This window comes from Eutrigla gurnardus, assembly GCF_963514095.1.
Source record: "Eutrigla gurnardus genome assembly, chromosome: 4".
NCBI lineage: Eukaryota > Metazoa > Chordata > Actinopteri > Perciformes > Triglidae > Eutrigla > Eutrigla gurnardus.
In genome coordinates, this window is record NC_139918.1 from 16,830,134 (window position 1) to 16,894,486 (window position 64,353).

The 64,353-nt window shown below is 42.8% G+C and overlaps 2 protein-coding genes across 3 annotated transcripts; one reads left to right on the forward strand and one right to left on the reverse strand.

The window, feature by feature from the left end:
• The first annotated feature begins 3,367 nt into the window (after positions 1–3,367).
• On the forward strand, positions 3,368–6,136 carry myl13 (myosin, light chain 13). Its single transcript, XM_084008308.1, has 5 exons — positions 3,368–3,534; positions 4,837–4,864; positions 5,160–5,309; positions 5,485–5,658; positions 5,751–6,136. The coding sequence occupies exons 1-5, from the start codon at positions 3,430–3,432 to the stop codon at positions 5,855–5,857; spliced, it is 564 nt and encodes a 187-aa protein (XP_083864434.1). The 5' UTR covers positions 3,368–3,429; the 3' UTR covers positions 5,858–6,136.
• Positions 6,137–9,792: 3,656 nt separating this feature from the next.
• Positions 9,793–44,256, reverse strand: LOC311011707 (corticotropin-releasing factor receptor 2). Of its 2 annotated transcripts, XM_084006820.1 has the most exons (12): positions 44,085–44,255; positions 43,861–43,980; positions 20,682–20,767; positions 20,049–20,155; positions 19,207–19,324; positions 18,941–19,094; positions 15,240–15,300; positions 15,083–15,155; positions 14,484–14,569; positions 13,223–13,358; positions 12,820–12,861; positions 9,793–12,369 (listed from the first exon to the last, which is right to left on the reverse strand). In XM_084006820.1, the coding sequence occupies exons 1-12, from the start codon at positions 44,203–44,205 to the stop codon at positions 12,229–12,231; spliced, it is 1,245 nt and encodes a 414-aa protein (XP_083862946.1). In that variant the 5' UTR covers positions 44,206–44,255; the 3' UTR covers positions 9,793–12,228. The 2 variants fall into 2 exon arrangements, with proteins under 2 accessions (XP_083862946.1, XP_083862947.1); XM_084006821.1 differs by lacking the exon at positions 12,820–12,861 and having other exon boundaries at positions 44,085–44,256.
• Positions 44,257–64,353: the final 20,097 nt, after the last annotated feature.

Genomic DNA, 64,353 nt, shown 5'->3' on the forward strand with positions numbered 1-64,353 from the left:
TGCCCGACGTGTATGGGGTAATTATGTAACAGGGCTGCTTTTATCCAGGCTGAACCACAAAGGGTACAGCTGCACTGAAGGTCATCTGATGGGTCCAAGTAACAATTGGCATTGTGCATGCTGATTGGAGCCTTTCCAGGGTACATGTCAACCAGATCAACAAACTAATTCCAAAATAGCAAATTGGACAAGTCGTGCATGTTTGGAGAGCTTGGCTCAATGCGGTTGGTCATGTCGTGAATGGTTGCCGCAACCTGCCAATGTCACCTGGTGGGGTCCGGGGGGGTTTACATAGAGACACAGTTTCCATCTGTGTCTCTATGTAGGCTGCCTGCAGCCAGACACTGACCTCTCCAGTCATGTGCTGTGTGAAAATAATGAGGAACAAACTGGAGCCCTTACTTATTATTTCGCCTGCACGCTCCAATGTGGTGATTATTTTATGCTCCGGTGGCCCATCGCTTCCATGCAGAGCAGGAGGCACAGCCTGATTATTATTGTCTTAATTGTCTCTAAAATATCTTATATGATGTTCTAGTGTCTTCTCTTGCATCAATGAGCAATATAAACCTGCAATATATCAAAAAAACCTTCTGTCTGCAACAATCCTGAACAATCCACGCACAATCAATGCTGACAGGTCATGTGACATGAGCCACCGTCTTGGTCCAAAGTCCATATTGCCTCTGACATCATCCCCAAGAATTTTAATTTCATCTCCTCCAGTTAGTTCAGAAAGATCTGTGTGTGAGTTGCTAGGTTGTGTTTAAATCATGGTGGATTATCATCACCACAGGGAAATGATTTCATTCAGGCTGCCACGCTATTTTGGATTTTTCCAACCTGTCACAAAAAGGCATTTTAACAGCTCAGTCAAAATTCAATTCAACTCAACTCAATTAAATTGTATTCATAGTGTCATATCATAGCAAATGTTCTCTCAGGACACACATAGAGCGCGCTCATGATTTTCAAAGTTAATGAATTTCAAAGTCCCAACGTCACCCAAGAGCAAGCATTATGCCATGACAGTGGCGAGAAAAAACTTTAGGCAGAAATCTCGGCGTCGAGCAGGAACATGGCGGACGCTACTGGATAAGAAAGCATAGCCAGACCCCCGGGAATAGTCCCAGGCAGTAAGAGTCGAGTTAGTCACAGCAGAGATGCAAATTTTAAGCAGTTTCTTTAATCTTTTAATAGTTGGCTGCCTTATTAATACTAGCAGTTAGGACCACGGCGGCTGGTAACTGTTAACTTAAAAGTCTTTGCTTTCCATGATGAAGTGACCATAATGAAGAGTAGAGACTGATGGACACAATCGGCACCCGAGTGGCACCTCAAACTGCAACCGTACTGCATTTGGCTCAATCTGGCTTCTGGTGCGACGCTGTTAACAAAAGGTCAACTTTACAGTATAATATGATGCCAATTGCATTGGTAGCGTTGTAGCAACAGTGGCAAGGTCACGGTAGTGACACTTTATCATCTATTTGACTCTCAGTGGGACCAAAATGAACACCATGCTGTATTGAAGAAGTCATGAAACTATAATTGAGACATCACTTTTCAGAGCTGCTGGCTGGTTTTACAGAGGATGAGTGTGCAGCATCGCAAGCTCAACCAATGCTACTAAAGGCCATGCTTTGAATGCACTTCCTGACAATGGACTTGCCAAAACTCACCATTTGCCCATTGACTTGATTGGTTGCTATTTGTGTCACATGAGATGGGTGAGCCCATGCTTTACATAGAAGCCCAGAGCAGCTGCAGTGTAACATCTTCATGGTGTAAAGACAAAGGGATGAAAAAAAGTCTGTGTGATTAGAGATCTGTAGAGACAAAGGGATGAAAAAAAGTCTGTGTGATTAGAGATCTGTAGAGAGGAAATGTAAGCATTTTTAGTGTCAGAACAAATTGTTTTCTCTTTTTTCTTGTGTATATGTGGAAGGCTCATATTTAATTCATAGATCAATACACAATCAAACTAGATTGCAGCACTCACACATGAATCCAACCGTCCTTTTGCAAAGTAGAAAAATACTGAAAAACTGTGAGCCTTTAACTAGAGTAAACAATATTTTAATGAGAAGAATAAGCCTCAAAATTATGCTAATTACGGTTATTTGTGGTTATTTAAGGATATTCACGATTGCATTGCCCCTGTAATGAAATTTAAATGAGCTGCCCAACATCATGCTTGCATGCTCGGACTTTTACGATTTTAATTGCAAATGTATTGAGTTCAAGTTTGTTTTGCGAAGAACGGCCTCACACATTCTTGACGACACACATGCCCACCAACCACAAGGACGAGGACTAAAAAAAAGTGCAGGTGCAACCAGGATATCTGCTCCTTCTTTTATGAGCATAAACATGTAATGCTCACGTTATTGCCTCGGTTGTCCTGTTACCAGAGAAATCTGTTGCCGGAGGCCTGTCAGATACATAATGTGCTTAAACAGTCGTTCTATAGGTGGATACACAGATTACAGTGTGGCAGGTGAAACAATTGTTATTGGACAGAAAAAGGCTTTTTAGAAGGCCTTTGAATGAACATTCAATCTTTATTTCATAGTGATGAAAACCCCCAAAAAACTCCACCCCGGCTGTAACTCTGTCTAAGCTTGTCTCCGTTTGAGTGTGACTGGCAGCTTCACAAAGTCCTAGATTATTTCCTTGACTTGCGCTGTGTTGACACTAGTTTTTTTTAAAGAGAGGCTTGTTCACATATACTGTAACTCCGGTCGAAAGTCCGAGATCAGACAACAACGTTCCGTGAATCCTATTTTGGGCCGGCGGATTTGAGTTTAATGCTCTGCAAATCCCTCCGATCAGACCAGATAAACGGTCATCATAAACAAGTGTCCTGGCAGAGCATGGGCAGCAGGAATGCTGCTGCAGTCATTAGTTGCCATTCTGAATAATAACTCTAACTAATTGCAGGGAATTGCGGCTCCCACTTCTCCACATCAGACAGCATTGTGACGTTGTAATTTAAACAACTCCACCCCCCTCTTGTCTAGTAATCATTGTATTTGTCCCGTCCTCACTAATTACCGCCATGCGTCACTGATGGTCACTTGATCAATACTCCAAGATCAGGAAGGTTACACGTGAGGTCTCGCTCCTGTTGATGGAAATGGAAAGCCTGACAAACAAAAGGTCCGAGGCGTGAGATTTCAGCCAATATAGTTTTCCATCTTCCATATCCCGATGATGGACACCAACCACAACAACCTTTGTCTTAAATAGAAGCACAATGGCATATCCTTTTATAGTCCTCCCCCCCATGTTGGCAATGTGGTTGGACACTGTATGGGGGGAGGAGGACGTGACACCTGTGGACAGTGGATAAAGGGACCTAACCCCAGTGTGCAGGATCCCACTGGTGCGTCGGTCCTCCACTTCGTCTGCTGAGATCTTCCCACGATGGCGCCAAAGAAGAAGGAAGAGCCCAAACCTGCAGCAGCGCCCCCCAAACCCCCAGAGCCAGTGCGCCCTAAGACCCCGGAGTTTGACCCTGCCACAGTGACGGTAAAACAAAAGAAATAACGCCTGTCTTTTCACTGACCAATGATTACTCACACTGAAAAGGAAACTTGTTAGCATTTTCATTTATTTTAAGATTATTACTAATGAAGACGTCTCACAGAAAATGGTCACTTTATTTTTCTCACTGATGTTAAAAGAGCACCAGAGACCCCATGTGACCTACACTTGGCAGTGCAAGCAATACAGCACATTTGAATGGGTGATGGTGTAATTTGCTCAATGTTTATAGTTATTCCAGCTCTTTGTCAAACTTCACACATGCATCACGAATGGTGTTACACAGTTAAAGAAGCTGTGACTTCTGCGGATGTTCAGATGCGAACCAGCCGATAGCAGACATCATGGAAAGATCTTCTGCTGACTTGGCCCCTTCTCAACGGAGAAATGTTTTCCTGGTTGAGCGGGCCGCCATGTTACGACGAGGCCCGCTTAAAGCCACAAAAATATGATTTTCATTATGTCTGTGAATAGCAGACCACCCGCGCCATTCCTCTGAGGGCGAAGTGGTGGAAAAACCAGAAGGAAGAAAAATAGAGATAATTACATCCATCACCATCCATCTTTAAGACATGCTCAGATGAGTGTTTGGATAATATTTTCACAGAGCTTCATGGAGGGACCGGCGTTTGTAGATATCAGACAAAACTATCTGAAGAGAGGCCAACATATACAGTAGAAATAATTTGTCATGGGTATCCAGAACCATTTATTTTTAGACATATATCTATCTATGTATCTCCTTCTTTGCTATTGAACACCAAAACACTATTGTAAAATTGATTTCATAGCGCAAAGTATTCCAAGAAAATAAAAGTTAACAGGGTTCCTGTTAAAAGTTTCTAAACCACACAAGTGGCTGACAAATTAGCAGCATGTGTTCATATGTGATGCATCAGAACCGTACAAAGCCCAACGATTAGGATGTGATTCCTCGACTTCGATGCGATTGTATTTTAGATCCTGTATGAAAACATTCCTCGCCACATATTGCATCTAAATATAAATCGAATGAGGCTGACAGTAGCAGACAGGAGGAGGGGGGGTCTGACCCAAGGTCACTGATAAACAATGCCCTGTGTATCAGTGCTGTAACTCGATCTGTTGGATTGGCACGATAAAAAGGTGGAGGCGAGGCCGGACGGGTCACGCTTAACAGTTTGTTCTCTCTTGAAATATGAATTTCCTCTGCTGTTAATCCCGCTCACTTGTCCTGCTAGCTGCACCAATTCCTGAATGAGCCGCAGCAGCAGCTAACAGCCTTTTTTTGCTTTGTCTCTTTTTCAGCTGGAATTCACCCCCGAGCAAATTGAGGGTAAGGTTGGAGTGTCGGCTATTTATAGAGGGATTGAGTGGTTTGTGTGATCGCGCTCCCTGTTAGCATGCGAGAAAATGTTCAGCAACAGCTGTGGAGGGCTATCATTTTGAAGAAAACATGTCCTAGATGATTAAAAAAAAGGAAATGAAGGCATATGTTTGACTCTTTCAGGCTTCTTCTCTAGCAGAAGATTCTTTTTCCGAGGGATGGCATTATACATCTTTACTGCGAAGCATCTTCAAGGCCAAGATCGCGATGAATTGAATCCTGTTTTCTTCCTTTTTCCTTACAGACTTTAAAGACTCTTTCCAGCTGTTTGACAGGACACCAGCCAGCGAGATGAAAATCACCTACGCCCAGTGTGGAGACCTGATCAGGGCTTTGGGCCAGAATCCTACCAACACGGAGATCATGCATGTCCTTGGAAGGCCGAAGCCTGAAGGTGGGTCGAATGCACCATCAGCATGCTGAGTGATTCCCATGCTGTCTGCAATCAGATTGGGGTTATGACTCCCAAAGGCAGCCTCTCCAGAATACAGAGAGCAGTTCAAATCCATGACTGAAGCCTGTACAGTTTTTCTTTATGAAAACCACTCTTTTTCCTTCCCCTTCCACAGAGATGCAGACCAAAATGCTTGACTTTGACCAGTTTCTGCCCCTGCACCAACACATCTGCAAGGCCAAGGACCGTGGAACATATGAGGACTTTGTGGAGGGTCTGAGGGTGTTCGACAAGGAGGGGAACGGCACAGTCATGGGAGCTGAGCTCAGGCACGTTCTGGCAACACTCGGTGAGTTGAACAGTATTAAATGTAGGCAAAGTGATTTTATGAAAGGCGTACCGAGCTGACACTAATCCTGGTTTCCTTCTTATGTACCACAGGTGAGAAGATGAAGGAGGAAGAGGTGGAGCAGCTGATGCAAAACCAGGAGGATGCTAACGGATGCATCAATTATGAAGCTTTTGTGAAACACATCATGGCATCTTAAAAAGGGGCACAAGTGTATTCAAACGCCATGGTCATTCTGGTGCTACGCCAAACTGCAATCAATACGAGTGAGTTATGAGTTTGTTGCTCTTCGCCGCAGAGGATGTGTTTGTGTCTGCAAATCCCATCTTGTATATTACCATGCATCTCCGATGGATCTATAACTCATCAATATTTCATCCAGTTTCATGGAAGGTCGCCCGTGTTGTATGCTGTGCACACGTTGCACCTTATCCCTGTTCATATTTTAGATGATGGTTAATAAATTAATCAATTGTGATGGCGTTCGCTCCCTTTTTTTTCAAAACCACGATTTCAAATGGGCTCCACGACTTATTAAATAGAGAATGTCATGAGGAACTTGAGCACAGTTCAATCATGGAGTTTTTCATTGTAGGAAAAAGCTCAGGTGTTACTTGAATAACACTAACGACAGCTCTGCTTTATTCAGGCGCTCTGGTGAGAGTGACATTGAGGCGGCATGCATGACGGCCCTTTTTCATGGCATTCCCAGAAAAAGCACAGGTGTATTTAATGACATTAATTAGGCCCTGATATTGTGCGTGTCAGCTCATTGACACTTGATGGATCTGAGGCCGAGCCGTGGTTAATGATATCAATTTTAATCGTGCTTTTTCTACTCGATTCTGAGAAGTGTCGATCTGATCTGATAAGTTAATGTGTCGGCTGTACCACAACCCTGACACCAAAGCAGTGAAATGTCCGTCATGGTTAATTATATTACTTACACCAGTGCTGTTCCTACTGTGACATGTCAAAATGTCTTCTGTAAAAAAAGCTTATTGATGCTAAGAAACTGAGACTCTTTTCTCTCTCACACGCGTCCACCAGGTGTACACAGGATTACATTTTTATTAAAAGTAAATTTTGGAGGCCTGAGACAAAATGTATGGAAACGGTGTCTCAACTTCCAACCCGACAATCAACATGCACTAGACAAACCACCCAGTAAGAATATAAAACATTACATTTCCGTATTGAATTAATGGAACCAATTGAAGGAATTTGTAGTTGTAATTCCACTCTTTTGCCAGCAAGAGGAACTGTTGCTCAAATTATGTCTTCTTCAATCTAATTATAGGGATTGAGTTCACTCTGTGGGGAAAAAACAGCAGCTATTCCCTGAATGAAAGAAGAACCCTGAATGTTCGATTGTGGGTTTTTTCACTCAGTACAGATTTAAAGGCCCAGTCCTGTTTTCATCATGAGAGCATAATAAAGTACACCTAAAAGCCGTCAATCTGACTGTGCCACACAATTGAATGTGATTGAAATTTAAATGACCATTTGCTGATTAATCTAAACCTTCCAATAAAGACTGAGTTATCATTAATCTGCCTAATTAACAAAAAAACAACATATGCTTTCCTCCTCAAAAATGCCAGATACACATTCACTTACTGCTGATGGTTGATAAATTCCTCTTCATTCAAACTCACACGTGCAATTAAAGCGCACTTCTCACAGATTTGAATATGATTCATTTTGATTTTGTGCTGGTAGGTATGAAAAGCACTGATGTTTACTCACATTCAAGTAAGATTACATTTAAATGTGGTGATTCTTAGTTGCTTAGATGTCTGTTACAGAAAATAATTGTAATTGTTATTATCTCCAATAATGTTATGGGTGAACTATAATCAGGATGTGATTATTTGCATCACGCAACATTGAATCTTTACCTCTATTATTATTATTAACTTAAATGTTGTGCTGCTTCACCCTAATCCTAAGCCTGACCCTGCACTATACATTTAACATTAATAATCAATTAAAAGGGATCTTACATTTTGAAATCTCAAATGGGAACAAACGTTCAGACCCTTCATTATTACGCTTGACTTCGGGCGCCTCCCATTTCTCTTGATCATCTCTGAGTTTCTCTACGTTGATTGTAGTCCACCTGTGGTCAATTAAATTGAGTGGACATGATTTGGAAAGGCACACACCGGGCTATTTAAGGCCTCACAACAGAGGCATGGAGCTGCAATAAAACTGTTGCATTGAAGGTTCCCAAGAGCACAGTTGAACCGTAATGCTAACATGGAAAAAAGGTTTGGAAACAACCAGTAATGGGGGCTGTGAGGGTGTTTTTCAGTGACAGGGACTTGGCAGCTAGTCAGTGTGGAGAGAAGGTTAAATGGAGAAAAGATTCCCTTAATAATAAAAAGAAACCTAGTCCAGAGTGCAGACTGGCTGACAGTTCACCTTCCAAAGAGACTGTGACCTTTAAGCACAAAGCCAAGCTAGGAGTAGCTTAGGGACGATTCTGTGAATAAGTGACCTGACCTGACCAGAGCACAGCCTCGAATCCAACTGCACATCTCGGGAGAGATCTGGAAATGTCTTCGGCAAACAGCACCCGAAAGCACAACACAACAGAGAGAAATCAATGTGAAATGTGTCTTTATTCAGAAGACCAGCACAACAACTATGACAGGAATCCAACGGTATACCCTGTCACTTAGATGATCTGGTACAGTCTGCAATGACAGAGACGCAAGAGAAGATCTGTCCACTAGTGGGCGCCATCCAACCTGAAAGAGCTGGAGAGGATCTGCAGAGAAGGATGCAAAGCTTGTCGCTTCAGTGTTGCCAGTTTTCAGCCCAATCACAACTTAAAATGCATCCAATTCAAAACAGCCCAAATCACTGAAATGACAGCTTGTTTGGTAAAATGATTCTCTTATTATTTTCTAAACCCTGCCAAAAAAAAGCTGCACAAATGTCATTCTGCCAGCTCAACTGTTTTCCCAGCTCATTCTAATCAAAAACAGTCAACTTAATGAGAAACCTTTCCAATCTGGCAACACAAAACACTTAAGGCTGTAATTGATGTTGAAGGTGCTTCAAACAGTAGTGAGTTAAAGGTGTTGCAAACATTTCTAAAATGTTGTTTTTCCTTTGTTATTATGGGGTTATTGAGCGGAGGTGAGGATACACGTGAGTATAAATGATTTTAGCATTTAGATTTTAGGCTGCAACATGAAAAAATGTGAATATAAACAAAGTGGTTTGAAGACATTAAACAGTCAATGAAAAAACATTTATTTGTAAAAAATCAACAGGGTGCTTCAAGAAACAAAAAGCCACTAAGCGTCTATACTCTAGAAAGATCTTTCTAAATGAGGAATTCCTTGAGTCTAGAAATGCATGGTCCCTAATCAATCTTCCAGTGGTGGCCTCAGGCTGTCGGTCATTTATTTCTAGCCGAGGTGATGGCTGGTGAAATGCAGTTTAGCATCCACACCAAGGAGCTCAAGGCGAATGCTCCAAAAAATGCAGCGCAGATGTGCTGTTTTGCCTCCCGGCGCTGGTACACTCCAAACATCATCTCCTATGGCTGCCTTTCATGCTGTTGTCAACCATCAAAAGCATTAATTGTCACAACAAGCCTTTATGAGTCTCTGCTAATTGTTTGGGGGGGATGTACAGCTCGTGGAGTCCTGAGGGTTGGGGGCACGGGCAGCAGTTTCTGCTCCACTTCACTCCAGTCCGGCCTGAAACGCATGGAAGTGTATCTACATTCATGTTACATAACCGAGCAGGCACTCTCTCAGGACGCCTCAATCACCGAGGACTATATTTACAAGTAAGACAATTACTTGCCACAGTGCCAGTGAAGCTGCACTAGTCTACTCTATCATGAGAATAATTACACGATTGAGTCATTACAAGACGGCTACATTTATTTCACACAGCGCTTGGAGATATGGGGATAAATAGCAACTAATACGATCCCATTAGTGCAATCTGCAGCAAGACTGTCCAATGTTACTGAATAGACATAATGCATCAAATACTGATCTGTCAACACTGATCACTGTACTTTACAAGCAACCTTTTATTACAAAAAAAATGCTGGAATCTTTTTTTACATGAAAAGCCAACAAAATGAATCGGTATTTTTTCGCTTTGACATGTGCATGTACAAATGTATACCAGTCACACAATGATACATCATGTACACAGACTTCCTTTTTCACACACCAAAACAACATTTTCTTTCACTTGTAAGGCAACACGTGTGGTTCAACAAATTGTTTCCCATAAAATCAGAAAGTCAATGTATTAAAGTACAGTAATAAGTTAACAAATCTGACATTGCGATGCATTGAATGCGTCTCATCATAAATGGTGTAGAAAATGAAGTTGCAATAAATATTCTGGATGCTGGTTAGGATGGTTTTGACTCTTTGGTGAGTTTGATAAATATTTTTTTTTATTTCTGTATGAAAATATTAGATAATGTATCTTTTTTTAATGGTTTACCAAACATGATCAGGTCATGGAGGGCTGCACAGTGTTGCAGCTGCACCGGTGATGTTGCTGGAAACAGGAAAATCATGTTAAATGTTATAATAAAATATTTACATGAAAATCACCGGATGATTAACATTTGATGTCAGTACAGGCGAGCAGCAACAACAACAAAAAGTCTGCTTTAATGTAACAAAAAAAAAATAATACAAATAATAAAATGCACATTTTACGACACAGAGTGATGAAATATTATGCTCTATACAACAACCTGAAACAAATTTGTTCACAGAAATCTTGTATATTAAGTAGAAGAAGTAGTGGATTTAATCCTGATAAAAGCATCGCATAAGTACAGAAATATAAATAAATACACAAATAACAAACCATTTAAATAACACTTGTTTTGAAAATCCTTCTGTGTTTCGGGAAACGTATTTTGCTTTCTTGCTAAGAGTTGGAGGAAAAGGACATTAACACATGGAGACTCTTTTGGACTGAGCCGAGCTAGCTGTTCTCCCTGTATTTATGCTAAGCTAAGCTAACTGGTAGATATGGGACAAATACCACAGCTGTATTCATCTTCTCATCTATCTTTCAGCAAGAACATATGTCCAAAACATGTCGAACTATTCCTTTTAAAACATTCAATTAAATTGTATCACCTGACAGACTCTTCCGTTGTTACGTTATGTTGTAAATATTTGGGACAACTGTTTGTTTCTAATCCCTTTTGATTGCTTTTATCCAACGCATTCTCTCCCCTCTTCATCCTATTTTCGGAGTTTAAAGTTGAGGCTCGATAACAGTTGTTGTGTGAGCAGATGTGAGAGTCGGCATTACAAGCAAGTGTTTGGTGCTCATTTCTTCAAGCCTCTCTTCTTTTAAACTGGCGGCTTAGTTGTGACACCGATTACTAGAAAGTCACCAGGATTTCATAAAGCCAAAAGAATTTAATCTGCTTCCACTGTGACTGCATGATAAATCCAACGCGTGGCACTTTACAAACACATACATCACATAAATGAGTCACTTCCCCCGACTCCTATATAATATAAGATGTTATCTTTACTCATCTGGATTCTAATTTGGGACTGCTCATCCATCAGCCTCGCGGAGTTCAAACAAGCGACGCGTTAAACTGCTCGCTGTGATCACGCCCTCCTTCTCGGAGGAGGAGAGAAAGGCAAACGTGGAAGAGGGAACACATCGAGGTGAAGACAAACGAGAGGGAACTGAACAAGTACTTTAACTATGTTTACAATAGTACCGTTCAAAGACTCAACACCGTATAAAAGAATACAGGACTGGAAGGAGAAGTTTAGCAGGGCACATTATAAAGGCTTCATTAGAATGGCTTGTTTGAAATCAGCTCACATTGTGTTGAGATTGCGTTATGCTGAAGTCTTCATTTAATATCTTTTCACAAGAAAGATCAGCCCCCTCTTTTGAATCTGCCTTTTTTTTAACTACCGTTATTTTTTAGAAGAAGACTCTTCCCTGAAACCTCTTTCCTGACTGTCAACAGCAGCCGGCGGCCCGAGAGCACTAAACTCACAGAGCATTTGTTGTATTTTCATATAAATACAAACCTGGCAACATTTGTTTGAGTGCATCTTGGTCAATGCATCAAATTAAATCTCAAGCGTGCCGTGCGGCCCTCCCGCTAGGAAACAGTGGGAGCAGATGCCAACAAGTGCGTGAGCTGTTGAAGTATCCTGCTGCAAATCCTGCGGGATTATCTCGCTCCAGTAACAACCACTAAGCAGTGTAGACGACAGCCATGATAACACTGTAACATCAGGAGATAAGCCTGGTTGTGACGTGATGGTGGATGATGCCATCTTTTTAAAAATCACTTGGGTACCCCAATGTGCAATATGAGATATAAACAAATCCTGGCGTGTCCATTTTTGTGTCCCTTTTTGTTCTTCACGTTTGCTTAAAGTACACTTTTAGATGCTATAAATAGCTCTCACCAAACAAGAGAAAATTGGCTCTGCAGTCACACTGAACACACTGTGGCCTTGTTCCAGCAACCGGGTCTGTTCTGTAAACTTCCCTTGGATGTGGGAGGAAACGCTGTGCCCGTCACACAGCTGTGGTCTGTTTGATGCTGTGGAAGCTGATCCTGGTTGGAGACGTGGGGATGGACATGGCTCGGGCCACTCTCACTCGAAGGGCGTGGTTGTCCTGCCAGCGGTGCCACCGCTTCCTCACCGCAGAACGGACCTGAGGCGTTGAGGATGAGGAGGATATTACTGTATTTGCTCTTCCTCCCCCATTCAAATTTACTGCAAAGTCCATAATTGAAAGCAATCCCTACAGCAAGAGGGTTCTTAATGTTTCCACAATTACTGACAATTGTGTGATTCTTATAATGGCATTAGTTGGAAGATCGGCAATTTGCTTCCATTTCAATTAGATGACAAAGGTTTAATCAAATCGCTGCAATTTCACTACAAGAACAGAATATCTTTCAGCCGATTTCTTTTTCTTTCTGAAAGCTAGCTGATCCCCTGTTTGAACTTAGGCTAAATTATAACTAGGAGGCTATTTAGAATAAAACAGAACTAAGCAAGTAAATCCATGATGTGGGCTATAAGGATCATCAAGAAAACACATTGACAACTTAATTAAAATCATAAATACAGAGACTTCTGCAAAGCTTCAGTGACTCACCTCTCCGTTTAGGAAGCAGTAAAACACCGACACGAAGAAGCCCTGCGGAACAAGATGTATTACTGTTAAAGTAATTAGTAACTTTCAGTTAAGCACAGCAGATAGAAAGATTTAAAAAAGAAATGGCCACAGAGCAGAAACCATGCCCACATGGCTCTCTTAATCCTGTCATCTGAGAGCACCGAACGAGAGGCAGGAGGGCCACATCGCCTGTAAGCGCAGCCAGGATGCTCCTTCAAATCATCTTCCCACAAGAAGGCTTACAAACAGAGAAGGGAAGTGATACACCGCTGCTATAAAATAAATCAGAATGACTCACGCCGTTCACTGCATATGTGTGGGGGGGTATTTTTTTTTTAGCATTGGCCAGTGTCACACTGCATCATTATCCTTAAGGTCTCACCTGAAAAGACTGTAAAAAGGAGTTGAAATAGATGAAAACAATCTGCGAGATGTCGTCCTCCCCCGGATTCACAAAGAAGAGCATGTATGTGATGCCCAGCAGAGGTAGCAGGACCAGCGTCGCTTTCACGGCTTTCCTGCAAAGACGGGGAAGGAGAATCAGCAGCCTCGTTCATGTAATTGCTATAATAAGAACTTGGATTTCATCGAGTTGATTTCGGGAAAAGGGCACGATTCTGCGTCAGTGTGCCTGCAAAAAGAAAACACACACACACACATTCCACCGCTTTGCTTCTCAAAATATAAACACGCTGCTGGAGATGAAGCCTCCTCTGCAAGATGGGAACAGTACCACATTCAATTAAGGCCTTTCCTATAATGGCTTTTTAAAGTGTTACTCGAGGGTTTTGAATATTTAATGGGAAATTGAAATTCGGGTTTTAAATTTGAGGTGATATATTCTGAAGAAAATGTCCATCATTGTGACGCGCTGATGCAGGCAATTTACACATCAAAGAAAAATCCCATTCTTGTCATATTTACCCCACTGTTTACATTGTTTATGCAATTCTGGTAAAGCCGACACTATTTTGAAGAAACCATTATATTCTATATCAAGGTCAACATATTATACTGACGCCCCTATCCTTAAACGCATCTCCTCGGCTCACACCAGCCGCCACCGCAGATCCAACTCCAGCCTGGTTTGAAGTTGTCTGAGCTGCGACGCTACAAACAGGCTCGGAATAATCCCCGAGGAGGAAAATCCACTCGGCACAGTAATCTAAGGTGGGGAAGCAAAACACAGAGGTTTGCTGCCTGCAAAGATTAATGGTGGGACTAAATGAAATGAGCCGTTTGCACAAAATACTGTAGCTACATTCTTCTGACTCAAGTTGATTTCTTTGTAAAGACCTTACGTTTAAAAGGAAGCCGTTCTGTTAAAAAAAGAGAATTTACATGCTTGAAGTGTAAACGCTAATAGGTTTAATGGTTTTAATATAATCTACTGTTTTTCATGTATTACAATAATTTGAATAAAAGGCTAGATTTAGCCTGAAAGTGCAGCAAAAGACGATAATTGAGCTCCACTGTTACAGCATTGGCAGTGATTTGACCTCATTGACATAAACATTGGGTCCTTTGATCCCAAAATACCTTCTCTAAGAGGATATTAAACCAGAATTCATGCTAAAAAGGATTGTTTTCATTCAAGCAGAAGAAGTGTATTTTCTATATTAATACATGTATCATCAACTCACCTGTACTGTATCGTTTCAGACGTGGTTGAAGCTCTTAGTTTGGTCATAAGAATTCTTACGATGTTGAAGAGGAAAACAAAATTTATCTAGAAAAGAAAACACACAATAATTAGTTTTCTGCCCTGTGCTGATGGCTGACACTGAAATACACGAGAGCAATTTTCTGCTGCGAACACACTCATTAAATGCTGAGAAAGAGGAAGAGGAGGAGGAGGAGGAGAGTCAAAGCCATGTTCTCACTCAACAACAGTGTCAGAGAAGCACACACATCAAAACTGGTCGCCACACTTCTGCACGCCGGTAACAGCGTCACAAAACCATTAGCGGATACATTGCTATGAATACAATTTCACATTTTCAGGAATTTTTATGTGGCAATGCCTGAACTCATCAGGACGATTAATTCCACCTCTCCAACAACCGAGATGCACGGTGGAAATGGCTTTCATTATAAAACCATTTCCGTTTTTTTTTTTTTCTCTCCATCAGTTTACGCCTTCAAGCAGGCATTAGAGATAGATCATGTTAGTGTCAATTATGTGTGTAAATGGTTATGGGGGGAAATAACGACAGCAGGATGTTTCTGTGACGCCGCTCACCAGAAGCACAAGAATAACTGGACCCTGGTAAATGTAGTCCATGTATTTGCCGGGTTCTTTACCAAACCAACATCTGTTGACGGAAGAAAAGAAACGATCAATAGCAGAAAATGCGTGAAAAACATGTGTTGGAAAATGAAATCTTTGGGAAACTTACTGTTCATTTTCATAATACAACTTTCCTATGGCCCAAGCTATTATTATAGGGCATGGAATACCTGGAGGAGAGAAAGAGACACATATTCATAAGTAAAAACGAACGTTTTCTTTTTTACCAACAGAACCGTGTGAATTTGTGCAGCATAATAATCAAAATGGAGAAAATAAGAAGAAAGCTGTACAAGCTCCCTCCAAAAGAGGAAGAAACGTGTGAAAGTGTCTTCACAGTCACATACATGACTCAGGGAACCACAGCTGCTGCCATGAGACAAGTGATACATACATGTATCACTACATTCATCTATCTGAGAACACATTTTATGAAAAGGGGGAGCCGGTCCAATCAGAAAATCTGTCAAAGTAAATCGCATAATTATAATAATATATGTATGGAAATAATTTTTTTAATCATCTCAGAAAATAGCAGTGTATGCTAAGTAGGTCTAGCGCAGCTCTCTCTACTGAACACGGACCACATTTCAACACTAATCTTTGTCTAGTGAACCCCACCCCCCCCCCCCCCCCCCCCACACACACACACACACATGGAAAGAGGTGGTCACAGAAGTGACCTGATTCCCCCGCGGGGGTTTGACTTGGATAAAGACCACATGTGCTTGAATTTTGGCTGCTGTCATCCTCTTTTCAAAACACCCAACTTTTGAAGGACTTTTTAAAATGAAATACACCTTTTATTTCTACATCTACTATCTAAACGATCGCGTTAATGTCGTCTGCTTTTTCAAAGCCTTTGCTGATTTTTTTGTGTGTGTTTCGGTCGTCTTGCGTCATCCTCACAATGTGGCATGAACATAGAGATACACAAATCATACAGACATAAGTACAAAAAAGGAAGTGGAGCCAACCCGCTCGGCATCACAACCTTTTTTGCAGCTTTTCGCTTCGTGTAAGGATGGAAGTAAATTAAATGAAGCCCTTTGGAATGTCTCGCTGCTACTCCGAAGCTCCGAAGCAGAGCAGCTCAAGGAGAGCGTGCTCCTTTGAAACACACAGTTGATTCTCGACCTTTTCAAGTCTGTTAGCGAGCTGGGCGAGCTAATTCATCATCAGTGATATTAAGATATGGTCACATTTTAGAAACAAAGTGGCTCAAACGTGCGGATGAGGTGAAATTTAATGGAGCCAAAAGAGCACAGGTCTAAACCTATCAGGCCTCTGGTGGAAGACAAAAAGATCTGCCCCACTTCCTGTTAATTAATTCTAATTCCAATCTCTCAAGATGTGTATCAGTGACACAATAAGAGCTGAGATCTCTTCACGGGCTCGTGGTTCTACATCGCAGTTGTTAGAATGACAGAACAACCTGATTTGTACAGATTATCCTTCATGCAAACTGTTTTTACTTGTATTTATATTATAAACACGATAGTCAATGCATTCCAGCTACCTGTTTCTAATGTAGTATGACTCTTAACAAGTCATTTTATTTCGTCTACTCTACATATTACATGTTACTACGACGGCGTATTAGGGCCACTGTCGAAAAAAAAAAAAAAAAACGGAGCCCAGAGAGGTGGGCAATATTCTGAGATTAAAAGTCACAAATTTGCTAGTTTATTACGATGCTAACAACCTGCATTTATGCTAGCTAACTTCGCTTCCGAATGTCGCTTTTATCTTTCTAATTAATTCATCCCAACGTGTGACGCTTTGCTAAGGGCCTTAAGGTAATGGCTGTTGATGGTTATTGTTGGTTAATTTTATATGGGCCAAATTGTCATCTTATTTGTGTTTATTGAGCAGGTAGTTTGCCTAAGGTAGCGGTAGCTTTCACTTGTTGTCATAGCAACGGCAAACATCCGGGTCAAGCTACGTGATTACTTCCTCTATGACCGCTAGCTTGGCCAAACCACCCAATCAACAAACACACATACCGTAAGATGACAATTTGGCCCATATAAAATTAACCAACACTAACCATCAAGAGCCATCACCCTAAGGACCTTAGCAAAGCATTGACACACGGGATGGATTAATTAGAAAGATAAAAGCTACATTCATGGGAAGTTAGCTAGCATAAATGCCGGTTGTTAGCATCGTAATAAACTAGCAAATTTGCCACTTTAAAACTCGCAAATTTGCTAGTTTTAAAGTCACAAATTTGTCACTTTAAAACTAGCAAATTTGTGACTTTTAATCTCAGAATATTGCCCACCTCTCTCGGCTCCGTTTTTTTTTTTTTTTTTTCGACAGTGGCCCTAATACGCCGTCGTATGTTACACAGTCAGTTTTCCTTGAACTGTTTTTTTTTGTTTTGCAACATGTGAATTTCCCCAACAGGTAGATGATGATGCCGTCTGCCCACAAATGCGATATCGCAGATTACGGACGTAAGCGAAGATATTATCTTCACAGAAAATTAGATTGGATGAAAGAAAACACAAGAACAAACAGGTTTAATCTACACCTGCAGGAGTGCTTACTGGATTTCATAGCGCTGATTACTTGAATCACCTCAACAGGAAGCTCGTCCCAAGAAACGCCGTCAGCTACTTTATATTTAAATCGCATTAAGTCATTAAAAACTGGAATCATTGATATCTGCCTTTGGTTATTTCTATTTTAAAGCCAATACGTACTTCCCAATCATGTCATCCTTCTGTCATTACCATCATGTGTCATCTGCTGGTTAACTGTGTGTTTTGCATCCCATGTTCATAAATCTGAGTCAGTTTAGCGTGACCTAGATGCACTATATGTTTTTTCTTGCTGCAGGAACACACAATGTCCATTACATAAACAGACAGGAAGGGAATGTCAGCTGGCTCAGGGAAAGACACAAGCATGTTTTCCATGTTTTTTCTGCCTCAAGATGGAATATTCCGACACCAGGCTTTTTCTAATACGGCAGTTTAAATCAAGGTGAGCATGGATAATTAATGCGTTCATATACGAGGGCATCTGCTACATGTTCAAAACTCATTCTCTCCCTGGAAGTCAAGCACAAAAAATGACATTTTCCACACTTCACTGCCGCTCTGTTCTCTTATGAAATTAAAGTCTTATCTTCCAAAGCACTAAATGTCTCCCTCCAGTTCACCCGCTGACCAGACTTCACTTGAAGTGCTTTGCAGTCGAGCAAAAGTTAATTTTGAATTGCAGGAGAAATGTCACATAACACTGTGGGTCATCTGTTCCACAACCTGGTTTAAATGTAAACCAGTACTTGTGTAATAAATCAAACTCTGACAGAGAGGATTTTGAGCTTGTTTCCAAGTATTTTCAATGTATGTAAAAAAAAATATATATATATATATCAGCTAATCCAAAACATTTATTAAAGTAAATCAGCTGACAAAACACCATCTGCTGATGAAAATCATGTGATATGATTGAAAGCTCTAGAACAGCTACTAAATGGACCTGTACTGTCTCCAAGGTCAGAATGACAGAATTAATGAGAAAAACAGGATCACAGCACACAATATATATGTTAATCTACAAAACCAATGCGTATTAGGCATCAATATGCAATGAAGTTAAACTGGGTATTGTGGTCCGGCCGAATCGGTTTCTAAGGTGCAATTTCCATAAGAAAATCTACTAAGAAAACTAAAGGTTTAACCCGTTTTGATTTGTTTTTTTACACATTTTCACGCTTAAGGAGGAGAAACATGTCTACTGCAATCAACTCCGTCCATTCAAAATTAAAATCCAGGGAGTCATGGACATACTCACACCAGCCGATGAAGAGGAAAACCCACTTTCTGAGCTTGTCCGTTGAATAAGTCATTACAATGGCTGTGTGAAGGTAACACCCTTCAACAAACATCCAGAAGAAGTTCGTCACCACAAAGTAGTTGTATATCGTTGTGATCAATCGACACCATGGCTGAAAAGAACCGAAACGAGACTTGAAGTTACTTGTAAATTTCAATAGAAATACTTGATACATAAATTGCATCTCAGTGTTAATTTCTTTATATGGTATATTATATGGTTACCTCGTTGCTCTCGTGGATGTTGTGGTCGATCAGCTGAAGCAAGAACCACATCACATTCCTCAGTATGAAGGTGGTGATCAGGTTCCAGTGGATGATGTTTCGTAGACATCGTATGCTCCTATAAGGCGGAGGCAACACATATGAATAGTAGGCCTTTTATTATACCGTGTGTGAGTATAATAAAAGACCACAGACAGAGGTTCCATTATTACATGCAAACAGTTTATTAAATCAATTTACTAAGTGTATGCAGATGGATGAATGAAAACTACCACTGGATCAGATAAAATGTGGTGATTTTCAGTTCGAGAGTCTTTTTTTTCCTAAGATTTCCAGGCCGATTAATGGATGTGCGAAGAATAAACATCTGTGGGGAAAACGCTGTATGTGTACATTGTTTTGATGAAATCTAAAGAGATTTAATCTCGTAACAAACCATCCACTATGTTGGGCTTTAATCTAAAGAAATCAATACTTGAGAAGCCCACATCGATCGGACGGTAATGCCCAACACAGCTGAGGCAGTTCAGCTTGTGTTCTAGGTATGTGTGTGTGTGGTTGTGTGTGTGTGTGTGTGTGTGTGTGTGTGTGTGTGCGCGTGTGGTTGTGTGTGTGTGTGTGTGTTGAACCAGCCATAGAAGAAAATGGTTTTGAAATGCACATGATATCCTGTCTTAGTGCTCCAGCTGAGCTGCGCTGCAGAGATCTGTTCGTTTGACATAAGTGAAGTTAATGATGAGCAGTCCGAGAACATTACGTGAATTTCCCTGATTGTCTTTTTTTTCTTTATGAGGTCTCATGCATACAGAACACATTTAGATAGGGACTATTTCTGTACTCGCCTTAAGCACAAGAAGAGAACGAAGGCCACGACGAGAGCTCCCACAGAGATACAGTGACCCAGGTAGTTGATGATCAGCGCTACTTTATAATGCATCGGATATTTTCTCTGTAAAGACAACACGTGAATCACTCTTTGAATGCAACTGCATTAAAAAAATAAAATAAATACAAATTATAAAAAAAAATCTGTGCACACAGTGAATTGCTTTTTTAGGTTAAACTAAATGTCTGAGACACTTCTGATTTCACACCGTACAAACATAAAATAGAGCAAGGCCCAGAAACTCACATAATCACGAGACATGATGTGAGGTAATCAGGCCGATACTCATTATATGCAGTACATTACTGTTACAGTTTGGCCTCGGGCTTCGCTCACAGGGACACAGACAAGACTGCAGTTATGTATTTGTTAAGCAGTCTGGAAACAAACGTTTAAGCCGTTTAAATAGATTGCGTGGGGGGGGGAAGTAAAATACACTTCAATAAGCAGTCAAAACGGCACAATTCTTTTGCTGGGTCTGCTTGGCATTTGACATAATTATGATGAGTTTCGATTTATTTATGATGGTAAACAGATTGCTAACAGAATGAAGGACATCGCAGGACTGCTCCTGCGACGCCACACTAACCTTCTCCTCCAAAATGGGTTCGCAATTGGAGTAATTGCTCTTCAACGCCCACGTCCCATTATCCATGCATTCCCTGTAAGCGCTCCCTGCAAGAGAAGAGTGAGGAGGGTGAGACGAGGCGTGGAAGTATGGCATTGTTGCAGACAATGATCATGTTTAAAAAAAAAAAAAAAAATTGTTGATCTCTAAGATTTGTACAAATCTCCCATCTGCGTTCAATATCAGACGCTCCTTTCTTGAAGGCGGTTATTTGCCGTGCCAAGGTTGGTAATAGTGAAGTGTTGGGGAAAACATCTTTTTGTTGTTTCTCAGAGCTCAGTCCAAAGTTGACACTTCTATCTGTCAAGAGTCGTACACAGAATAATAATTCAGCAATGTTATCCACGGCGGGGAAATTCAAAGCCTCTTACTCTTGTCGGTTTATTTGCATATATTTTAAAACCCGCTTTCCGTAATCAGCGTTTGAATTGAATGTTTCCATTTTCACGTTCGGCAGATCCTTTTTATCTCTGACACTGAAAACGTTTCAGGAGTCGGGTGGAAATTGCAGCAATAAACGTGTAAAAGCTTATTTAGGATTTATTGTCAACCACTTAACGTGATCATTTGATCCACTCCGATGCTAAAGTACACATCACTGGTGTAGGTTTCCTCATCTGTGATTCATGCTATGAGCCATAAAAGATTACACAATGTTTTCACAGGTCATCTGGGTGTGAATGTTCTATTCAACTCCACATGCACTCACACTGCTCGGCATTATTTCATAAATATGTGCATAAGTTGTTTCCAATTATTCAGTTTTTCCTGTGAGTTAATGAGTCCTCAGGCCACTGTGATATTACTCCAAATGTATGAATGGATGATTGAATGCATGTGTTAGTCTCAATGTTCAGAGAGTTGCATAATTCTTACTTCCCCCCTCACTCATCCTGTCTCAAAGATGCCTTCAAAACAGCAAAACAATATGTTGGCAAACGAGGAAACACTCCACCTCCAGGCAGCAGCGAAGCAAGGCCCTCTGCGTTCAAATTAATGTTACATAATGTGACATTTATTTGGAGAACAGAAAACTGCTGGTGGCAGCTGGGGACACAGACGGGGTTCACTTACGGCAACACTTACTGTATCGGGACAATGCTTTGTGCTGCTCATCAAGGGACAATCCCAGTTCTCAGCTTTGCGTAGGCGCGGTTGAGTACAGTGGTAAATCAGAGTCGGTTAGATCACTGAAGGACTTGATTGAGTGGGACATATGTCCCCTGAGACGTAGTACAACAGTCACTTGTAATACACTTTAAAGCGCACTGTGCTTGTTTGTTTGACCTTGCGAAGAAAATGCCTCTCCGTGTTCATTGATCAATTGCTATGTGGCGTTTATGGATTTCTTGTGCAGGATGCGTGATGGGATGGATAATGCTTCATGCAGGGTTTAACATGAATACGGCTATGGAACAACTGCAGAGCAAAGGCTTTATCGTCGTTTAACAAACTAAGATTATCATTTATATTTGCAGATGATGATGGCTTATTAGTGTGAAACCCATGACCATTTAAATACGGATTAACAGCATCCATAACAAGAAAGGTTCACGCGGTACATTTACATTTACATTTAGGGCATTTATTAGACGTTTTTGTCCAAAGCGACTTACAATAAGTACATTTGTCGAAAGAAAGAAGCCACAACATATCCTTGCCGATAAAGTAGGAGCTAAAAAATAGAAACAAGTGTTAGGTCCTTGTCTGAGTAAAGTAGTAGCTGTTCAGCAAGGATACCTTAAGAACAACAGTGCTATGATCTAAGTGCTAGGTAAGAACATAGAAGTAGAGTAGAGTGCAGATCTCCGCCAGTTGTGTCTCCAATGAACACTACTGTAATGTTTGTTTAAATAAATACAGCCAACATACGGGTCGCTCTCCTGTCTAGAACTGAAGTCACGCAACATCTTATTTAAGATGTTGGCACATCTGTGCAAGCAGCGCCTCAGTTCCGCTTGGTTGAGGTAATGTTTTGGGAAAATGCATGTAAATGTGACGTTGGTGATACTGAATAACTGCGTCTCTAGCTAAAGTGTATAGTTCCATAAGCTGATAGCTAAACACACTGTCCAAAACAATAAAAGTGAGCAAACTGTTTTCCCATATATAGTCTATGAGTATCCCCACCACCTCTGGCTGCAAGGTAGAGGCTTTCACTGCAGTTTTAGTGCAGCAAAATGTAAGATTAGCTGTGGACAGACACAGGGGTGCACTCACTCACTCACGGAGCAGGCAACTGCATGATTCTCCTGACAGAGAAAAAAACTACATTATTACAGAATAAATGGGATGTAAAATCAGCCCAAACACAGTTTTCACAACCTCGCAACCCAAGGGTAGTTCTCAGTAAGAGCTCAAATTAAAAAAAGCAACAAAATGTGAACTATATATGTATTATGTGTATGTGCGTGTGTGTGTGTGTGTGTGTGTGTGTGTGTGTGTGTATCTGAAATCATCATAACTTTTTTATGTTATCTAACTAAAATTACAGTAGCAGCCCATTTATAACTTCTCTTGTCTCTCCAGACAACAATTTTGAAACAAACAGTGATGTTGCAGAAATCGAGGAGGGGGAGCAGGTTGTGAGTTTTGTCCCTGTGAGCTGTTCCAACGAGGCGGGACTAATTCAAGGCACTGGTGCAAGGAGAGCGCATTTCTGACCAACCATCTGTGCATTACGCATGATAAAGCTATTCTCCTTTCGTTACAGTGAATTATATTCACACGGCTAAAATAGTCGTGAAGCGACTCCGTTTCTCTTGGGTTTGGGCTGCCATGTGATGTGTTAACAATGCTGGGAGCGACCCAACACGGACCACGCGGGCAGCGTGTGAAGACGCACATAAGAAATACAAAAAATACTCGCTGCCAGCATTGCCAGCGTCCTCCGCCAACCACACTGCCAAGCGTTCTCGCTTTTCTTGCATGCGCAAATACATACACGCAAACAAACAGCATATGATTGCCAAGGGATTTGAAATATTAGAAGCTTGTTTGTCGAGATAAATGAGAGAAAGGCTCTTAGGATTTATTCATTTAGCTTGGATTGGGTGTTCATGCATAATACGTGGTACATCAATTGGGAATTCATATAATTAAAGATTCAGTTATTAATTGAGTTGTACATTTTTGATTGTTTCTGAAAGACAAAACCAAACGGTGTGTTTTTTGTTTTTTTGTCTGGCATTTGATTACACTGTGCTTTAGTTTGTCATCTGTGTTACTTTTGAGCCAGGAGGTCGGTTTCTGAATGGATCAATGAAACAACATAATAAAAATAAGACATGACTGCTACTCTCTGCCTCCTCAAAGCACAAAGCTGCTGTTGACAGCTATTTGCAAATTACTCGTTTCAGCTGTTTTGCCAAATGTTCAGTAAAACCAGAGCCTTATATTCTGATGAGTTTCAAATTGTCGTGGAGATGAAAGGCTATGATGTATAAGAATTGAACAGCTCACACCTGAGCCGCTTACAGCAGCGGCCCTTCCAGCGTTATGAAATTTGGTTTTGTGAACTAGGCCTTTACTTAAAAGCACGGGACTCTCACAGCTCATCGTGGTTTGATATTTCATTCAGGCAGCAGGAAACGGAGCAAAGCTGCTATGTGACATCAGACAATACAAACACTGATTTTGTATTTTGATTGATAGCGTGAGGGAATCACGATTTGTCTTTGTAATACTGAGGAGTTCTCTGGAGCAGAGGTCTTCAACGTTTTTCTGGCCACGGACCCCTCGGCTTATAGTGACCCGGTGGAGGGACCCTCTATTACATACCGTAGAAAATTGTGTTGCTTATTGAACCCGGCCAATCATAATAATGTGTAGTGCAGCCTATAGTGCCATTTATAACAGTACTTTGTAATGATGTATGTATACAATGCAAAGCCATTACAATAATAATTGGTTACAGATGAATCTATTATTGTAATTTTATATATTCATCACAATGTCACATTAAAACAACAATTAACATTTATATTTGCGTAGTAGATGTTGTATCAATATTATTGTGTATTTGTGAACATATTTTACATTTTGGAAGAAAAAATGCCATCCATCCATTTTCTTCCGCTTATCCGGGACCGGGTCGCGGGGGCAGCTGCCCCAGACACTTCCCCCAGCTCCTCCGGGAGGACCCCAAGGCGTTCCCAGGCCAGCCGGGTGACATAGTCACTCCAGCGTGTCCTGGGTCTTCCTCGGGGTCTCCTCCCGGTGGGGCATGCCTGGAACACCTCCCGAGGGAGGCGTCCAGGGGGCATCCGATGCAGATGCCCGAGCCACCTCAACTGGCTCCTCTCGATGTGGAGGAGCAGCACCTCTACTCCGAGCTCCTCCCGTGTGACGGAGCTCCTCACCCTATCTCTAAGGGAGCGCCCCGCCACCCTGTGGAGGAAGCTCATTTCGGCCGCTTGTATCCGGGATCTTGTTCTTTCGGTCATGACCCAGAGTTCATGACCATAGGTGAGGGTAGGAACGTAGATTGACCGGTAAATTGAGAGCTTCGCCTTTCGGCTCAGCTCTCTCTTTACCACGACGGACCGATACAACGACCGCATTACTGCAGCCACTGCACCGATCCGCCTGTCAATCTCACGTTCCATCCTTCCCTCACTCGTGAACAAGACCCCAAGATACTTAAACTCCTCCACTTGAGGCAGGAACTCCCCCCCGACCTGGAGGGAGCAAGCCACCTTTTTACGGTCGAGAACCATGGCCTCAGATTTGGAGGTGCTAATCCTCATCCCGGCTGCTTCACACTCGGCTGCAAACCGCCCCAGGACATGCTGGAGGTCCTGGCTCGAAGGAGCCAACAAGACCACATTGTCTGCAAAAAGCAGGGATGAAATCCAGTGGCTCCCGAACCAGATCCCCTCCGGACCACGGCTGCGCCTCGAAATCCTGTCCATAAAAATAATGAACAGAACCGGTGACAAAGGGCAGCCCTGCCGGAGTCCAACATGCACCTGGAACAGGTCTGACTTACTGCCGGCAATGCGAACCAAGCTCCTGCTCCGGTCATACAGGGACCGAACAGCCCTTAGCAGAGGGCCCCTGACCCCGTACTCCTGAAGTACCTCCCACAGAATGCCACGAGGGACACGGTCGAATGCCTTCTCCAAGTCCACAAAACACATGTGGACTGGTTGGGCAAACTCCCATGAACCCTCGAGCACCCTGCGGAGGGTATAGAGCTGGTCCAGTGTTCCACGGCCAGTACGAAAACCGCATTGTTCCTCCTGAATCCGAGGTTCGACTATCGGCCGAATTCTCTTCTCCAGCACCCTGGAATAGACTTTCCCGGGGAGGCTGAGAAGTGTGATCCCCCGATAGTTGGAACACACCCTCCGGTCCCCCTTTTTGAATAGAGGGACCACCACCCCGGTCTGCCAGTCCAGAGGCACTGTCCCCGACTGCCACGCGATGTTGCAGAGACGTGTCAACCAAGACAGCCCCACAACATCCAGAGACTTGAGGTACTCAGGACGGATCTCATCCACCCCCGGTGCCTTGCCACCGGGGAGCTTCTTAACTACCTCGTTGACTTCAGCCCGGGTAATGGGTGGATGAACCTCCGAGTCTCCAGCCTCTGCTTCCCCAATGGAAGACGTGTCAGTGGGGTTGAGGAGATCCTCAAAGTATTCCTTCCACCGCCCGACGATATCCCCAGTCGTAGTCAGCAGCTCCCCACCTCCACCGTAAACAGTGTTGGTGGAGGGCTGCTTCCCCTTCCTAAGGCGCCGGATGGTTTGCCAGAATTTCCTCGAGGCCGACCGATAGTCCTCCTCCATGGCCTCCCCGAACTCTTCCCAGACCCGAACCTTTGCTTCAGCGACCGCCCGTGCTGCAGCACGCTTGGCCTGCCGGTACCCGTCAGCTGCCTCGGGAGTCCCCCGAGCCAACCAGGTTCGGTAGGACTCCTTCTTCAGCTTGACAGCATCCCTTACTTCCGGTGTCCACCACCGGGTTCGGGGATTGCCACCACGACAGGCACCGGAGACCTTACGGCCACAGCTTCGAACAGCCGCGTCAACAATGGAAGCAGAGAACAAGGTCCATTCGGACTCAATGTCCCCAGCCTCCCTCGGGATCTGGTCAAAGCTCTCCCGGAGGTGGGAGTTGAAGACCTCCCTGACAGAGGGTTCCACCAGACGTTCCCAGCAGACCCTCACAACGCGTTTAGGTCTGCCAAGTCTGTCCAGCTTCCTCCCCTGCCAGCGGATCCAACTCACCACCAGGTGGTGATCAGTTGACAGCTCAGCCCCTCTCTTCACCCGAGTGTCCAAGACATACGGCCGGAGGTCAGATGACACAACCACGAAGTCGATCATTGACCTCCGGCCTAGGGTGTCCTGGTGCCATGTGCACTGATGGACACCCTTATGTTTGAACATGGTGTTCATTATGGACAAACCGTGACCAGCACAGAAGTCCAATAACAGAACCCCACTCGGGTTCTGATCGGGGAGGCCGTTCCTCCCAATCACGCCCCTCCAGGTAACACTGTCGTTGCCCACGTGAGCGTTGAAGTCCCCCAGTAAAACAATGGAGTCCCCGGTTGGAGCACTCTCAAGTACCCCTCCCAAGGACTCCAAGAAGGCCGGGTACTCTGCACTGCCGTTTGGCCCATAGGCCGAAACAACAGTGAGAGACCTATCCCCGACCCGAAGGCGCAGGGAAACGAACCTCTCGTTCACCGGGGAAAACTCCAACACATGGCGGCCGAGCTGGGGGGCTATAAGCAAGCCCACACCAGCTCGGCGCCTTTCACCGCGGGCAACTCCAGAGTAGAAGAGAGTCCAGCCTCTCTCAAGGAGTTGGGTTCCAGAGCCCAGACTGTGCGTGGAGGTGAGCCCGACTACCTGTAGCCGGTAGCGCTCTACCTCCCGCACTAGCTCAGGCTCTTTCCCCCCCAGTGAGGTGACATTCCATGTCCCCATGGCTAGAGTCACCGTCCGGGGATTGGGTCGCCGGGGCACCCGCCCAGGACAGCCACCCAAATCCCACCGCACTGGCCCCTTCTGAACCCTCCTGCGGGTGGTGGGCCTACAGGAGGGCGGGCCCACGTCGCTCTTTCGGGCTGTGCCCGGCCGGGTCCCGTGGTGTTTGGGATCAAATATTTCGGGGACCCCCTACTGTAACTCTGCAGACCCCCTAGGGATCCCGGACCCCCTGTTGAAGATCTCTGCTGTGGATTACTCTTTTAATCTTTGGTTTCATAATATAAACCCATTTACACGTGTATCTTATGTATTCTTTATATACTGTAGCAGGGCTGTACTTTAAAGGCATATTCAGAAGCTCTTAATGACATGTGGATGCATTCAATCTTAAGAGCAGCTTTAGAAGAAATGCTGTTAGAAAACACTCTTAGCTTGAGAAACCTGCCCCATATCATTCAGTGTCGTCTTCTCCCGTTAATAAGACTTTCCATGACTTCATACAAAAAACCCTCGTGCTTCCTGAAGAGACTATTCATTACATTCATGCTGAAAGACAATAAAGGAAAAGCATGTCTCCCAGATAAGTGAGTAAAACTGTTACAACAACTACTATCTCATCACTGAGGAGCCACTTAAGCGCTGAATATTTGTTAAAAAGGATTATATAAAAGCTTTGGGGTCATGATTTGTTTTTAAATGATCAAAATAGCTCCACAAATTCGGGTTTTCAGATCTCCAAGTTTTGCCCGTATTTCTAACGTAACCCAAACACATATCAGAAGACACGTGTGAAATATTACAGAATCATATATAAAAGCAGGGAAAGGCACTGAAACTGTTCTCTAGTCTCCAAATATCACAAACATAACCCAAAAGGCCTGTTGTTAAGATCATCAAATGTGCGTCTCCAGCGAGGCTAACCTGTCAGCACAAGCATGCCGACATCATTAACATCCAACCGTTCCCGAGCCCTTGATTGAACCGAGTTTGATCAAAAACTACACGGCAGCTAAGCCACTTCACAAAAGCATTACACCATTTGCTCCGGCACACATTTTGTCAGCGGTGCTGATCCTTTTTCAAAGCATAACAAAGACGTTGCTCCTCCGGCATTATCAGTGAACAGGATTAACTAAAAGGCATCTCTGAGGTTTAGATACTGAAAGCCCAGTAGCACATGAAGACAAAGTATTTAAACTTTGCTCTGACTGTTGGATCTACCAGTGATCAGCAATTCATTGCTTAAATATGCTAAAAGGAAAAGCCTGTAAACTCAGCATGCTGCTTTTATTTAAAAGAAATCAGTTTTTTTTTAGGGATTATGTACTAATAACGATGTCCTCGGCGTAGCTCCAGGAAAATTGTTGTTGCATTGAGTGGCACATACAGGAAATGTTAGGAAAGTTGAGGATTTGACAAACCGTGCTGAATATCGTCTTTTTTGCTTTTCCTGTTAAATGTTGACGTGCGCTCTACAGGGAGCTGAGCATTTCATCACATTTGTGGCTCAGAACTATTACTGACAATTTTACTAGAAGCTTCTTGTAGTTTAAAATACAAAGTGTGGATTTTGGTTGGATACACTTTTAAGTAAGAGCAGAAATGCCACTGTTGTACTGTTTCCACGGCGACTCTGAGCCTCTGTGTCACGCTCTTCCTCCCACGGATGACAATGGAGATGGCAGGTGGAGATGCGGCTCCAGAAATGCAGCAACATGTTTTAAAAAGAGACATTTTTCAGGGTGATTGGGTCCTGGACCACCCGTAGGGACCACCAAACCACACAAGCTATGGTCAGCCAATCACTAAAAAGTCCTTCCATGCTGCATAGAGATTGCAGGGACATCCACATCTTCAAAAGAAAAAAATAATAATTAACAGCCTAGAAAAACACGTTATCCATTTCACGCAATTTCTCATGAGCAAGGTCACTTCCATGGCGTATGCATTTCTTTTGTACTTCCTTCAAGGAATGTAATGAATAAATAAATGATCTTCATTGTTAAATGTGTCTCTGTAAAAAGCGGGGGGAGAGAGAGAGAGCTACTGACAGCCACGACGAGACGCAACATGTAGAAAAACGGCTCAATCACACAGATTCTTATTATCATTCTCTCACTGTTATGTTTGTCCTGATTTGTTTGATTTTTAAATTGCAAAGTCGTGTTCACCTCAAGGGAAATGACACTTATGTTCCCCGGGATCCGGGTTTATAATATCATGCAACAATCTTTGCAAATGGAGTCAAATCCTGAAAAAAATCATCCAAGCGTATGAAATGTTAATGACTGACGGCTCCATTACAAACCAGGGATTACATGCATCAGTGGTAAAGTAAAAGATGTGTCTCAAACGGAGTCTGCATACCAGTCCAGCTGGATTGTTGCACTGAAGCAGTGTCCACGTGAGCTCAGTGTTTAGGCTAATTACTTCTACTTCTACTTATTAGAGCAATGAAGCATACAAATGAATGATATGCATGTGCATTTCCTCTCTATGTTCTACTGCCGATCAAATGTTCAATTCTGGAATGCAAGATAATTACAAATAAGAAAGTGTTTTGTATTTATATGTCTCAGCTGTCTAAGCTTTTCACTACATTCAGTCTACATTCACAACATTCACAACATTCACACACTGCTGGCAGAGGAGACACCTGCCCACCACGATCTTATCGAATCTGACTCATTCACACACCAATGGCACAGCCTTCGGGGATCTTATTTATTATTTATTTCTTCTTGTTAACTATATAAATGTCAGAATTGAGTGAACAATGCCCATTTTTTTTTATCTCCAGACAAGGTGATGTCTATTAATTGCTTGCTTTTGGACAATAGTTACGGTAACCAGACCGTTTGTCCAGGATTATCCTGATTTCAATGACAATAAAATAATTATAATAATATGAGTAATGTAATCAATCCCTATGTTTTGTTGTAGATGCACTCAGCAGGTGTGCTAAATACTTAAACACCTGTCCCCCATCCTGGTGATAAGGCCCATGGTACATGCACAAGTGCACACATGTGCATTTGGTGGTTTGAATAAATGGTGACCCTACCAAAAGTCTATAAAATGTCCAGTTTTCAATGATGTGAAACAGACGTTAGCATGCTGACATACTAAACTAGGATAATGAACGTGATGAATATGACCACCTAAAAGATTGCATGTTAACATTACCTTTGTGATATCTGGTTATTAACATTACCTTTGTGATATCTGGTTATTAACATTACCTTTGTGATATCTGGTTATTAACATTACCTTTGTGATATCTGGTTATTAACATTACCTTTGTGATATCTGGTTATTAACATTACCTTTGTGATATCTGGTTATTAACGTTACCTTTGTGATATCTGGTTATTTCCAAACAGCACACAGTGAATTTAGTGTCTGTGATTAACCCATAGTCCCGGGAGCCACCGGCGACCCTCTGGTTCCCGAGCCAAGTCCCCACTGACTCAACTACTTCTGCCCCACTGAGGAGGCAAACTTGCGGAAATGATTCCATTTTACAAATAATATCGCTTATATTTTTTTGGGGGCCAAATTTGAACACCCCTTGGAAAAGGGGTGTTCAAATCTATCGGCAGATGAGTGTGAATTTTTATGTTCCTCTCTGCTGGGAATTTGATGAGATTTTCTGTCTCTTAACATATCAATTGTAGAGCTGGACCTGAATAATGATTTCCCCTGTGAGGACAGAATTATTACACCTTATTCATCACACTGGAGACGGTTCATTGAATTTCATAAAGGAACTGACGGGATGGAGCGTGATATACATACATGACATAGGTTATATTGTATTACTTGCTTCTGCCCCAAGGTTGCGTAGTCATTACAGAGATTGGTGAATCTAAATATCCCCCTCTGGAAAAAACATTAACCTGAAATGAATTGTTCTATTAGGATGTGCTAAGCAATATTCAGATGTATAATAGGCTGATTATTTTCAAGAAGAAGAGAATTGAAAGTGAAAATAAAGCAGCATTTCCCATTTGAATTCAGGGTGGGGGTTGTATGGAGTTTGTTCTTCCAAGTAAATCATGCGTTTTGTTTAACAGATATTAAAAATGTCTCTGAAGAGGAGAACATGTCAGAGGCATGATGTACAGCTCATGGTGAGGATAGTTTTTCATATTAAGAGAGTCATGTATGGCTGCGTATTACCGGGTGAACAATATGACAAGTTTAAAGTTACAAAATCGACTTTATATTAGAGCTGCAATGATAGTGGTGTCGGATAATGGGCCGATACAGCTGGATCATGTATCTGTGACAATAATTGATTTGTTGTAGTTTGAGTTAGAAAGTGAGGAAAGCAATGTTTAATAACGCCTGATGTTTCCTTACACATAAGTGTGGCATACAGCCTATTAATTAAACACTGGTCTCTGATCTGAATACTTTGCATCGGCCGATACCATACCATGTACGGCTTATATTTGGGCTGAAAAAGTCATTAATACCAATATGTGAACAGTTTTAATGCTCAACAAAAGCCACGCTAAATAGTAAAAAGCAAACGTCCATCACAAACATGAGTGGAAATACTATATCCAACCCACATTGAGAAACTGGAACCAGAGAAGTTTGGGATTTATTCTCTTTGTAAGATTCTACAGCCGTGACTGTGATGCTGTAGGCCACTTTGTTATAAATGCTAATGTCAGCAAGCTCTCATAAAGACGCCTCTGTGCAGGGAACACCAAGTATTGCTGAGGCCGAGGCTGAGAGGAATGTCATTATTTTTGCAAGTAGGCGTACTAGAAAAGATTTGATGACGATCACCAAAGTGGAAAAGTCAACAGATGAGAACTTCAAGATTATGTAAATTCAGAGTTAAAATGGTCAGAATACAAGAACATTCACCAGTAGCCATCATAGAGCGCTGATTTATTTCAGTGGACTGACATGGAGCCATGTAGGGAGATGTCTAGAAATAACTAAAAAGCATTATCAAAATGATTCTGATGCTCTTCTTTGTCTGGGCCCTTCACCATCTGATTGGATTAGTTCTAAATCGTTGTGGAGCGGCGCGGAGCTGGCATCACTTCTAATCTCCTGCATGGATGAGATGAGACTCCACTGTTTTGTCTCAGGACTGAAGCGCTGTGCAGTGGAGTGTCGTGCATGCCCGTCATAACCTCCCATGGCATAGATGCACCCGTTGAGTGCAGTGACGCTCACATAGCAGCGGCGGAAAAACATGGGCGACACCTCATGCCAGGTTTTTCAGCTGAGATCGAACCTGCACACGCTGTTGAAATACTCCAACCCGTCGAAGCCCCCAACGCATTAGACGTTCCCATTGAGGAAGGCGGTGCCATGGTAGGCACGAGGACGCTCCAGGTCGTGTGTCAAGCTGATCCAGTCGTTCGTGTGGACGTTGTAGGCCTCGGTGCCGTCAGTCGGATCACAGCCACTCCAGCCTCCGACGGCCAGCAGGATGGCATTTGGAAGGCGACGACGGGCGAGATGGTTGTAGACATCAGGCTGGTTTTGCATGACTTCATTGGCTTCCATGACCCTGGCTGGCAGTCTGTGTTGTTATTCACAAGCCCATTAGACATCACATTGATCCTCACGTACTCTGTACCCATCCAGGCCAGACGCACCTGCACAGAGAAAACAGGACAGAATGCTTGAATTGAAGTTCATGGACGGCAGTACTTTAGGCCAGTCCTTTTATCCTACCTAACAAAATCTATTCAAAATGTCATCATTAAGATGTTTGCAACTGTGATATCTTCATTTTTGTTAAACAACACATTCCTTGAAAAGCTCAAAACGAACAATGTGTAAGTTTATATGTGTGCATATGTTGCAGACCTTTATCAGTTGCTGCTTCCTGAGTGTTAGTGAGGATTAACAGCATACAGCACCAACAGTATGTGGGATTGAGTGCAACTGGTGCAACACCCAGTGCAACATGTGGCTCACTGATGTCTTTTTAATAATGTTTTGGTAGAGCAATGGAGGTCTGTGACTCCAAGGAATAAGCTATATTTGGCTTGAGATACACAGACTTGACAGTAGGATTACTTTAGTGTCGGTTTTGGTCTTTTCATGGTATTTGTTGACAGTGAGAGCAGGACAAATGATTTCACTCTAGAGGTGGCCCTACAGACTACTGTTGCAATCAGGATGAAACCTCGGAGAAGAAATCTAAACATGTGACAGAAAGTCATCGTACCTTAAACAAGAGTACAGCGATGTGGTCTTTCCTTTCTTCGGGTGCGTGGGCGATCCAGCGAAGGACGGCCTCATACACAGTCCTCTCGTTTCTCACTCTGAGGTCGTCTCTGTTGAGGATGGCGGTGAGTTGCTGCACAGAGAGCTGCGGGAACTCTTCAGAGAAAACGAGCTCCTCAAAGCGATCAATGATAAAGCTGTAGGCCTTGCGGTGCAGTTCAGGGCAGAAGCAGACGGTGGTGAACTGAAAGATGCCGATGCAGTTCTCTGGGCAGAGCTGGCTCCCCAAAGTAAAACACACATTCATTGCCCAAAATCTGCACTCACTCCCTGGTATTACACCGCTGCCTTATCTCAAGGGCAAACACAGCAGGTAGCCCGGGAACTAGTTAGCTAGTTAGCCTGCAGTTGACTGAGTAAAGAGAAGTCTGAGCTCAGTTCACGACATAATGCTGTGTTAAAGAGGAAATGTGTGCAGCAGTGAACAGTAGGTGAGAGCATTGAGTTGATAAATGGCTGCTAAATACAGCGGCTTCTGATTAAACAGAATCCGAGAAGTGTTCATGAAGAGGCGGTGGAGAAGAATGACTGGAATCAAACAGATTACATCAAATTGCTTGAACTTATTGGCCGGAGTCGTTGTGGTGGTCTTCAAATAGCTGGCTAACCGCTAACCGACAAACATCTCAGGAGTGACATCACACGCAAAGGACGTGGCCACTCACCATGTGAAATAGGCCAAGATCCATTTCAGGAAGAAAACACCAGGCCCCAAACAGCTATAGATTTATTATGATGTCAAAATATGAAAATATGGAATTATGTTAACTTTCTAGTATTTTTTTCTTCGAGATGAAAAGATTTGGAAGATCATAATTAGGCTTCATCTTTTGTTTGGGGCTGAAGCTGCCTTCAAACTCGACATCAGTCAGGAAAGATTGTTGCCATAAATTTTACTCGACTGAAGGCATGGATGAAAGTTGAACCAGTCCTGTAGCTCCGCTGCACATTACAAGCATCACACTGTGGACAGCTGCTACTGAAGGGATCTTGGGCAACTGTCAGTCCATCTCCTCTCGTTGAGCAACAAACACTTAATCTCTCTTAAAAAGCCTTGAGTGACGACCATGAAAGCAGACAGGCCCACGGAGCCCGAGGAGGAGTCGATGGGTAACTTCTACCCACAGCTGAGTCTCTCAAGCTTCCCCTGTTTCCGGCCCTCAGGACACATTAGAAATAACTAACATTTTAGGTCATAGATTAAAATGTTTACCCCGTGTGTCTCCTGTCAAAACTCACAGCTCTGCTGAAGTCAGCAGGCGAGAGGAAATGAGCAAAACGATGAAGTGCTGCGCGTCCGAGGCCCTGAGGGAATCTAAGCAGCCAAACAAGGAGGATGGCACATCTGGATAACGAGACCGTATTATACCACAACATTACACTGCTAAAAACCCAAAATCACATTTTGGAAGCACTTTATCCAGGTACGATCACTGCAATAATATCAACAACAGCAACAATTCTACGACTGAGCACCATTAAAGTCAAGCAATTCCCCTGTATCAGTCCTGCAGACTTTTATGTAATAGTGTCAGAATGAAGAAATTTGACAATTTCGGGGGGGAGCGTTGGTGCTGCACTGGATTCCATTTTATTTAATAAAACAGGTTAGGGAAGATGACACTTTTGGATGAATATTGAAAGTCAAGTCTCCAGTGAAGTGTTTCAAGTCAAGTCTTTTCAAAATGTTATTAAGAAGGTAAGCTTTCTGCTTTGAGTCGCCAAAAGTCAATAATGAACATTCATTTCTATCACTTCTACTGTTTGTCACACTTTTGTTGCCTTTGGTGCATTTAAGGAAAACAAATGCCGTTTCCATGGAGATTTTCTCATTTATAAAACACCAGTGGCAACTAGAGGGAGATGCATCTCCAAAAAGGAGACGTAGAAGAATTATAAGGATTATACAAGTGTTGTTGATCCATCCTTTGAGTGTTGACGTGTGAAAACAGCAATTTGGTTTGAATGTCTTTTTTTAGGACACAGCGTCGGTAAGCCTAGTGTCATTTAGAGAAGCGTTCAACCACGAGGGAGACCTTCAAGGCTTCATGTTTGAGACAAGAAATGTAACAATCTTCATGCTTTGAGAAAACAATGGAAGGTGTGACAATGTCATCTATTCTAAAATATCACTCAATATATATTGATCGATGATGGTCGAACAAACTGGGAAATGACATGTCTTTTCTCAACACCACAAACGAAATGGGAAGAGCTTCATCCTCAACAATAGTAACCACTGATAACTATTGCATGGGGGCTTAAAACACGTCCAATTCGTAAACTGTATTTATTCCCAATCCCAAAATTTTTTATAAAGGTCACCAAATACATTTGCAGAATTCCTTTTGAGTCTTTGGCTGCGGTCGAATAGTCTATTTTGCTTAGGAAGGTTCCTAACTGAAGAAGTGACCCAGAAGTAAACAAGTGGCCGCCATGATAAGACCCGTTCAGATTCTCTAAATGCAAAGGAAAGGAGCTCCAATGCTTCCTTTCAGAGCTTAAAGGAGATTACGCCGACCCACAATTCTTTGCAAGAGCAACATTTAAAGTGCCGCACACCTCGGCCGTTCAGGAACACAAACGATATGTGCATTTACATATTTAACAATTATTTTCATGCAGACATATAGTAATTGGAATTGTGTTGATAAATGTGTGTGGACAGTGATAATGATTGAATGGTATTTTTATTTAAATCATGTTACGTTTGACAGAAACAAACGGTCAAACAGGAAGGAGGAGCTACTGGAACTGAAGCCAGTCAGTGAACGAGCTGCTTATTAAACCAACAACATGGGGAGAAGTGGACGATGTGCTTTTTGTAGTCCATTATTGTAGTTTCTCCGGCGGAGACGCACGTCAATCGCCGGTGCCGATCATCAGCTGTCAATCATCAGCAGCGTTACAATGACGTAGCTTAGTGAAGGTCCGGTCGGATTCTCTGAGCACCACGGCCATCTTTTCCTAAATCCTTTTGAGTTCTCCTATCGCCTTTCCTTAACCCTGTGACGTTTTCTCCAGAGGTCGGAGTTAGGAATAGGAGTTAAGACCTAATTTTTGGACTATTCGACTGCAACCTTTTATTTTAGATATATACAGTACACATTTAAGCCACATGAAGGAGCCTGACTGTGTGTATTGTTCTGACAATTTTAGTCGACTTACTGCATTGAACATAATAGCAAAGGTTAGCATACATTCTGTTTATTCTGATGAGAGGAAATGGGGGAAAAACACATGTATTTGTTGATCTCATTTATAAAGTATTTAGCCCGTGTATATGTATAAACCAGAGTTGATATTTATCAAATCTCTTCAAAATTCAATATAAGCGTAATATGCGTAAATGTTTATTCGTACAAATTGGCTCTTCTCGTGATTTAAAGATAAGGCTAATTGTTGATTTGGTCACAATGGAAGCAGAGGCTAGAGACTCGGAGGTTCATCCACCCATTACCCGGGCTGAAGTCACCGAGGTAGTTAAGAAGCTCCCCGGTGGCAAGGCACCGGGGGTGGATGAGATCCGCCCTGAGTACCTCAAGTCTCTGGATGTTGTGGGGCTGTCATGGCTGACACGTCTCTGCAACATCGCGTGGCAGTCGGGGACAGTGCCTCTGGACTGGCAGACCGGGGTGGTGGTCCCTCTATTCAAAAAGGGGGACCGGAGGGTGTTTTCCAACTATCGGGGGATCACACTTCTCAGCCTCCCCGGGAAAGTCTATTCCAGGGTACTGGAGAGGAGAATTCGGCCGATAGTCGAACCTCGGATTCAGGAGGAACAATGCGGTTTTCGTCCTGGCCGTGGAACACTGGACCAGCTCTATACCCTCTGCAGGGTGCTCAAGGGTTCATGGGAGTTTGCCCAACCAGTCCACATGTGTTTTGTGGACTTGGCGAAGGCATTCGACCGTGTCCCTCGTGGAATTCTGTGGGAGGTACTTCGGGAGTACGGGGTCGCGGGCCCTCTGCTAAGGGCTGTTCGGTCCCTGTATGACCGGAGCAGGAGCTTGGTTCGCATTGCCGGCAGTAAGTCAGACCTGTTCCAGGTGCATGTTGGACTCCAGCAGGGCTGCCCTGCCCGGAGGGGATCTGGTTAGGGAGCCACTGGATTTCATCCCTGCTTTTTGCGGACGATGTGGTCTTGTTGGCTCCTTCGAGCCAGGACCTCCAGCATGCCCTGGGGCGGTTTGCAGCCGAGTGTGAAGCAGCCAGGATGAGGATTAGCACCTCCAAATCTGAGGCCATGGTTCTCGACCGGAAAAAGGTGGCTTGCTCCCTCCAGGTTGGGGGGGAGTTCCTGCCTCAAGTGGAGGAGTTTAAGTATCTTGGGGTCTTGTTCACGAGTGAGGGAAGGATGGAACGTGAGATTGACAGGCGGATCGGTGCAGCGGCTGCAGTAATGCGGTCGTTGTATCGGTCCGTCGTGGTGAAGAGAGAGCTGAGCCGAAAGGCGAAGCTCTCAATTTACCGGTCAATCTACGTTCCTACCCTCACCTATGGTCATGAACTTTGGGTCATGACCGAAAGAATAAAATCCCGGATACAAGCGGCCGAAATGAGCTTCCTCCGCAGGGTGGCGGGGCGCTCCCTTAGAGATAGGGTGAGGAGCTCCGTCACACGGGAGGAGCTCGGATAGAGGCGCTGCTCCTCCACATCGAGAGGAGCCAGTTGAGGTGGCTCGGGCATCTGTATCGGATGCCCCCTGGACGCCTCCCTCGGGAGGTGTTCCAGGCATGCCCCACCGGGAGGAGACCCCGAGGAAGACCCAGGACACGCTGGAGTGACTATGTCACCCGGCTGGCCTGGGAACGCCTTGGGGTCCTCCCGGAGGAGCTGGGGGAAGTGTCCGGGGAGAGGGAAGTCTGGGCGTCCCTGCTCAGGCAGCTGCCCCCGCGACCCGGTCCCGGATAAGCGGAAGAAAATGGATGGATGGATGGATGGTTTGTCTTTTTTTTTTAAAAGTAGGTCCTCTGGAAAAAACAAGTTTGGGATAAACCCCTGGGACTTGGTGTGCAATCACAACGAAATGATTGCTACACACATGCTGACCTGAATTTTGACTGACTAACCTCTTAGTCAGTTTCACTGTGGAGAAGTGGATCAAAGGTTTTCAAGGGGCTTCATTTACTGCAGGAGAGGTCTACTTTACAGAGCGTTTTGGTGCAATCACTGGAAAGAAAGTAGGCCCTAGTTGGATGTGAGAGATTCTGCACATAGAAGTGAGCTGCATCAGGGAGAAGAGTGTTTGCGTGGTTTGGAAATGTTAAACCGCTAAAAATCAATACATATCATTAGGTAATGCTGGTGGTACACATACAGTAAGCTTTTGACAAGTGGAAGGATTTCTTTTAATTCCTTGTATTAAATAATGAATCCAATGATTGCAACTACAGCCGTGTGTTTTCTTGGCTGTTCTGTGCAGGTTTTTTGGTGCTTTTTGACACAAAAATCCAACAAGGATGCTCAAAACATCAGCGTGAACTTCGAGAAAAGCATTTCATTTTCATGCCTGATGATGACCTGTTTATTCACGGCTCTATTTCCGTTTTGTTGTTGCTTCTGGAAGACGAGGTAGGGCTGCAGAGTCTCACTTCTAATTTAAAAATAAAGCATCAAGCTGCATCACCATGCAGCAGCTCAGCTCCCCCCTCTGAATCTGATACACGCCACGGCGCCCATGTGTCCCGGACTTTATTAATCCTGATAAGAGAATCAATAAAGTTGCATTGTACAGGCGGCGATCCCGACTTTGAGCTTCTTCGACTAGAAAGGAACACCGTGTGCTGACAGGATGTCTCTTCGGTGACAATGAACAGGGACACGCAGGGGATGAGGTGAGTTCTCCAAAGGAGGACGCGTGATTCACCAAATGATTCGAGTTACGGAACGGAGAAGGAGGACAGGTCACCGAGATACGGCTCGGATTTGGAAAAAAGCGCGTCGCTATCGTTCATCTGGACATCGTTCCGTCTGGCCTGAGGCTGGGCTGGAAAACACGTCTGTCGGCGGTGACAAAGCAGTGACAATGACTGACCTTAAATCCCATCCGGCCAACTTTGCTTCAAATGTGGTGATGTGCATGTCATGTAAACCGAAGGGCTGAAAAAAAGGAACCAAAAAAAGAAAAGAAAAGGCATACAGGGAGGTTTAAAAATGCATAAACCTCTTAAGCCACTCGGCGTGGATATTAATATTTATATATACTTGAAGAAATGGAGGAAGAGTTTACAGCTCCTCACCTGAACAGGCGTGTGGAACCTCCGATTTTTTGTACATGTACGATTTCGCTGACGTTAAACGTACTCGGCAGTGTAGTACAGGAAACGTGCGCGGTGACACCCGGGATAACATTTATGTCCTCCAGCGTTCAAGACTGGAACTACAAAGCACAGGTTCCTCTTGTGTGTTAGTAGCTGCACCCTGGGTCAGGCTTTTCAAATATGCAGGCCGTTAGCATTAAATGTTTAGCTTGGGGACGCTGCAGGGAGGCAAATGGAGGAGAGTCTATTGTTAGTCCCATAGGTCAGTTTGAGTATGTGGCCCAAGTTAATAAACACACGTCCAGGCTATAAAACAGTGCTGAAGCTTTCTATCATGTCTCTTGTTACAGACGTTTTAATTAACACCTGCCCCGTGTGATTCTATAAGGCCTACTTCTATTCTTAGTCTGACCCATTTTGCGATTTAGAAAATTGTATTCGTCCGTGGCTGAAAATAGGTTCCTGCTAATGTGGCCCAGCAGAATGAAGACGCTTGCCTCCATTGTCTCAGGACCCGTGTCTCTTTATTATAAAATCATGCAGCTTCCTGTGACTTCTTAAGTATGAATTATGCAATTAAGAGTTTTATAAAGGCTTCTCTGCTGTTCCAATAATATTATATGAATTAAACTTTAATGTGGAGAAAATAAATTCAAATCTGCTTCAACTTCAACTGTGTTTTGTCCATTTTTCAAAAACATATTTTATAAAATACGAGTGAACAAGAGTGGGAAATACATTAGCACTATTAGTAAATAGTTGTCCTTGTTGATGCGAATGTGGAGATGGACTATCGACCTATAAAGTCTCCCACTGCATTCAGAAACAGAATCTTAGTGTGCATTAGAGAGGAATGTTAAACTGCTCCTTTAACAGATACCTTACCTCTGCACCCCATCAGCGTGCCACAACTAAACACATGCAGTAAGTGCATGCCAAGGCTGAGCATAAAATGCTTAAGCACTTTACGCTGCCGTCTCATCAACCTCCACCAAATGCTTGTATGCATCGATGCCATAATAGTCAGAGATGCTTACACTCTCTCACATGATGAAAAGCTCGTTAAGGACCTCATTGCAGCGACTTCTCACCGGCCTCTTAAAATCCCTGTTTCTTTTCTTACCTGTCAATCGATCACAGGCAGATCAAGTCTGCCTCAGTGGCTCTGATCCAAAATTACATGATGCAAAAGTCTACTTCCTTCCGCTACACTGGGGGCAGACGGGTCCCAAGACACAGCAGCCAGCGTGTGAAACACACCGCAAAATACTTTCACTTATATGACTGCAGAGTAGACCAACCGTCACATCGATTCACATCCCTCCCTACTTCGTTCCCTGCCTGAAAGCTCTTAATGTAAAATGCAGAGCTCTAATGTAGTTCATGTCAACCTACCCACCAACAGGGCCGCAGAGGTACTGCAGAATAGTTACATTTAAAAAAAAAGAGAGAAAAAAAAACAGTTGGCAAAGTGTACAGGAACATCTGCGCTGATTATATTAGGAGTATTATGGGCTGGAAGGTCAACATGGAAGCCATCTCCAAAGGTGATTGAGAAGGACCAAGCTAAGATCCTGAGGGACTTCCAGATCCAGGCTGATAAACTGATGATGGCTAACCAACCGGACACCGTGGTGATGGAACAACAGAGGACAGTAAATGCAGCAGAGCACAATAACAATGACGTTTAAATGAAGAGACAAACATGTTTGGCCGGACACAAAATGCATCAGATTTTGAAACAAAAAAGTCAAGTGGGAGACAAGTGTCCAACGCTGTGGATGTGATTCATGATGGCAGGAAGTGAAGGGTTGAGGGCAAGCAGCATATATTTTGGTCATTCCAGCCGACAGTGACATAACACATATTTACAACCTCATTTATTCTTGTTTTTTTTTCATCATTCAGTTAGAGGGCTTAATGTTTTTAACAATCAGAAATTGGCCTCTAATGGACAATTAAAATAAAAAGGATGATTTCAAAATCCAATCCGTGATAAGAGTAAGTCGACACTTTTAATAAAAATGACCTGACTCATGGCTCTACACAAGGGTACAAAACATCTGTCAGTCAACCTCAGAAGTGCAATCTGTTCAGCGGTGTAATTTCATTTTTTCCCTTTGATCCTTTTACTCAAGCTTTCCTGTTTGATTCCTCAAACCTGTTAAAACCGCAGGGGGCTACAGACATATCGCAATTATATCAACACCTCCAGCAAAACCAAAACGCCATTATACTCCTTTTTTTTTTTTTTTAATAAAATGCTTTCACTGCAATCTCACCATAATGTATTGTCTTCAGCCTCTAAATTATTAAAATCCGCAGGGGTGTCGACTCATGAAAAAGCATGTTGCGTTGTCATGGCATATGATTGCGCTTTTCCCACACCTAGTGGATAAAGCATCAGGCACGCCAACGAGTACTGAGCACCAGCAGAGCAAAGGGTTAATCGCTGCAGGAAGAGGCAGTGATTAGGGTGTGTGTGTGTGTGTGTGTGTGTGTGGGGGGGGGGGGGGGGGGGGGTGTACACTGCTGTACCTGTGTTAGATGAAAAAGTCCAGCCTGTGCACACTAACAATGCCACTCTGAATCCCTACTCTCACTCCTTTTATGAGGAGACATTTTTTGACATTGCTTTCTGAAACGAATGCTGCTCTGAGCAACTTTAACAGTCTTATGATTAATACACGAGTTGCATAACGTGTGACAGTGTTGGTGTGCTGGGGAGTTGTGATATGCTGCTCTCAGCGCTTGGTAAAGCTGTTGGCTGATACAGATTGGGTTCGGAATTGCTCAGTCTTTCAAGCCAGCAGATATCTAAAAACAACAACAACAGCCTTCCAGCTTATTGTGGAAGGAAAAAGAACCCGGCAAGTTTAGAAATATCAGCGTTGAAACCACAGATAAGAGCCGCGACTTTGGCTGCAACTTGATGCCGAGGCTCGATGCCGAGGTGAAGCTGATTAAAGGAGAAATGGCTGCACACTGACTCCCAACCAGAGTTCCCTGTGGACCCACAGCAGTCGGCGCTCCATCAGGTCACCGTAACAACCAACAGGATGATGGGCTCTGTGATGGGTGTGGGTTATGGTGAAGTTAAAATGACATAAATTCTGCCCTTTGGAAACGCCTGTGGGTCAGATGCAGCAGAGCAGATGTGACCTTGTGAACTCAGTCTGTACCAGATTGGGTGGCCGGGAAATGGTGCTGCCTGGCCGACAATCCTGTTTGTTATAAGACAGCAGAGTGCAATGCATGCTGGTCTGCTAAAGCTGCTGTCCATATGTTTGGACAGAAATGAATGGATTTCTTCTTTTGATGATTGAATGATCATTTCTGTCTCTGATTGTTAATTCCCATTTCATTGACGGTGCATTTTTTCACTAAAGTTTTGGTGTTTTTTTGTTTAATAAAAAGAAAAATGAAGTCCACTGTAACTGCAAACAGCACATGCTCAGTCTGATGCAGCTGTTCCAGTATCAGCGAGATCCGCTGTCACCACAGCTCCTCATCAGAGCAGAGGGGGGTCAACATCAATCAACACGAAACGTCAGCAGCACTGGAAGCATTTGAGCCAAAAATAATATTTTACTTTCACCCTACAGCCTCATCTGCACGGGCCGTTTGTTTACATATAAAAACTGTGTTCAGAAGAGAACTTACTGGTTGTGTTGTACTTCACCCCGTTGATGTACTCGGGGCAGGGTCTCTCTACGATCCTCCCGGTGCTGCTCCGCGGCCAGCAGGTCCCGATCTCATCGGTGGTCGCGTTGCAATATAAACCTTGGGGAGGGGAAAGAAAAGTAGAAAAAAAGACGCTTATTTCCATCACCCAAGACACCAACACCTCTCAATGTGGAATATGGAAGCAAGCAATTCCATCTTACCGTCAATGCTCAGCAGTGACAACGAAGCGTTTTCCAAAAAAGTGTCTTGGAGAGCGTCTATCAAACTACAGTTTAGGTCCCCGAGCTCCCCGAATATGATCTGATAGATGGTAGCATCCATAGTGCGAGCCGCCGCTTTGAATGGTGGGGGGAGATGAAGTCCGGGTCGGAGCAGGGACGGACACGCGGAGCCCAGCGGTGATCGTGGGCTTGTGAATGTGAGCGAACGGTGATGACAAGTATGGGAGCCCGGCGCTCCCGCTGGGAGCCGCGCGTCTGACCAATCAGAGGCGCGCAGCCGCTCATCCGTCCACGCGCTGCAGCGGCAGCCAGGTGAAAGAGAGACGAAGCACCGGACTGACACATCGTTGCTTTGTTACCCCGCACACCTGCGACCTACCTCTTCTTTACACGTGCAAAGTACAACTGTCTCAGGGTCAGTTTCATCTTCCAGGCCCCACCAAACTGGCTATTTAAAGTTTACGCAGTAATTGGTTGATAACATCCGACATCATGCTTTATTTTGAGGGTTATATTATGAAAATGTATGCGAAGATACTATGAGAAGATTATCCATATCAACTAAATCATAAGGACTTTATTCAAAAGTTTTTTCAAGCGTTTGTTACAGAAAACTACAGCAGTTGCCAATGTACTTCTAGTAAATATACATGTAGGCCTACTTTATATGTATTACATTTTCATAATTTCCAGGCAATGCTTATGGCCGTCCCTTCCATATTGGACAAATCCACACATTTACATCAAGGCAAAGTGGCATGACTCACACATTCACAATGCCCAAAGTTTGCAACATTTGAATGTTACGCATGAATGATGTCAGCGTGTGTATTTCAGTCTAATTAGCATTAGCTTCACAGGCAATAAAGAAATGCATTGTAATTGCATGCTTACACACACGCAATAAGCAGATTTATGGTAGTGTTAATATAAGCTGCTGAGGCCTGACCATGCTGATTTCAGTCTTCAACAACATTAATTCATAATTGAATAATTCATAGTTAATTTGTCACCGGAAAAAAAAACCCACCTACAATCATCATTTGTTCAGGACGTTGGGCAATTATCTAAAGCAGCCTCCATCATTCCACTGCAAAACCATCATCAACTACCTCTGATATGCCTCTGCTGTGATGATAAGTGGAATTAGCCTATAAAATACAATATGCATCAGTCAAAAGCACACACACACACACACACACACACAATAACATCAATCACCCAGGGTAGATCTGTTAAGCACAAATTATTTTGAAGCAAAAGAAAATCTGCATCTCAAATATATTAAAAAATAATAATAATTCCAAGGACAGCTGCCATGCCTTTCCATACACAACCTAGTGTTGCAGCTCTGGACACCCACGCAGGAGCTTTCAGTTATTGTGGCTGATTAGACCTATGCCCAGGTTGGAGGTGGGCCAGAAGATCACAAATCTCCATCTACCAATAAGAATGATGAGGGTGTCATTTGTCCTGCTCAAGCAGGTTCAACAAAGCTATCAGCTTCAGGAAGATGCCATTTAATAATCTGTGTCACAATCATTTTAATCAGAATTGTCGAATATTGACCTTCTTCACACAATTGTTTTCTAACGCCAAAGGCTGAAGAGCTGAGTGTTAAATGTGACACTGAGATGTAAGAGAGTTTGGACCAAAACTATGTATCTGGACAGCAAAAACACTGTAAGTCTGTGTGATTGCAGTTGTAAAATGATGCTTACCCTCTGTGATTAGGGTTTGGTTAAACTGGTTGGCTACTGTTAAAAGGCTCAACAGCACTAGGAGACAGGGTGGGAGTCATGGTTTCTGGTGTCAGATATTTAATACGCCCAAACACCCACCTCATCCTCCTGTGTGACATTAAAATAGCATCATGCTTTCCCCCCTTTTTGTTTCTTAGACAGGACAGTCATTAGTTCCACAATCAAATGCTTGAAAAATTAAATAAAAGTAATTTCAAGCAGCTGTTGTTGTTTTCTTAGGAGAGGGCAGGCTCCTTTGATGGCGGATATGGTAATGAACTAGTTGTGGCTTTAGTTTCGGCCCTCAGCACTGCTGAAATACAAGCAGAAATATTTCAGCGTGATGGTCTGCAGAGCATGATTTACTCTTCAGTGACACTTTAGAAAAATTGCTTTCCCCTTTAACACAATGTTTGTGATTATCAAAATGTGAAAACACTCGTGACATCAATGAAAATGAGCATGTAGTCCAGTCCTCCCACCTTATCATTTCCCCCAGAAAGTGCAAATTACAATTAGGTTGAGTGACCCTCCTCTCTAATAATGAACTGCTGCGCTAACATGAGTGCAGCTTTCGCTGAGTAAACACTTTGTCATCCGTCCACTGCAACCATCTCCCTGCGACTCATATGCGAACAAATCAGCATAGAAAACATCCAACAGTTGGAACCCGTCACCCATGAAAAGTGTCCGGATTAGACGTGCTCCTAACTGCCTCTGATATCTCGGCTGTTTACCTGTTAAATCTGAGAAGTGACCTTTTCACCGGCGCGAGGCTTTCGGTCTGAGCTCCCTCTGAGCTTCCACATGAAGCGAGGTCCATCTCATTTCAGCTCCCTGGGCTTTCAGGTCACGTACGATCTGTAACACACCCATGCCAAGTCCACCGTCTGAACGTCGACTTGACCACGTGATGAACAATGTTGTAATTGCCGCCGCTATTAATAGAACAGCAAAAAGTTAATGAATTCTCCCACAGCACCTCCTCCGAAACGACGCTGCTTCTTTCAAAGATGGCAGGAGAGAGCAATAAAAAAAAGGATATTCTCACATGAAATGCATATTTTATGTTGATACAAAGCATCGGAGGTTATGACGCATGGATTTAAAAATGAGCAGAACACTTCTTCACCTGACGACAGTATCTTTGGATCATCTTATTGACTGCAACAGCCTCCCCCTGATATCTCCAACTATATTTATAGTCAACATGAGAAAATACCGCTACTGTCCAATTTGGAACGATGAGCTGCTAAATAAAACCTTTATTAGAGCCACTAAATTAGTCAACCTGGAGCAAACTGCTAATTATGATGAGGGAATAAAGGCAGACACCAGTAAAGTCTTCACTGACAACCTTAATCATCAATTATCTTGCAATACAATCTCTGCATGTACTGACTATAGCATTATTCAACTTTTTTTATGGTTATGTTTATTCACTGGCAGCCCTTCAGGTTAATGCTTGGAAAATACTGAGGTCTTGATTTAATACAGAATAAGTCAGCAGTGATTACATTTAACTGAAAGCACAATCTTTCGCTAACCTTAAACGCGCAGACATGCACAGACTTTGGTGGCCCTGCGCTTTGTTTGTACATTTATCATCAATGTAATTGGGTTTTTACTGTGTAATATTATAGATGACTTTTAGGAGACCAGATTGGAAATAGAAAAAACAAGTATAAATGTATCGTACTTTCCTTTCCCTGCCTCCCCACTAATGCTCCTCAAATAGTCCCTAAATATTCCCTTTAAATTACATATATCCAAACAATACACGCAAATCCATATCTGTATTTTCAACACTACAAATTTGAATTTCAGATTAATTTACATACTAAATCAGAGGCTAAACACAGCATTTGACTTAATCCACTCTCTTTGCATTCAAATCATTATTATTATCATATATGTGTTTTGAGCTCAAATTGCACTCTGGTCTTATTATTGCTAGAGGGAATTGCAATAATGAGGATCTACTCGAAAAGCCCATTTGGGATCAAGGGAATAACAACGAGGCACTCTCCTCTTCCTGCAGTACTTGACATGACATGATACATTTCGGGTGTTTTCATGCATTTTGTCATCTCTGCCCTTTGTCTGAACAGCAGAGCGTTCCCTATGAGCAAAGACAAGGGACATTTCATCAGGCTTGCATGGACCCACGGCTTCAGCCTCAGATGTTGGCGCCTGTGTATCTCGAGACACAAAGGCATTAAGCCTAATCCCACAAAACTCAATTTGACCATGTGTTGTGTATTGATTTCCAAAAGAGTGTTTGTTAAATCTCTGGTGATTCTCAGTACGCTTGAAGCCTCGGTGTAACAGGCTGCGTATAAGGAGCCAGTTTCATGATGACTAATCACATGTACGCTTTACCGAGACTTGTGATTGTTGTTGTTTTTCTTTTTTTTTTAAATGGTTACAAGCCAAAAAATTGCTTTTAATTTTTGGCACCGATGGCATGTTGAAGAGCCCTTTGAAGGAAATCCTTGACCCCTTGAGTCTACTTGACCTCATTCGAATGAATGCAATTTCTGCAAGCAAAACTTTTTTTTCTTCGCAATAAAAAAAACGGGGGGTGGGGGCACTTTATCTCCTTTTGGCTGGCGAAGACAGAGAGCCTTTCTTACGCATGAGAGCTGATCAGATTGAGGGGGAGTGGCTCGGAGCGAGGATGCAGCACGGAGAAGCCCACTGCAGAGAGGCAACCGGAGCACAAAGTGCACCTTGGAGCCTCTGAGACAGCAGCTAATGAGATGCTGCAACAAAGGCGTTAAACACGACTAAAAGCCACTGATCGTGTCAAATACAAAAAGCCGATACCAGCTGTACATTACATCTGGCATTTGACGAAGCTTTAACATGACAGAAGGACTAAATGAGTCAACCAGAGAAGCTTGGCGCGGCCGCAGGGTTTGGTATGAGATAATGTACTCGATGAAACGACAGCTGCCGAGTAAATCCCCCCGTGCACGGCGGTATAGGCCTCAAGGTGACTTAATGAAAGCTCGGAGGCGTTTGACGGTGCAGCCCGGCGGTCGCGTAGCGAGCCCTGCTCAGGTGGCACAACCGATAAGCCATTTGACTCCCAGCTCATTTAGCAGAGGATGTGAGATGTCAACGCCCTCCTGCTGCCAGGCATGACCCACTCTGAGTGACTGTGGTGCAGTATGTCGACTCATGGAGGGGAAAGCTCTGTACAGCTGTGGTGAACGGTTTTAAAATGACCTTTGTGTTAAAAGTAAATGACCTCTGTGGGGACCAGAGCAGACATTTGTACTGCATTAATATGCTAAACAAAACGCTGTCGCTGGTCTCTGCCCACATGGCACCACGAAGGCTCTGCTTCCATGCTGAGCCATGACGGAGTGCGTTATCACTGCCCATGCATTAATGGAGGGTGAATGGACACGGTGTATCTTCTAAACGGTGTTTGCCAGACTGGATCATTGCAGTGAGCTCAAACAGAGATGCTGCTGTTGCACTGATGATAAACACGCAGTTTGACGTTTTCACTCGGCCAGACTGTGAGCGGAACACTACTTTGAATGCTGATGACTCTCGTCATAGTTCATTCATAAACTGAATCCATCCATCCAGCGCCAACCGCTTGTTAAGGGCTGGGGGGGCTGGAGAGAACCCACACTAACTGTGTGTGTGTGTGTGTGTGTGTGTGTGTGTGTGTGTGTGTGTGTGTGTGTGTGTGTGTGTGTGTGTGTGTGTGTACCACAGAGTCTTGTTTCTCTGCCGCTGTGGATAATCCAGGTGGTTGTTTTTGCAATGTGGAGCTTAAGTGGATGATCTTTCTGGAACGACTTTAAGTAGTTTGTGTTATTACCTGGACTCTTCGGACTCTGAAGTGTGAGTTACTAGGGTGAGAATGAGAAAAGACAAAGCAGCTGCAGTCTTCTTTTCTCCAAAGCCTTCGTCTCAGTGTGTGTACTTTACTTAGTATATACAAGTATAGAGTATACAGCTCGCCTTACCAGACCACTGCTACCGGCATGAATATATTTTGTCCGTCACTGTTTTATTGTTCTTGAAGTGAACCCTGTCACACCGCTGCTCTCAGACCTGTTAGTGCAGACAACACAGCTCGCTCTCTCTTTCAATCAGGCTCTGGGCTCAGACAGCCAGCACATGTAGCCTACTCACATCTCCACATCCGTCCTGAGAGCACCAATCTCTAGTAAGCTTCATATTTCAAAAAAAGGTGTTATGAGGAGGATTTGCATGATAAAGGTGTTTCAAATATGACGCATCTTTCATGCATATTCTGTGTTTGTTTGTGAAATGAATGTTAATATCGCCACCAAATCAAATGAAGCTGTAAAACAGCTTTCAACTCCTCACATAAAAGCACATATTCAATTATTTTAATAATATAAATGTTTAATGGGTGACAAAAGGGTTAAATATTTAACTAATCGACATCAGGAAACTTTCCCAGTTGATAACTTCAAGGGATTTATTTTTTTAATGAGAATGTAAGTTTAAATATGCAAATTAGCCATTGTTTTATGTGTTCATTTGCATATTATTTTCCAGAAGAGGAATCAGAACACTGGATGAAACCAGGTTCAACCATTCTTGTTTCATTTTGTTGACATATTAGAGTCAAAGGTTTTTACAGGGGGAATGTTTGATATCTCTTTGCATCATTCCATAAATGTTTTTATAAATACAATTATAGAAATCAGACTAAGAATGATATTTAAACCAACCCCTCTTTAAAAAACCTTCAGAATATAGTTGGGAATGAAAACTAAACGTTGTTTTTATGCGAGGGCAGAAAACAACCTTCAAAGAAACGTATTGTAAAACTCCTTCATCTAAAAGAAGACATGTTATGGCAGTAAAATAGCCCCAATTTTCAAAATTGACTAGCACAGGTTTTTGCCGGGAGTGTCTCCCCTTAAAGGCTCAGAAAGGCTGAACAAGTTTTAATGAACATGTATTTGATAAAGTGTGCACATAAAAAAGTTGAATAGAGAAGTCTTTGAACCCACATAGTGATGTTAGAATTCTTAACAGGGGAAGTCACCCTGGAAGCTGCACAGGATTATCCTCAGGGAGCCTTTTAAAGTGAAGAAGAACGTAGCTGGAGATGAGGATGGATGTTAGGTGACTGGAGGACGGTCACATCGACACTCCGGTATCTGATCCTGTGTGTCCTGTATTTAAAACTTAGTATCCAAGTGGTGAAGTGGTATTTTCATATATTAAACGGCATGCAAGTCTTGATCTGTTTCCTCTTCTTGTGAACAAAAATACATGAGCGTCATCCTCCGGTTTATTGTTGAATGTTATGGGCCTTTTCAAAAGTGCTTGAAATAGAAATACCTGTGTTTTTGTGAAAGGATGTCTTCAGGCTACCCGTCCCACTCTGCATATTTTTAAAAGGACGTATCTGACTCAACTTCCTCAAACACGTTTCGCTGTTAATTGAACAGGTCCCTCTAAAAGAACAAGTGGCCTCCGGTCCTCGTGGTTTCAATGAGCCAGAATCGACATGGAAGCATCCAATAAAACACTGAATTTTTTTTTTTTTTTAAATAACCAGCATTTGCTTTTCCCTGAAGGAAGAACCATTATACACTCTGCAGACTCCTTTGTTTGACTTATTGAAAGTGGAGAGGAGGTGTAGCGCGCTGCCAGGGAAGGCATGTAATATACTGCTTCACTTATCTAAAGGATCAGTACGTAGCTCGGTAAATAAAAAACCTGCCGGGAGAGGAAGCCGTTGTGTGCCGTCTCATACAGCGTAATAATAAAAGTGCCACTCTGCTTGTGTGAGCCGGCATGTCAGGACACTGACTCAGAATGAAGAAGTATGTTGATGGCAGCCACTTTTTTCCCAGAGGCTGATCCTCTCTATGGGCTTCATCATAATATGGCATGCAAGACTGACGCACCCCGGGTGCCTTTGTGAGAGATCGCTGCCTTCTGGGATGTCACTCCCACCGCTTCAGATTAACCTTGTGTGAAATGGTTTCGGGTCCTACAATGGGCATCATACGTGTCACGATGTTTCTGAGGTGCTGCGTGAGAAATCGTCAGCGTTTTCAGCGACGACTCAGTTCGTAATAGCAAAGCCACGTATTACACGAGTTGGAGATTCAATTCGACTGTAATGAGGTCTCATTCTGCCTCTTGGTCCATGAAACTAAGAAGATTAAGCCGTGCCGTGACGCCGTCAGAGCTCCCGTTCAATCCTTTAGAGACTTGAGACATCTGCTGCTCCTCGTCATTTAGTTTGAGTCGAGGTTATCAAATGCAAAACATTTCCATCTGGGCAGGGTGCTTTTGGACATTTGGTGTTCAGGTGTGAGCCAAATCACCGCAAACTAAATCAGATGAGCGGCGTATTTGAACGCAGGATGAGTTTGGATTTCCTCATTGACGCTTTGTCCTTGTTGGAGGTCTTTGGTTAAAAACAGTGTTTTACTCCGAGGGAGTGTGTCATCCGTGAAGACAAACATCAGCTAACAGGAGGATCAGGCAACACTCAGCATTCCTAAAACACTGCTGCAGAACAAGTAGAACTATGGAAAGCCATCCACAACATGTGTTGCGACTATTTAAAGAAGTATTCATTGATATGCTGGCCATAGTGCAAAAAAAAACAGCTTGCAACATTGACCTATTTCTCACCCTCTAAGGTTCCAGCAGTCACAGCAGACATCATTCATTCGGGGGGTTTTGGCCACCTGATGAATTGCAAAGGCTTGGAATTGCATTGAACACTTTTGTTAGACCTCAAAGATGCACATAGTATGTTTTGATGGGATAAAAATGTAAATGTGCTTCCCCCTTATTCCCTGTGTGTATCTAATTGGAACTATGCAAAATATGTATACTCTATATTGAATTTCCTCCAAAAATCGATTTTTGTTGATGGATTTTAGGCAAAAATGTAATAATTAATTTCTTCGGCTGTATTTCAACAAGTCTATCTCAGAAGTAAACATATTCATATTCATAACTATTGAAATTCAATCTCGCAGAACTCCACGAGCGGCGCTCACATCCTGCATCGTCCGGATTTACCGCAGCACCGTAATGAAGGACCACCAGCACGGAGCCGAGGCTCTCGCCATCTAAATCATGGATAATGGAGGTGAAACCCATTCCCTATGAGCTGTCGTATGATGGGTAAAGCAATTCTTTCTCCCTGAAACTTTTTGACTGGATGTCATCATTCAGGTGATCTCTCCCCTCGCTCGCAGACATGCAGGCCAGAGTGCCGAGGAAGTTTTAAAGAGGATTCCTGATGGAGGCGCCTCCGTGTCTGCGAGGCTGAGCGAGTGGATGAAATGTTAAAAACACAGCCGTGCCATCCGATCATCATTTAAAATCCTGTCTCTCTCCTCACTGTTTCTTTTAACAGCAGAACTTTGAGATTGAAATGGATGAGCGTATGAGTGATTTGCATTGTGCTCAGTAAACATCTTCCCCCACTGAGAGCTGTTGTTCTTAATCCCCTCGTGTTGAGGCTGTCCGACCTTTGATTAAGCAGGTTTTCTTTTCTAAGTGCTCAATTTACGGAGCATTCTCTAGATTGAGGTGCGGCATAATAGGCGAACGCAAAGAGACTTCAATCAATATGTATTCTTCCATCCCAAGAGTTTATCAGGCTTTACATCACAGCTCAATACCATGTCTCTGCCATCCTTTATCCACTCCTGTACTGTATGGTCTTTTTTTTTTAATATTCAAGATAAATGACTGCAGGGAATTCACGGAGAAGCTCTTTAATTCCCCTCAATTCAAAATGTTCAATTATGTATTTTTATGTGAACACTATGATTAAGCTGGTTTCCATTTAATGCCATATCTTGGGCCACATTGCGGTGACAGAACGTCAATTTTAGTTCAGTTTAGAGAAATGTGTTCAACTTCCAACAACAACAAATGGGTTTCACATCTCAGTTGGGATTTAATCTGCGCCGCGGTCCGTTGTGGGATGCTGGTGGCCTTTTGGTGACGTCTCTAATCCCTTAAAGACTTACAGCTGCGGTTCATGCGGTTCATCGTTTTCACCTTGTATCCAGAAATGCCAATATTCAAACTGTCCTCAGTAAAACGATGACAGTGAAAAATCTTACCTACTCTCTAAAACAGCCAGGACTCGTCAGTTAATTCCATCATATGATAAAAGGAAGCCAGATACAACTCCGACCCTGATAGGCAGCATATTGGATGGTGATCCCCTGCCATCTGCCCTGTGCTGTTGTGAAAGTACTGTAGGTACCACAAGAACGAATACTCTCTGCCTTCAGGCTTCGGCGTCCTCAGAGATATACAAGGCTCATGTCGGGAAGAGAAGTGATGTGAGCTGAATGCAGCAGAGGACATACAGTCCTGAGTTGCTCCCCTCAGGAAGTGTGACATGCTCAACACACAATTATCATCGGCTTCCAATGTGGATTCCAACATTGTTTACATTTTTACCATAAACATTCATGGGATTGTACTTAATAAGACTGTTAGATAGACTACAACAATTATATCTCAAGGATGACCAAAACAATTAGATTGTATCTTCAAGTGACCATGAATGTAACGAATTTAACAGAAATCCATCAAATGGCTGTCAAGACATTTAAACACTAAAGAGTATTTAGTGCCTTAAAATAATGTTTCCAAAATAGTTTCAGTGGTTCATCACCTCAAAACCGGGTGAACGGCACTTCAGTATTCGCTCTGCAGCCCTCTATCGGCTGTAACCGCACTATGTAACTTTGCCTCGTCGGGTAGCGGTTTTGTAGTTCTAATGAGACTACAAATTTGACCTGCTTTACGGCAAGCGTTACAAAAGCCGGTAGGTGGAGGCTCTGCGTGGAGATCAGCACTGGCAGGTGCATGGAAGATACCTTGCAGCTAGGTAGTTTTTAAATTGGCGTCATGGCAGAGCCTGCAAAGAAAAGGAGGAGTATAATGTCCGATGAGGCGAAGAAAAGAAAACGGGAGCATGACAAAGAAAGAGCTCGTACGAGAGTGAATATCGGACCGGCTAACACTTGTTGGCGAGAGCTGAAGGAGGCCACAAAATGCAAGACGGATGGTGACTTGGCTTTGTTGCTGCTGGACTTTTTTTTTCCAACAGTGTGCATCTGTGTTCAATACATTGTTGATTATTTTATTGGCTCATGTTAGCTAAGGCGTTAGCTATTGTGCTAATATATATGTAACTATCGCTATGGCTCATGTTAGCTAATCTTAGCTAAGGCGTTAGCTACTCTACCTTGTCACTGGACATCGTTCAAATCGTTCATCGTTTCCAGAGCCGGTTCTGCATACAAACAAATAACGTGCGTGCGATGGTAGGCTGCGGTAGGCTAAATTATTTATGACGGCAGTAATGAACAATTCCCTTCCAACCTGTAGGGGGACCCAAGAGGAAAAGTTCTTAAGTGTTGCTTTGAACCACAAATGTCAACCTCCTGGAAGTGTTGGAACAAAATCAGAGGATCACCGAAGTCAGCAGGATTCATCCTCTGAGTATCAGGAATGTTTGTTCCATATTTCATACCAATCCAACACATACTTGTTGAGATATTTCCCTCTGGACTAAAGTGGTCCTTGTCACAGTTCAAACGTATTCACTTCCCTGAGTCAGTTAGAACCGGGTGTTGTATATGACATGCAAACTATAATTAACAATCATTATTTCCTCATTGCATAGTTGTTACTATTTTGTGTCCATCCATGTGAAATGTTGCATCACGCTCAAATGTAACTGAGAAAGCATCATTACTGTTTCTGTGACAGCTAGAAACAGGGAGTGTCAGCCTCACCGGAAGCAACTTTTTTACAGGACGGCATCATTACTTTGTGAATGACACAAACAAGAGACTGCAGACTCAGCCCTTTCCAAAAAGACTTTCAGTTCCTCATCCATATTAACTCCATATGTCATGTTGTATTCTAGACTTGTACCATCCTTTCCAATTCAATCTAGTAGATAATGCCATAACATGACGTGACACAGCTCTTCTTGTTCCTCCTCGGACAGCTATTGAATACTTAATGGAAACCATGGATTTTCTTTTTTTAAAGGGAAATGTGGTTACAGAGGGTAAAAATGTACATGAAGAACCCAGTCACAGATTCATCCATTTTCATCCGCTTATCCGGAGCGGGGTCGGGGGGCCAGCAGGCTAAGCAGAGTATTCCAGATGTCCAGCATCATATTCCAGGACTAACCCAAGGCAATCCCAGGCCAGACAAGGTCTCAAGTGTGTTCTGGGTCACAATCGGGACTTCTTACCAGTTGGACACACCCAGAAAACGTCTTCATAAAAAGCACCCTGGAAGCAATGCCTGAACCACCTCAACTGATTCCACTTTTTTAAAAAAAGTAGACCAGAGGGCGTGCTCCAATTATCGGGGAGTCACACTGCTCAGCCTCCCTGGGAAAGTTTATCCCTGGGAGAAACGAGGCTGCGATGGATTGCCAAACATCAGACTGAGAAGAAGATTCTTTCCTGGCCGTGGAACACATTGATTATTAAACACGTAAGAAAGGTCTCAAGTGTGTTCTGGGTCACAATCGGGACTTGAATCAATGAGGATTAAAGCATTTTGATGGAGACCTGAAAGAACATTTTTATTTCATTTGTTTGTTTGAATTGTTTTTTTCTTTTCTTTTTTTTTCTATTATAAAACTGTTGCAGATGGAGTGGTAACCAATCTGGTGAATCTGACAATGACATGACAGATGTAATAGGGGAAAGTGCATTTCAAATCCAGTAATACTGCCTCGAAGAAAACAGGTTTGATTTCACGGAGATGTGTCAAATCCATTGACACCGACTGACTCAAACTCTGCAGGGTTTCAAGGAGGAAGATGAGAGTTTCAATCACACATTTAGTGTTGACTATTCCCCTAGAAAAGGAAAAACATGAGGAATTTATAGGCCTGTTCTACAGAAGCATTTCTAGCAAGCTGTTTGGTAGGTGCTTAAGATTTATCTACTGTATCCGTCCCTATGAAAATAAAAATAATTTAAAAAAATGCCCTCAAACATTTACGCTGCTCCACAATGTTTGCTTTGGCTGCCTAAATGTGAACTTGGGCCTCCAATTTGTCTTAAAATGAGAAAATGTCTCACACTAAACTGCAGGATTCCCCAGAGTCCCCCGGCTGGAACACAGCAAAACCTTCCAGCATGGTTTCCAGATGTGGCGAAGGAGACAAAGCGGACCCGGGTTCAAACCCCCGGCGCCGGAGGTTTTGACTGGATGGATTTGATTTATATTTAGTCTGCTTGGAATTAAAGATGAAAAACAGTCACAGAACAGTAAAGAAATGACAGATTGTTACAGATGGATAGAAAGACAACAAATATCAAACACACATTGCATTATGTTGAACAGGCTGGTTGAATAGAATGGCATTCAGCACCTTCAATGATTCATTCTTTAACATTTGTCGTTTAACAGCTGAAACGCTTGACATTCTATGAAGGCATCTTTATAAGAACAGTCTTGAAAAGCTGATCTGCTCAAAGAAAAATGATGTGAAGCATTCAGCATTTTCTCTTCATCACCAAGATGATGCTATTTGTGTTATCCCACACTACAGACAGTGGTTTATCTGAGCTACCAAAGCAGAGGAAATGTAGTTTGGTATGATTGATACGCCCTAGGATGCTCTCCATCTTCCTTCTCTTCACCCTCCCTCTCTGCCACTCACTGTATTATGGCCACTGATTCATCGCCGAGACAGGAGAGACACCTTTGGCCCGCCGCTCTGAAATGTAATTGAACAATTTAGCCACTTGTGTTTGCACCTGTGAGGAGCCAAATGGTAATTCGTTATTTCTTTTGCTTTTTATGCATTTTGGACAGCGGTGCTCAGTCAGTGCGAGAGATCTCAGTCCCGAGGGGAGAAATTGTTATTTTTTTGATTTCCTGTTCCCTCTTTTGTTTTGAAATCGCAAAGTTGACCCCCCTATTTATACGAGGAAATCGTATAATTACTAAAGCAATGAGGGGCTGATTATCAAGGATAATTACAATAGAATTTTATTGTGTGATATGAAAAATGCACTTATAAATCATTTCATAATCATTCTTACTGTTATCTCCCAGGCGTTCACCTAACCTATGACCTGTTACATTCTCATGTTATTTTGCAGCAAATCCTCCATTAACCTGCAGCCATACATTCCTTTTTTTTTCAAACATGAATTACATTTTCCAGACTTAATCTGTAATCTGACTCTATTAATATTCGGCAAATGTGGAAAAACTGTCTGATAATGTTATGCAAATCCATATTTAAACAGTGATTTTGCAGCCTAATGGTTTTTATGGCTATAAATTAGTTTGAAAGCTCATGCGCATAAATATTAAGTTATTATTTGAATTGACGTCTTTAATTTGTGCAAATGGACTCCAGCGGTCATTTTTCATACAGATTTATCTCCATGATATCATCATGGCTGAATCTGCCACATGCCATATATATCGACTGTTCCCCTGCCAGTTTATGTTGGAGTCAAAGAGATTACTGCCAAATACCTCTCCGCCTTAAATTACTGATACGTGATTTGTAACCTGTTCCTTTTGTTGTGTGAGTCTGATACGATGTAGAGGCAGTACTTAATAATCATGTCTGTGATACGAGGAGGAAAGGTGATGGAATAGCCGCTCAATCCATATTGTGAGTCTTACAGCAGCGCTCTCGCTGCTGGTGTTGTTTTCACCATGTGAGTCTTATACTGTTGCAAGAACTACCACAGAGGTGGTTCTGACTATATTTCGGTCTGTGGGCAGAGAATAGCTTCATGACTCTGCAAGACGCTGTCAGGAAACTTCACAGGTGTGCAGTTGAGATGAAAACGAGTGTGGAGTTTGAAGAGGGCACCATTATGTAGAGGGGGTAGGAAGTGGGGGAGGGGCCATTGGTCCCTGACTTTATTATCGTGGTTTGATTCCATTCACAAGACGATCTTTAGATTGAACTCCATGAGCATCTCCAGTAAGAATGAAAGTGTTCATTACTCAATATCATTTGAAAATGTCATGTCATATTCCTCCCATAATATGACTCATGTTTGGGTGGGAAAAGTGTATGAATCCTATGAGACATTAGAGCTGCTCTAATCATTGTTTCTAAAGGATTAAGGATCGCTGAGTGTAATGTAGAAGAGGTCGCTCGAATGAAGTCGGAGACAATTGGCACCCCTGGGGGACAGAACTCCAAAGGAATGCTAATATCTAACATCTCCAGCATGATGAAGTAGGGAACTTCCAATAGCCACAACATCACTACTTCTTACGTGTTATGGAAATATGTATGAGTCGAAGCAAGGAGACCTCTGCAGATGGTAGATGTCTTATGCAGAAATATTTATTGCTGCCCGATGGCCATCGTGAGAATCAAGGTTTGAGCAGTAACAGCTACGAACTCAACAGTGCTGTGCCAACCTCGATTCTGCCTCCTGTCCCTCCTGGCAAAGCATAAAATAAGTGATCTTGAGGAAGCTGCCGCGGCGTCTGTATTATGTCGAGGTGAAAGGTAAGAGAGTAAGTGTGTAACTTTGTGTTGAGAGACCCGCTAGTGTCTTGTTTGTGACATTGTCTTGCCTGGAGAACACTTAATAACTCAGATCAAATGTGAACCTATTCATAAGATGACATGTATTAATCGTACACTGAGGGAATAAGGTACAGAGAAAATTCCCTCACAGTAAGGTCATATGATGTCAAAGTTAATACGATGCATTTTTGAAAATCCTGCCTAGAAATTCCAAGAATTAACACATTTAAACAAATTATATAATCAGCACCACTAAGCTCTTTAGACACAGTGAAAAACGAAAGAACGCATATGGTTTTAATTATCTCCTTCACACAGTACGTTCTGGTCCGTAACCAGTCTTTAAAAGACTATGTATACATAATCTCCTGGTTGTTCACCTCACAGGGGTTATACTGCAATATATAATTAAGTAGCACTTCATTTACCTTCACTTCCCTGTCAACAAGAATTAGCAGCAATGCCACAAATGAGGCCATGGACTCAATACTTCCCGTCTCTAATCGCAGCTCCACAACTCGGCTCTGACATGCATGAAATTCCCCCCTTTTCTCCAGACATCAATTGTGTGTCACTCTCATACCTAAAACTGTCCGTCTTCTTGTCCTCTCCCCGGTTGATCTAAGGCGGAGGCCCCGGCCCATTAACACTCAGTTGTCATCCCTCCTAATCTTTCTCAGCACCTAGAGAGTCCACTTCCAAAAGTCCAGCCATTGAACGTCACTGTCACACCTTTGGAGTCAAACTGCAGTCTGATTGTTCATGAATTTGGAGGGATCAGGGAGAGTCCTGTGCTCCACCAGGTGTTTGTATAACAATGACTTTCGTCCAAATGAAAAGTAGAATAAGAAAAGCTGCACCCACATCCTCTTAAATAAATTACTTCCAGTTTAAATACTTTAAGACCTTTTTTAGGGAAGCATACAAAGACAAAGCTCCAAAAGGGGGCGAAAAAAGGAATGTTTTTAATTGGAATTTTTATCGTGAACGCTTTCTAATTCCCTTTTTGTCGGCAGTCTGCTGATAGACTTCTGTCCCCGACTGTGAAATGTTTGTCTTTGAGCTAATCTGCTTCATTCTGAATCCCTAATTTATGTTATCCACACCCTAACACCGCCACCTTCTCTCATTTGTCAAAGGCTTTTTTTCAACATTATCAGTCCACCTCCACCCAAAATCCACGATTAATCCCTGGCGTGTGGCAGCGGCAACAGATGCCCCAGAGTCACTCACATTAATCTGGATATTACTGCACGTCCCACTAAATAGACCTGCCTCCTGCAACTCAAATATGCATGCACATATACAGGCACGCATGACAGGGGCGACCACTTATTCTAATTCTCTCTAATATTTTTCTTCCAATTAGCCTCCGTCTGCCTACACATTACTTCAAGCATTCCTCTGTTTGTGTAGAATAACGCATGTCCCAGATAATGGATGGAGGAGTATGTACAATTAGGACAACGTATGAGTAAAGAGTCCGGAAATTAATGTATGCACAATGAACCACAGGATTAATAAATGGAAGAAGAGTAATGCATTTTTAATGTGTCGCGTGGAGATTTATGGAGCTTAGTGTGGAACTCGGTAAATATTATATAAACAAGAGTAATGAATATAATTCAACTGGAAAATCCGATCTGTCAGGAACATATCAATCACTTTTATGAATGGAGAGTAATGGACAGGAAAACGTAGAGAGAACTGGTTATGGAATGTGGCATTTATATAATCTAAGAGACATGAATTCATGTCCGTCCGTGAGTTGTAGTGAAACTGAAAAGTTCCCTGCAGGGAAAAATAGGTTAAATGGCAAATGTAACTGTATAAATAGTTTAATTCCTCAGTGCTGCTCTTCTATCGACAGAAACAAAGTGAGGGAAATGCATGTGAAAAATCTTCAGCTGCACTGGCAAACAGCTGTTCACACCTGTCGTCTTCTCTCATTCTTTAGCTTTTCAGTGATTGAGTGAGTGAGTTCCTGCGAGGGGAAGTAGGAGGGGAAGAAACAGGCAGCAGGAAGGACAAATCTCAGTGCATGCAGTCACCCACTGTTCTAGTGATCAGGAAAATAGTGCTGCAATTATTCTTGAATCACAAGAGCAGAAAAACAACATAAATGCAATATAATTTGTTCCATTTTTTAATAAAATTAGATGAATGGATCACGTGAACTCAGCTTTCTGGGAAACCGGACTTCATGGAAGAAACTATACCATTAATCATATTATTCTCAGCAGGCTGCATATAGCCAGTGTATGCAAATTAACTCTTAAAGGCAGAGTAGGTCAATTGAAAAAAACACAGAGACTTGGATTTTGAATGCATTGCCCAACAGAAAAAGCCCCGCCCCCTTCATTCAGACCTCAGACCGCCTTGACAGACAGGCAGGCCGTCCAATGATTTTCTCCGGCCCGCCTTTTTTGATAAGACGCGGTTTTTACAGTCCTGCCACGGCCACAGGTGATGTTTTTTTTAAATGTCACGTCAGAGCATTTCATTTATTCATTGTAATCAATACGTTCACCTACTCAACCGTTAAGATAGCCGTCTTTAATGTAAATGTATTGATCCACCTGATTGAATTTTTATGGAAGATTTGACTGCTTTCTCTGATGTTGCGGGTGAATAGAGTGCTTTGTCACAGTGTTCACTTAATGTCGGTTGTACAATCGACATACTGCTTTATTTGCATAGGATTATTATTCAGCTTGGCAAGTGGCCTTCTTTGTACCACTGTAGACTCGGCTGCAATATGTACCCTGTTGAGCAGGAGGCAGGGAACTCCCCGCTGCCTTTTCTCACCGACAAGCCACTGTGATGTTGTAATGATTACCTCCTTCGCCTCCATGTACGGATGACTGAAGAAGATTCCACTGTAGACGTCTTCTGTGACGTTCTGCACCATTTGGCTTTAACAGCACCATTGTTTGGTCCCATATGACTCAAGTGACATTTCTAAAATGTTTTTTTTAGCCTTGGCCATATGTGTAAGAGTGGGAATAATTTGTATTCAATTGGTGCATTCATGAGCAATGCCCTTGAAAATGCCCAGACCACGATTTGTATGCAGGGATGCACCTTGCATCTGCGATTCAATTAAGAGCGTATTGTATATGCTAAATCTATAATTGTGGTGTGCAGCAGTCACACGTGACTTGCTAATCAGCTTTTGTGCCTCCGAGAGGCGACATGTCAGTCAGGTTCTTTTTTTTTTTTGGTGAATTATATTACACGGAGGTGAACATGCAGGAGATCACTCCACCACCACTAATTCTGTCAACCATAGTTACCGTATCTGCTTGAAGGTTGTTTTTATTCATTTTCATATTACAGTAAATCATCTCGGAGCTGACTATATTTATATTTTCTGGAAAGCTGCTCCAAAGTGTCGGAAAGAGGACGTGACTACATCTTCATCTCATTTTCTTTGATCTGGATCACAGAAAAATAAAGTGTAAAATAAAAAAAAATCTGTAAAATGTGTTTGAGTTCACATTTGCAGTTTTAAAGCCACACGGAGGGACACGTGGCTGCACTGGAGGCTGGTGACACGTCGTTCTGGCAGGTTAGAGACACCAGCGGCTCATTTTTCTCACTTCCTACACACTTGACAGCGTTTCAAGAGTGTAGGGACTGAGACCCTAATTTTCGACTTTGAGTGGCATTGATCTCCCCTGCCACTCACCAAAGGAAAAAGAAGTCAAGATAAACACTCACAGGCTGTTATAGACCTCTTGTATGTGCCCTCAGGTTAACTTTCCTCTGCCCCCACACACAGACGCCTGGTGACCATCTTTTGTTGAAATGTTCTTTTCTTTTCAAGGTCTTTACAATCCAATGTCCAACGCTTTGCAGTGTAAGTCACATGGAGGCCAGCAGTACCTGCATTTTAAAAGATAATAATAATAAAATGTATAAAGATGAGGAATAAATGGCAGTGAATGAGATGTTTGGCTGCGGCCAACTGGTGGAACTGTTTCAGAGCTTATTATGCAACCAGTTCATGAACACTTTTCTTTCATAGCCAAAAACCAGATAAAGATATCAGGGGATTAGCACGCCGGTCTCATAGGAACACAACTGTGTGAAGGTCTGAATGAAGATTATATCTAAGCACATAAAGATAGATAGGGAAAAGGGAAAAAATTGCTTTCAAAACCCCGGAGGAAGTAGCTCAACAACGGTGTCCTCGTTGATCTATGAGCCTCATCTCGAATGAATTTGCTAACAAGCCTCGATAAGACTCTGTTCGCTCTTCAGGTTGCCGTGATAGCGGAAACACAGGACATCTCAGCTCATTTAAGCTCCATTGACGCATTGCTCTACAGGGGCAGCAATTATAAGAAGTCTCCCGCATCCACTTTGTAATCCAGAACAGCGTGGAGAGTACTGATACTAATTGAAGACAATTTCGTATAGTCACCTGGCAGTAGGTAGTCGGTGCTGCAGACGGACTCAGAGATTGGTCACAGGGCCTGATGTCTTCCGAGCCACTGACTCTGGATCATGTCAGTCATCTGCATCGTTTGCTACATAGCAACATTCGTTATCTAACGCACCAGCTACAGACACTATTCTCAGTATCCACAAAAGGAAAAGCCTATTGTTGATTAGGCCGGAAATCACCGGCTCAGCCAAGAGACACCAGAGCAACGAGTGCAGCACACTTAAATGACAACAGCTGATTACCTCTGCTTTTCAGCCGCATGCATTCCACTTGAGCTATAACAAGAGCACAAAATGTGGGTATGGATGTAGGTTCAATGATTTACATATTTACATTGTTGTCGCCGTACACTCTTTGGCTTTATGCATAAGATTTCAGTTTGGAAAGAAATTCTCAAAGGTCACAACAGGGTTATTTATATTCATCACAATACTACAATTCAATCACAATGCTGCCACTCAAAGTCTTTCATGTATACGGCAGATATGTGCTGAA

Bases quoted from the DNA above. Each gene is read 5' to 3' on its own strand.
- myl13 (XM_084008308.1), top strand. From the start codon at position 3,430: ATGGCGCCAAAGAAGAAGGAAGAGCCCAAACCTGCAGCAGCGCCCCCC. The intron at 4,865-5,159 runs GTAAGGTTGGAG...TTTTCCTTACAG, and splicing joins CACCCCCGAGCAAATTGAGG to ACTTTAAAGACTCTTTCCAG. The intron at 5,659-5,750 runs GTGAGTTGAACA...TATGTACCACAG, and splicing joins GCACGTTCTGGCAACACTCG to GTGAGAAGATGAAGGAGGAA.
- LOC311011707 (XM_084006820.1), bottom strand. From the start codon at position 44,205: ATGGATGCTACCATCTATCAGATCATATTCGGGGAGCTCGGGGACCTA. The intron at 12,862-13,222 runs GTGAGACCTTAA...CTTGTTCCGCAG, and splicing joins CCTTTTTACAGTCTTTTCAG to GGCTTCTTCGTGTCGGTGTT. The intron at 12,370-12,819 runs GTGAGTCACTGA...TCAACGCCTCAG, and splicing joins ACTGCTTCCTAAACGGAGAG to GTCCGTTCTGCGGTGAGGAA.